Here is a 71776-nt window from a genome sequence, read left to right as displayed (position 1 = left end):
TTATTTGCTAGCATTGTGGCAACTCAACCTAACATCCTCAGGATGGCCTACACAGTGGCACGGTGTTATTTTGTTGGGAATGTAAGGTATATTTCTCGAGTTATGAAAATACATAAGTTGTATTGTAGACTGGTTTTATTTTGTCTTTGAACCTGTAGGTACACCGCACATCCCGATAGAAACACACATCAGGACTTGTCGGTAGCTTTGGATAAAAGCGTCATCCTCAGGAAGGCCTACACAGTGGCACGGTGTTATTTTGTTGAGAATGTCTGTCCTCCAGGGTCCTCGTCGCACTTCATTGTGCGTCGCTCTGGATAAGAGCGTCTGCTAAATGCCTGCAATGTAATGTAATGTAATGTGAAAAAGAAAGAACGGGAAACCGCAATGCTGTGTGAATTCTGTTGGGTGAAACATTCGCAGCATTGAAAACCATTCGCGTTTTTTCCCCTTTACATAGTTCTGAATGAAGATCAGGTATATCATTCTGAGTACAGTAAAAAATAAAATAAAAAAGGAACTTTGTACATGGGGTATATTCCAGATGTCTCATTAAAAATGCATGTCTTACGAAATTTAAAACGAAATTAGATTGAAGGCTTCACAATAGCCCACAGTCTTGTCCCGGAGGCTAGAACCTAAAGGCATATGGTGATGCAACGTCTTTTGGTTATTACTGCTCTAGCCTTTGGAATAGCCTGCCGATGGGTCTTCGCGACTCCAAATCCGTAGACATTTTAAAAAGAAATCGTAAGACACACCCTGTTGTAGTTCTGTCTGTAACGTGGTACACAAATAAAGTTTTGCGTAGCCACGCCTGTATTTGCACTCGGCCTACACGGGCAGATGGCTTCGTCGCCTACGGGAGATAATATTGTATTTTTCCAAATAGTTTCACTTGTTTCAGTTCGGTGCAATATGGACGCGTGCTCACATAAAACAGTGCTACTGCGGCCGGACGTCTCTCGGGTAAGGTTGCCTGCTGTAGGCGGTCCGCATGTCACGTTAACTTGGTGTGGAATCAACTTGTTCGCTTGCTAGCTAACGACTGGTGGCCATAGTCCTTCGCCTCCGCGTCGTACAGTAACCCCCTTGTTAACAAGATTATTCCTGATACACGTCGTAAATACAGTCGTGTAGGCTATTTATTGCATTTTCTGGAAGGCTTGGCTGCTGTGCGAGGATTATCCAGCTACTGAGCAAACTGTTTCCACGTGCTAGGCCGGCTATAGCTAGCTCGTTTGCTACCTTGGCGAGGCGATGTAATTTAGTGCTCCGGTGCCTCGCTTATTGTATGTGTCTGGCCATTTTGCATGCTTAGAGATTGGGGAAGTAGATGAGAAGCACCGTACGTGGCACAGGTAAAGACAATTGTCACAACATTTTCAGAGGCCATGCTGGAAAACGTGGCATTTCCCCCACGTAGGCCCAGCGGACGCCAAAAGTCGCCGTGTTAAGTTAGCCTACACCACAGAAGTAAATAATCGTGTGCCATAGTGGCTAGCTAACGAAAACGACAACGCAGAAGAACCACTCAGCTTGCTTTGGTTGGATATACACACACGGCAGTCTGCTGAGTGGTCAAAGAGGGAATGCTGCTTTCCACGTTTGTTTTGAGCAAACACTCGTGTTTCGAAGAACTCGTTTCCTCCGCGTTTTCGTCCTTTTTAGTGAATTTCGAGTGCTTACTCTAAATTAACTTTTGATGAATTGCCTTGAAAAACTCAGCCTCCAGTTTCTGTTATAGTGTAAAGTACCTTTCGGGCGTACTGTATATGGTATTAAAAACCATGCAGTGTTTTTTTGTTTTTTTCTCAAGTGTCTCTATTAATTGTATGTAAACGATGTTCTTCCCATAGACTGTATCAAAGTAAGGCTCTTCCGTGCATGCACCGTCTTTTTGACGGTTTTCCCTTTTCTAGCTGGAGAGCCCTTGTGAAAGGAATGAGCCGACTGACCTCTGGTGGCAATTACTAGCAATGTACGGGGAGATCCGGAAGTACCGTATTTGAATTTGAAGATGGCGGGCTCCTTGTTTACTTTTCTTCAGATTTTACCTTTTGCTGTCAGATGGCCTGACCTTACCTATACCTAGTAATACTATTGTTTTGTTGTTGTGTTTTTTCTTTTTCTTTCAGTGTGCGATGAATCTTTCAAGCATGTTCAGCTGATGGTGACTGAGATGAGGACAGCATGCAGCGGACAGGCTGGAGGTGGTGACAGTGCAGTTCTTTGTGAGGGTGCAGCCAATAGCAGGATCGAGGCAGTCGGCTGCATAAGTCGGCAGCGCACATCCGTGGACTCCATTTGCCTGCCTCGGAGGGACATTGATGTCTAAATGTGTTCAGCTCAACATGAGAGGTTGTGTTTGATAAACCTCCTGATGCAGATTTGTCTTGTTTGTAAGTGCTGCCAGTTTAGGCTGTCCTTACGAGGCACACACGCGTGCTATGCATGCTTTCGCACTCAGTCCATGACTGCGAACCATGGCCAGAACCCGCCCCTTAGGTAGCGCAGGCTCAGGTAGGTCTCTTGTGCTCGCTCCGGCAGCACATATACTAAAATTGGAACGATACAGAGAAGATTAGCATGGCCCCTGCGCAAGGATGACACGCAAATTCGTGAAGCGTTCCATATTTTTAACCTTACCTGCGCACCAGTTGATATTTTCATGCCTAACCTGAGCTCTGGGTAACATTTTTTGTGAAGCGGTGCATATTTTGTGCCTTGCCTGAGGTCCAGGTAACATTTATTGGTGATTCTGTGCCTTACCTGAGCTCCAGGGTAACATGTTTTGTGATTTTTGTAAAACAGAAAGTTCTATTTTCATTTATACAAGCTGCTGTGCGGGTGTACCTAATAAAGTGGTCACCGAGTGTCCACTAACTCTGCTCGAGGGCAGAGGCTATTGTGACATCACAGGCTATTGTGACGGCACAGGAAATGGGTGGGCCAAATATTTGCATTTACAGGCTGGTGGACAGGTGTACCTAATAAAGTGGTCACTGAGTGTGTATGAACCGCTAGAGGGCAACGGCTGTTGTGATAGCACAGGCTACTGTGACGTCACGGCAAATTGGTGGTCTTAAGTACGAGTGTAGAGATAAACCTAATAAAGTGAAACTCTGTCCTATTTTAAAAATAGAATCTCCATCTCTGCCGACCTTTTTTTTTTTTTTTTTTTAAATAAAATATCCATCTCGGTCCTATTTTAAAGAGTAGAACAGGTTCTCTGTATTGTTCCCATTTCAAGGAGTACAACAGGCCACTGAGGTGACTCGTCTTTGAAAAAGGCTTCATACGCCAGCGGACAAGTGCCTGGACATGGGCGGATGCTCTGCGTGAGGTGTGGTATGCTTGTGTGGCCCACTGGTGGGCCAGTAGCTGGCCATCTTCCCTCTGATCAAATAAACCCCAATTTCAAAGAGCAAGGGCTCATTTTTGGATGGTTGTTTGCTTTAGACTTGCAACTTGGCACTTTTTTCCCCCTCCGTTGATTGATGCAAATGTTTCTTTGTGCACTGCACACCACCTTGAGTGTATATTGTAAATAAAACTTTAAATGAGACGAATCGCTGTTGTCTGTTACTCTGACGACACTGAGTATCACGAGGGTATCTCCTAATATTTTGTGACTGTTCATATATCCAGGTCTAGCAAACTCGAATTCAGTTCTTGAGAATGTTTTGCTACTCATTGTCCAATTTCATTTCTTTTCCAGGCAGAAATTTTATTTGATAGTACAAAATGCAGAAAGGGAGCACCGTTGTGATTTTTAAAAATGATTATATTATTATTAATAATAATAATAATAATGACAATACAAATATGGCACAACTCGTTCACAGCAGAACATGGAGAAATGTCATGAGTACAAGAGATGGACGTGAATGGGGACCTACTTGTTGCTGCAACTAAATTCGGCAATTGTTCCAACAGTAGATAATAAACTGCCATCAAACAAAACAAGGACTGATTTGCACGTCCTCAAACTTAAACTGGAGCTATGCTGACGCCTAGTGTTAAAAGCTGAGCGTTTTTCTGCTGTTCAATATGTATGAAAATATATTTTTCACTGGCTTCTAGAGTGACTGCTATCGCGGTCACATGAGAATGATCACTGGTCTGATATTTTAATCACATAAATAAGTAGAATAAATGGAGCATGCCCATGGGAGGCATGTGTCCTGGTCTAAGATGTTCGCAGTGTCATGGTCCAAGCTGATGTCCTGCAGCGCCCGGCCCGTCTGCGACTGAGGTTCCCTGCAATGTGAGGCTGTGCACACAGGAAAAACATGCTTATCACAAGATTTATGAACATGCTATGTGACACAGAGTATTTAAAAGTAATAATAATAATAATAATAATAATAATAATAATAATAATAATAATAATAATTAATTTAACTTCACAGGGGCTACCAAGATGTAGTAGTTGACAGACCTAACCACAGCTAGCTAGCTACACTATACCACTGAAATGACTCACTTTTTAAAACATTTCGACAGAAATGATTAAATTGGGGGAGTAATTAGGCTGCATTATTCGTATAGTCACACGCTGAATCGAGGTATGGAGGTAGGTAGGTAGATAGCCAAGCAGCTATCCGCCTTGCAAGCCAGAGAATATTACGTTTTGTAATTAAAACGAAATGTGCGACATGCCAGCTTTGTCTTACGATATATTTCTAATGTAAAAATACATACATGATGTGTTTATACAGCTGGAAAGTTCTTTCATTCATTCGTTCTGTGTATTAACAGCAACGATAAACGTATTGAACAGCGCGAAAGCCAACTAGCTAGCCTGCTCTGACCATCGCTAACATGAAAATACAAATGATTCTTCTCATTTTAATAAAAATTTCATTAGAAAACGCATTGAAAGCTTACCTTTCACCGATGCGGGAGCAATGGCCGACGCGCCGATTTGAGTCAAAACGGAGGAAGAGCTACAATTGGCCGGCTAAACACGTGATGAATTTGGAACAAACACGTGTTCAATTTGGAACAAATCCGGCCATCTGATTGGCTGAGCCGCTTTGTCAAAGTTGGTGAAAGTTGTAAATTGGAACAAGGCACGGCCTCTGATTGGCTCCAATATTGGAACATATTGGAACATTGGAACAGAGAAGATCGGTAAAGTGGCCAAATCCATTTGACTTTTAAGAGGCCAGCCTGTAGTGCAGTGGCAAGGTCGGCGGTTCGAGCCCCGGTGTAGCTGCGATAAGATCCGCACAGCTGTTGGGCCCTTGGGGGATGCCCTTAACACCCCATTGCTCCAGGGCTGTTTCCTGCTTAGTCTAATCAGGACTTGTCGGTCGCTTTGGATAAAAGCGTCTGCTAAATAACAAATGATTATTTATTTATAGCTTGCATTGTAGCAACTAGACCTAACATCCTCAGAATGACCTACACCGTGGCACGGTGTCATTTTGTTGGGAATGTTAAATGAACCAAAATAAAGAAGAAAAAAAAAAAAAAGTGAAACAGCAAAGTTGGGTGAATTTTGTAACTTTGAGTTGCATCAGGCAAGTATATTTCTCGAGTTATCAAAATACATTAGTTGTATTGTAGACTGGTTTCCGGTTTAATTTTGTCTTTCAACCTATAGGTACAACACACATCAGGACATGTAGGTCTCTTTGGATAAAAGCGTCTGCTAAATAACAAATGATTATTTATTTATTTATTTATTTATTTATTTATTTATTCATTTATTTATTTGCTAGCATTGTGGCAACTCAACCTAACATCCTCAGGATGGCCTACACAGTGGCACGGTGTTATTTTGTTGGGAATGTAAGGTATATTTCTCGAGTTATGAAAATACATAAGTTGTATTGTAGACTGGTTTTATTTTGTCTTTGAACCTGTAGGTACACCGCACATCCCGATAGAAACACACATCAGGACTTGTCGGTAGCTTTGGATAAAAGCGTCATCCTCAGGAAGGCCTACACAGTGGCACGGTGTTATTTTGTTGAGAATGTCTGTCCTCCAGGGTCCTCGTCGCACTTCATTGTGCGTCGCTCTGGATAAGAGCGTCTGCTAAATGCCTGCAATGTAATGTAATGTAATGTGAAAAAGAAAGAACGGGAAACCGCAATGCTGTGTGAATTCTGTTGGGTGAAACATTCGCAGCATTGAAAACCATTCGCGTTTTTTCCCCTTTACATAGTTCTGAATGAAGATCAGGTATATCATTCTGAGTACAGTAAAAAATAAAATAAAAAAGGAACTTTGTACATGGGGTATATTCCAGATGTCTCATTAAAAATGCATGTCTTACGAAATTTAAAACGAAATTAGATTGAAGGCTTCACAATAGCCCACAGTCTTGTCCCGGAGGCTAGAACCTAAAGGCATATGGTGATGCAGCGTCTTTTGGTTATTACTGCTCTAGCCTTTGGAATAGCCTGCCGATGGGTCTTCGCGACTCCAAATCCGTAGACATTTTAAAAAGAAATCGTAAGACACACCCTGTTGTAGTTCTGTCTGTAACGTGGTACACAAATAAAGTTTTGCGTAGCCACGCCTGTATTTGCACTCGGCCTACACGGGCAGATGGCTTCGTCGCCTACGGGAGATAATATTGTATTTTTCCAAATAGTTTCACTTGTTTCAGTTCGGTGCAATATGGACGCGTGCTCACATAAAACAGTGCTACTGCGGCCGGACGTCTCTCGGGTAAGGTTGCCTGCTGTAGGCGGTCCGCATGTCACGTTAACTTGGTGTGGAATCAACTTGTTCGCTTGCTAGCTAACGACTGGTGGCCATAGTCCTTCGCCTCCGCGTCGTACAGTAACCCCCTTGTTAACAAGATTATTCCTGATACACGTCGTAAATACAGTCGTGTAGGCTATTTATTGCATTTTCTGGAAGGCTTGGCTGCTGTGCGAGGATTATCCAGCTACTGAGCAAACTGTTTCCACGTGCTAGGCCGGCTATAGCTAGCTCGTTTGCTACCTTGGCGAGGCGATGTAATTTAGTGCTCCGGTGCCTCGCTTATTGTATGTGTCTGGCCATTTTGCATGCTTAGAGATTGGGGAAGTAGATGAGAAGCACCGTACGTGGCACAGGTAAAGACAATTGTCACAACATTTTCAGAGGCCATGCTGGAAAACGTGGCATTTCCCCCACGTAGGCCCAGCGGACGCCAAAAGTCGCCGTGTTAAGTTAGCCTACACCACAGAAGTAAATAATCGTGTGCCATAGTGGCTAGCTAACGAAAACGACAACGCAGAAGAACCACTCAGCTTGCTTTGGTTGGATATACACACACGGCAGTCTGCTGAGTGGTCAAAGAGGGAATGCTGCTTTCCACGTTTGTTTTGAGCAAACACTCGTGTTTCGAAGAACTCGTTTCCTCCGCGTTTTCGTCCTTTTTAGTGAATTTCGAGTGCTTACTCTAAATTAACTTTTGATGAATTGCCTTGAAAAACTCAGCCTCCAGTTTCTGTTATAGTGTAAAGTACCTTTCGGGCGTACTGTATATGGTATTAAAAACCATGCAGTGTTTTTTTGTTTTTTTCTCAAGTGTCTCTATTAATTGTATGTAAACGATGTTCTTCCCATAGACTGTATCAAAGTAAGGCTCTTCCGTGCATGCACCGTCTTTTTGACGGTTTTCCCTTTTCTAGCTGGAGAGCCCTTGTGAAAGGAATGAGCCGACTGACCTCTGGTGGCAATTACTAGCAATGTACGGGGAGATCCGGAAGTACCGTATTTGAATTTGAAGATGGCGGGCTCCTTGTTTACTTTTCTTCAGATTTTACCTTTTGCTGTCAGATGGCCTGACCTTACCTATACCTAGTAATACTATTGTTTTGTTGTTGTGTTTTTTCTTTTTCTTTCAGTGTGCGATGAATCTTTCAAGCATGTTCAGCTGATGGTGACTGAGATGAGGACAGCATGCAGCGGACAGGCTGGAGGTGGTGACAGTGCAGTTCTTTGTGAGGGTGCAGCCAATAGCAGGATCGAGGCAGTCGGCTGCATAAGTCGGCAGCGCACATCCGTGGACTCCATTTGCCTGCCTCGGAGGGACATTGATGTCTAAATGTGTTCAGCTCAACATGAGAGGTTGTGTTTGATAAACCTCCTGATGCAGATTTGTCTTGTTTGTAAGTGCTGCCAGTTTAGGCTGTCCTTACGAGGCACACACGCGTGCTATGCATGCTTTCGCACTCAGTCCATGACTGCGAACCATGGCCAGAACCCGCCCCTTAGGTAGCGCAGGCTCAGGTAGGTCTCTTGTGCTCGCTCCGGCAGCACATATACTAAAATTGGAACGATACAGAGAAGATTAGCATGGCCCCTGCGCAAGGATGACACGCAAATTCGTGAAGCGTTCCATATTTTTAACCTTACCTGCGCACCAGTTGATATTTTCATGCCTAACCTGAGCTCTGGGTAACATTTTTTGTGAAGCGGTGCATATTTTGTGCCTTGCCTGAGGTCCAGGTAACATTTATTGGTGATTCTGTGCCTTACCTGAGCTCCAGGGTAACATGTTTTGTGATTTTTGTAAAACAGAAAGTTCTATTTTCATTTATACAAGCTGCTGTGCGGGTGTACCTAATAAAGTGGTCACCGAGTGTCCACTAACTCTGCTCGAGGGCAGAGGCTATTGTGACATCACAGGCTATTGTGACGGCACAGGAAATGGGTGGGCCAAATATTTGCATTTACAGGCTGGTGGACAGGTGTACCTAATAAAGTGGTCACTGAGTGTGTATGAACCGCTAGAGGGCAACGGCTGTTGTGATAGCACAGGCTACTGTGACGTCACGGCAAATTGGTGGTCTTAAGTACGAGTGTAGAGATAAACCTAATAAAGTGAAACTCTGTCCTATTTTAAAAATAGAATCTCCATCTCTGCCGACCTTTTTTTTTTTTTTTTTTTAAATAAAATATCCATCTCGGTCCTATTTTAAAGAGTAGAACAGGTTCTCTGTATTGTTCCCATTTCAAGGAGTACAACAGGCCACTGAGGTGACTCGTCTTTGAAAAAGGCTTCATACGCCAGCGGACAAGTGCCTGGACATGGGCGGATGCTCTGCGTGAGGTGTGGTATGCTTGTGTGGCCCACTGGTGGGCCAGTAGCTGGCCATCTTCCCTCTGATCAAATAAACCCCAATTTCAAAGAGCAAGGGCTCATTTTTGGATGGTTGTTTGCTTTAGACTTGCAACTTGGCACTTTTTTCCCCCTCCGTTGATTGATGCAAATGTTTCTTTGTGCACTGCACACCACCTTGAGTGTATATTGTAAATAAAACTTTAAATGAGACGAATCGCTGTTGTCTGTTACTCTGACGACACTGAGTATCACGAGGGTATCTCCTAATATTTTGTGACTGTTCATATATCCAGGTCTAGCAAACTCGAATTCAGTTCTTGAGAATGTTTTGCTACTCATTGTCCAATTTCATTTCTTTTCCAGGCAGAAATTTTATTTGATAGTACAAAATGCAGAAAGGGAGCACCGTTGTGATTTTTAAAAATGATTATATTATTATTAATAATAATAATAATAATAATAATAATGACAATACAAATATGGCACAACTCGTTCACAGCAGAACATGGAGAAATGTCATGAGTACAAGAGATGGACGTGAATGGGGACCTACTTGTTGCTGCAACTAAATTCGGCAATTGTTCCAACAGTAGATAATAAACTGCCATCAAACAAAACAAGGACTGATTTGCACGTCCTCAAACTTAAACTGGAGCTATGCTGACGCCTAGTGTTAAAAGCTGAGCGTTTTTCTGCTGTTCAATATGTATGAAAATATATTTTTCACTGGCTTCTAGAGTGACTGCTATCGCGGTCACATGAGAATGATCACTGGTCTGATATTTTAATCACATAAATAAGTAGAATAAATGGAGCATGCCCATGGGAGGCATGTGTCCTGGTCTAAGATGTTCGCAGTGTCATGGTCCAAGCTGATGTCCTGCAGCGCCCGGCCCGTCTGCGACTGAGGTTCCCTGCAATGTGAGGCTGTGCACACAGGAAAAACATGCTTATCACAAGATTTATGAACATGCTATGTGACACAGAGTATTTAAAAGTAATAATAATAATAATAATAATAATAATAATAATAATAATAATTAATTTAACTTCACAGGGGCTACCAAGATGTAGTAGTTGACAGACCTAACCACAGCTAGCTAGCTACACTATACCACTGAAATGACTCACTTTTTAAAACATTTCGACAGAAATGATTAAATTGGGGGAGTAATTAGGCTGCATTATTCGTATAGTCACACGCTGAATCGAGGTATGGAGGTAGGTAGGTAGATAGCCAAGCAGCTATCCGCCTTGCAAGCCAGAGAATATTACGTTTTGTAATTAAAACGAAATGTGCGACATGCCAGCTTTGTCTTACGATATATTTCTAATGTAAAAATACGTACATGATGTGTTTATACAGCTGGAAAGTTCTTTCATTCATTCGTTCTGTGTATTAACAGCAACGATAAACGTATTGAACAGCGCGAAAGCCAACTAGCTAGCCTGCTCTGACCATCGCTAACATGAAAATACAAATGATTCTTCTCATTTTAATAAAAATTTCATTAGAAAACGCATTGAAAGCTTACCTTTCACCGATGCGGGAGCAATGGCCGACGCGCCGATTTGAGTCAAAACGGAGGAAGAGCTACAATTGGCCGGCTAAACACGTGATGAATTTGGAACAAACACGTGTTCAATTTGGAACAAATCCGGCCATCTGATTGGCTGAGCCGCTTTGTCAAAGTTGGTGAAAGTTGTAAATTGGAACAAGGCACGGCCTCTGATTGGCTCCAATATTGGAACATATTGGAACATTGGAACAGAGAAGATCGGTAAAGTGGCCAAATCCATTTGACTTTTAAGAGGCCAGCCTGTAGTGCAGTGGCAAGGTCGGCGGTTCGAGCCCCGGTGTAGCTGCGATAAGATCCGCACAGCTGTTGGGCCCTTGGGGGATGCCCTTAACACCCCATTGCTCCAGGGCTGTTTCCTGCTTAGTCTAATCAGGACTTGTCGGTCGCTTTGGATAAAAGCGTCTGCTAAATAACAAATGATTATTTATTTATAGCTTGCATTGTAGCAACTAGACCTAACATCCTCAGAATGACCTACACCGTGGCACGGTGTCATTTTGTTGGGAATGTTAAATGAACCAAAATAAAGAAGAAAAAAAAAAAAAAGTGAAACAGCAAAGTTGGGTGAATTTTGTAACTTTGAGTTGCATCAGGCAAGTATATTTCTCGAGTTATCAAAATACATTAGTTGTATTGTAGACTGGTTTCCGGTTTAATTTTGTCTTTCAACCTATAGGTACAACACACATCAGGACATGTAGGTCTCTTTGGATAAAAGCGTCTGCTAAATAACAAATGATTATTTATTTATTTATTTATTTATTTATTTATTTATTCATTTATTTATTTGCTAGCATTGTGGCAACTCAACCTAACATCCTCAGGATGGCCTACACAGTGGCACGGTGTTATTTTGTTGGGAATGTAAGGTATATTTCTCGAGTTATGAAAATACATAAGTTGTATTGTAGACTGGTTTTATTTTGTCTTTGAACCTGTAGGTACACCGCACATCCCGATAGAAACACACATCAGGACTTGTCGGTAGCTTTGGATAAAAGCGTCATCCTCAGGAAGGCCTACACAGTGGCACGGTGTTATTTTGTTGAGAATGTCTGTCCTCCAGGGTCCTCGTCGCACTTCATTGTGCGTCGCTCTGGATAAGAGCGTCTGCTAAATGCCTGCAATGTAATGTAATGTAATGTGAAAAAGAAAGAACGGGAAACCGCAATGCTGTGTGAATTCTGTTGGGTGAAACATTCGCAGCATTGAAAACCATTCGCGTTTTTTCCCCTTTACATAGTTCTGAATGAAGATCAGGTATATCATTCTGAGTACAGTAAAAAATAAAATAAAAAAGGAACTTTGTACATGGGGTATATTCCAGATGTCTCATTAAAAATGCATGTCTTACGAAATTTAAAACGAAATTAGATTGAAGGCTTCACAATAGCCCACAGTCTTGTCCCGGAGGCTAGAACCTAAAGGCATATGGTGATGCAGCGTCTTTTGGTTATTACTGCTCTAGCCTTTGGAATAGCCTGCCGATGGGTCTTCGCGACTCCAAATCCGTAGACATTTTAAAAAGAAATCGTAAGACACACCCTGTTGTAGTTCTGTCTGTAACGTGGTACACAAATAAAGTTTTGCGTAGCCACGCCTGTATTTGCACTCGGCCTACACGGGCAGATGGCTTCGTCGCCTACGGGAGATAATATTGTATTTTTCCAAATAGTTTCACTTGTTTCAGTTCGGTGCAATATGGACGCGTGCTCACATAAAACAGTGCTACTGCGGCCGGACGTCTCTCGGGTAAGGTTGCCTGCTGTAGGCGGTCCGCATGTCACGTTAACTTGGTGTGGAATCAACTTGTTCGCTTGCTAGCTAACGACTGGTGGCCATAGTCCTTCGCCTCCGCGTCGTACAGTAACCCCCTTGTTAACAAGATTATTCCTGATACACGTCGTAAATACAGTCGTGTAGGCTATTTATTGCATTTTCTGGAAGGCTTGGCTGCTGTGCGAGGATTATCCAGCTACTGAGCAAACTGTTTCCACGTGCTAGGCCGGCTATAGCTAGCTCGTTTGCTACCTTGGCGAGGCGATGTAATTTAGTGCTCCGGTGCCTCGCTTATTGTATGTGTCTGGCCATTTTGCATGCTTAGAGATTGGGGAAGTAGATGAGAAGCACCGTACGTGGCACAGGTAAAGACAATTGTCACAACATTTTCAGAGGCCATGCTGGAAAACGTGGCATTTCCCCCACGTAGGCCCAGCGGACGCCAAAAGTCGCCGTGTTAAGTTAGCCTACACCACAGAAGTAAATAATCGTGTGCCATAGTGGCTAGCTAACGAAAACGACAACGCAGAAGAACCACTCAGCTTGCTTTGGTTGGATATACACACACGGCAGTCTGCTGAGTGGTCAAAGAGGGAATGCTGCTTTCCACGTTTGTTTTGAGCAAACACTCGTGTTTCGAAGAACTCGTTTCCTCCGCGTTTTCGTCCTTTTTAGTGAATTTCGAGTGCTTACTCTAAATTAACTTTTGATGAATTGCCTTGAAAAACTCAGCCTCCAGTTTCTGTTATAGTGTAAAGTACCTTTCGGGCGTACTGTATATGGTATTAAAAACCATGCAGTGTTTTTTTGTTTTTTTCTCAAGTGTCTCTATTAATTGTATGTAAACGATGTTCTTCCCATAGACTGTATCAAAGTAAGGCTCTTCCGTGCATGCACCGTCTTTTTGACGGTTTTCCCTTTTCTAGCTGGAGAGCCCTTGTGAAAGGAATGAGCCGACTGACCTCTGGTGGCAATTACTAGCAATGTACGGGGAGATCCGGAAGTACCGTATTTGAATTTGAAGATGGCGGGCTCCTTGTTTACTTTTCTTCAGATTTTACCTTTTGCTGTCAGATGGCCTGACCTTACCTATACCTAGTAATACTATTGTTTTGTTGTTGTGTTTTTTCTTTTTCTTTCAGTGTGCGATGAATCTTTCAAGCATGTTCAGCTGATGGTGACTGAGATGAGGACAGCATGCAGCGGACAGGCTGGAGGTGGTGACAGTGCAGTTCTTTGTGAGGGTGCAGCCAATAGCAGGATCGAGGCAGTCGGCTGCATAAGTCGGCAGCGCACATCCGTGGACTCCATTTGCCTGCCTCGGAGGGACATTGATGTCTAAATGTGTTCAGCTCAACATGAGAGGTTGTGTTTGATAAACCTCCTGATGCAGATTTGTCTTGTTTGTAAGTGCTGCCAGTTTAGGCTGTCCTTACGAGGCACACACGCGTGCTATGCATGCTTTCGCACTCAGTCCATGACTGCGAACCATGGCCAGAACCCGCCCCTTAGGTAGCGCAGGCTCAGGTAGGTCTCTTGTGCTCGCTCCGGCAGCACATATACTAAAATTGGAACGATACAGAGAAGATTAGCATGGCCCCTGCGCAAGGATGACACGCAAATTCGTGAAGCGTTCCATATTTTTAACCTTACCTGCGCACCAGTTGATATTTTCATGCCTAACCTGAGCTCTGGGTAACATTTTTTGTGAAGCGGTGCATATTTTGTGCCTTGCCTGAGGTCCAGGTAACATTTATTGGTGATTCTGTGCCTTACCTGAGCTCCAGGGTAACATGTTTTGTGATTTTTGTAAAACAGAAAGTTCTATTTTCATTTATACAAGCTGCTGTCCGGGTGTACCTAATAAAGTGGTCACCGAGTGTCCACTAACTCTGCTCGAGGGCAGAGGCTATTGTGACATCACAGGCTATTGTGACGTCACAGGAAATGGGTGGGCCAAATATTTGCATTTTCAGGCTGGTGGACAGGTGTACCTAATAAAGTGGTCACTGAGTGTGTATGAACCGCTAGAGGGCAACGGCTGTTGTGATAGCACAGGCTACTGTGACGTCACGGCAAATTGGTGGTCTTAAGTACAAGTGTAGAGATAAACCTAATAAAGTGAAACTCTGTCCTATTTTAAAAATAGAATCTCCATCTCTGCCGACCTTTTTTTATTTATTTTTTGAAATAAAATATCCATCTCGGTCCTATTTTAAAGAGTAGAACAGGTTCTCTGTATTGTTCCCATTTCAAGGAGTACAACAGGCCACTGAGGTGACTCGTCTTTGAAAAAGGCTTCATACGCCAGCGGACAAGTGCCTGGACATGGGCGGATGCTCTGCGTGAGGTGTGGTATGCTTGTGTGGCCCACTGGTGGGCCAGTAGCTGGCCATCTTCCCTCTGATCAAATAAACCCCAATTTCAAAGAGCAAGGGCTCATTTTTGGATGGTTGTTTGCTTTAGACTTGCAACTTGGCACTTTTTTCCCCCTCCGTTGATTGATGCAAATGTTTCTTTGTGCACTGCACACCACCTTGAGTGTATATTGGAAATAAAACTTTAAATGAGACGAATCGCTGTTGTCTGTTACTCTGACGACACTGAGTATCACGAGGGTATCTCCTAATATTTTGTGACTGTTCATATATCCAGGTCTAGCAAACTCGAATTCAGTTCTTGAGAATGTCTTGCTACTCATTGTCCAATTTCATTTCTTTTCCAGGCAGAAATTTTATTTGATAGTACAAAATGCAGAAAGGGAGCACCGTTGTGATTTTTAAAAATGATATTATTATTAATAATAATAATAATAATGACAATACAAATATGGCACAACTCGTTCACAGCAGAACATGGAGAAATGTCATGAGTACAAGAGATGGACGTGAATGGGGACCTACTTGTTGCTGCAACTAAATTCGGCAATTGTTCCAACAGTAGATAATAAACTGCCATCAAACAAAACAAGGACTGATTTGCACGTCCTCAAACTTAAACTGGAGCTATGCTGACGCCTAGTGTTAAAAGCTGAGCGTTTTTCTGCTGTTCAATATGTATGAAAATATATTTTTCACTGGCTTCTAGAGTGACTGCTATCGCGGTCACATGAGAATGATCACTGGTCTGATATTTTAATCACATAAATAAGTAGAATAAATAGAGCATGCCCATGGGAGGCATGTGTCCTGGTCTAAGATGTTCGCAGTGTCATGGTCCAAGCTGATGTCCTGCAGCGCCCGGCCCGTCTGCGACTGAGGTTCCCTGCAATGTGAGGCTGTGCACACAGGAAAAACATGCTTATCACAAGATTTATGAACATGCTATGTGACACAGAGTATTTAAAAGTAATAATAATAATAATAATAATAATAATAATTAATTTAACTTCACAGGGGCTACCAAGATGTAGTAGTTGACAGACCTAACCACAGCTAGCTAGCTACACTATACCACTGAAATGACTCACTTTTTAAAACATTTCGACAGAAATGATTAAATTGGGGGAGTAATTAGGCTGCATTATTCGTATAGTCACACGCTGAATCGAGGTATGGAGGTAGGTAGGTAGATAGCCAAGCAGCTATCCGCCTTGCAAGCCAGAGAATATTACGTTTTGTAATTAAAACGAAATGTGCGACATGCCAGCTTTGTCTTACGATATATTTCTAATGTAAAAATACATACATGATGTGTTTATACAGCTGGAAAGTTCTTTCATTCATTCGTTCTGTGTATTAACAGCAACGATAAACGTATTGAACAGCGCGAAAGCCAACTAGCTAGCCTGCTCTGACCATCGCTAACATGAAAATACAAATGATTCTTCTCATTTTAATAAAAATTTCATTAGAAAACGCATTGAAAGCTTACCTTTCACCGATGCGGGAGCAATGGCCGACGCGCCGATTTGAGTCAAAACGGAGGAAGAGCTACAATTGGCCGGCTAAACACGTGATGAATTTGGAACAAACACGTGTTCAATTTGGAACAAATCCGGCCATCTGATTGGCTGAGCCGCTTTGTCAAAGTTGGTGAAAGTTGTAAATTGGAACAAGGCACGGCCTCTGATTGGCTCCAATATTGGAACATATTGGAACATTGGAACATTGGAACAGAGAAGATCGGTAAAGTGGCCAAATCCATTTGACTTTTAAGAGGCCAGCCTGTAGTGCAGTGGCAAGGTCGGCGGTTCGAGCCCCGGTGTAGCTGCGATAAGATCCGCACAGCTGTTGGGCCCTTGGGGGATGCCCTTAACACCCCATTGCTCCAGGGCTGTTTCCTGCTTAGTCTAATCAGGACTTGTCGGTCGCTTTGGATAAAAGCGTCTGCTAAATAACAAATGATTATTTATTTATAGCTTGCATTGTAGCAACTAGACCTAACATCCTCAGAATGACCTACACCGTGGCACGGTGTCATTTTGTTGGGAATGTTAAATGAACCAAAATAAAGAAGAAGAAAAAAAAAAAGTGAAACAGCAAAGTTGGGTGAATTTTGCAACTTTGAGTTGCATCAGGCAAGTATATTTCTCGAGTTATCAAAATACATTAGTTGTATTGTAGACTGGTTTCCGGTTTAATTTTGTCTTTCAACCTATAGGTACAACACACATCAGGACATGTAGGTCTCTTTGGATAAAAGCGTCTGCTAAATAACAAATGATTATTTATTTATTTATTTATTTATTTATTTATTTATTTATTTATTTATTTATTTATTTATTTATTTATTTATTTATTTATTTATTTATTTATTTATTTATTTATTTATTTATTTATTTATTTATTTATTTATTTATTTATTTATAGCATTGTGGCAACTCAACCTAACATCCTCAGGATGGCCTACACAGTGGCACGGTGTTATTTTGTTGGGAATGTAAGGTATATTTCTCGAGTTATGAAAATACATTAGTTGTATTGTAGACTGGTTTTATTTTGTCTTTGAACCTGTAGGTACACCGCACATCCCGATAGAAACACACATCAGGACTTGTCGGTAGCTTTGGATAAAAGCGTCATCCTCAGGAAGGCCTACACAGTGGCACGGTGTTATTTTGTTGAGAATGTCTGTCCTCCAGGGTCCTCGTCGCACTTCATTGTGCGTCGCTCTGGATAAGAGCGTCTGCTAAATGCCTGCAATGTAATGTAATGTAATGTGAAAAAGAAAGAACGGGAAACCGCAATGCTGTGTGAATTCTGTTGGGTGAAACATTCGCAGCATTGAAAACCATTCGCGTTTTTTCCCCTTTACATAGTTCTGAATGAAGATCAGGTATATCATTCTGAGTACAGTAAAAAATAAAATAAAAAAGGAACTTTGTACATGGGGTATATTCCAGATGTCTCATTAAAAATGCATGTCTTACGAAATTTAAAACGAAATTAGATTGAAGGCTTCACAATAGCCCACAGTCTTGTCCCGGAGGCTAGAACCTAAAGGCATATGGTGATGCAGCGTCTTTTGGTTATTACTGCTCTAGCCTTTGGAATAGCATGGGTCTTCGCGACTCCAAATCCGTAGACATTTTAAAAAGAAATCGTAAGACACACCCTGTTGTAGTTCTGTCTGTAGCGTGGTACACAAATAAAGTTTTGCGTAGCCACGCCTGTATTTGCACTCGGCCTACACGGGCAGATGGCTTCGTCGCCTACGGGAGATAATATTGTATTTTTCCAAATAGTTTCACTTGTTTCAGTTCGGTGCAATATGGACGCGTGCGCACATAAAACAGTGCTACTGCGGCCGGACGTCTCTCGGGTAAGGTTGCCTGCTGTAGGCGGTCCGCATGTCACGTTAACTTGGTGTAGAATCAACTTGTTCGCTTGCTAGCTAACGACTGGTGGCCATAGTCCTTCGCCTCCGCGTCGTACAGTAACCCCCTTGTTAACAAGATTATTCCTGATACACGTCGTAAATACAGTCGTGTAGGCTATTTATTGCATTTTCTGGAAGGCTTGGCTGCTGTGCGAGGATTATCCAGCTACTGAGCAAACTGTTTCCACGTGCTAGGCCGGCTATAGCTAGCTCGTTTGCTACCTTGGCGAGGCGATGTAATTTAGTGCTCCGGTGCCTCGCTTATTGTATGTGTCTGGCCATTTTGCATGCTTAGAGATTGGGGAAGTAGATGAGAAGCACCGTACGTGGCACAGGTAAAGACAATTGTCACAACATTTTCAGAGGCCATGCTGGAAAACGTGGCATTTCCCCCACGTAGGCCCAGCGGACGCCAAAAGTCGCCGTGTTAAGTTAGCCTACACCACAGAAGTAAATAATCGTGTGCCATAGTGGCTAGCTAACGAAAACGACAACGCAGAAGAACCACTCAGCTTGCTTTGGTTGGATATACACACACGGCAGTCTGCTGAGTGGTCAAAGAGGGAATGCTGCTTTCCACGTTTGTTTTGAGCAAACACTCGTGTTTCGAAGAACTCGTTTCCTCCGCGTTTTCGTCCTTTTTAGTGAATTTCGAGTGCTTACTCTAAATTAACTTTTGATGAATTGCCTTGAAAAACTCAGCCTCCAGTTTCTGTTATAGTGTAAAGTACCTTTCGGGCGTACTGTATATGGTATTAAAAACCATGCAGTGTTTTTTTGTTTTTTTCTCAAGTGTCTCTATTAATTGTATGTAAACGATGTTCTTCCCATAGACTGTATCAAAGTAAGGCTCTTCCGTGCATGCACCGTCTTTTTGACGGTTTTCCCTTTTCTAGCTGGAGAGCCCTTGTGAAAGGAATGAGCCGACTGACCTCTGGTGGCAATTACTAGCAATGTACGGGGAGATCCGGAAGTACCGTATTTGAATTTGAAGATGGCGGGCTCCTTGTTTACTTTTCTTCAGATTTTACCTTTTGCTGTCAGATGGCCTGACCTTACCTATACCTAGTAATACTATTGTTTTGTTGTTGTGTTTTTTCTTTTTCTTTCAGTGTGCGATGAATCTTTCAAGCATGTTCAGCTGATGGTGACTGAGATGAGGACAGCATGCAGCGGACAGGCTGGAGGTGGTGACAGTGCAGTTCTTTGTGAGGGTGCAGCCAATAGCAGGATCGAGGCAGTCGGCTGCATAAGTCGGCAGCGCACATCCGTGGACTCCATTTGCCTGCCTCGGAGGGACATTGATGTCTAAATGTGTTCAGCTCAACATGAGAGGTTGTGTTTGATAAACCTCCTGATGCAGATTTGTCTTGTTTGTAAGTGCTGCCAGTTTAGGCTGTCCTTACGAGGCACACACGCGTGCTATGCATGCTTTCGCACTCAGTCCATGACTGCGAACCATGGCCAGAACCCGCCCCTTAGGTAGCGCAGGCTCAGGTAGGTCTCTTGTGCTCGCTCCGGCAGCACATATACTAAAATTGGAACGATACAGAGAAGATTAGCATGGCCCCTGCGCAAGGATGACACGCAAATTCGTGAAGCGTTCCATATTTTTAACCTTACCTGCGCACCAGTTGATATTTTCATGCCTAACCTGAGCTCTGGGTAACATTTTTTGTGAAGCGGTGCATATTTTGTGCCTTGCCTGAGGTCCAGGTAACATTTATTGGTGATTCTGTGCCTTACCTGAGCTCCAGGGTAACATGTTTTGTGATTTTTGTAAAACAGAAAGTTCTATTTTCATTTATACAAGCTGCTGTCCGGGTGTACCTAATAAAGTGGTCACCGAGTGTCCACTAACTCTGCTCGAGGGCAGAGGCTATTGTGACATCACAGGCTATTGTGACGTCACAGGAAATGGGTGGGCCAAATATTTGCATTTTCAGGCTGGTGGACAGGTGTACCTAATAAAGTGGTCACTGAGTGTGTATGAACCGCTAGAGGGCAACGGCTGTTGTGATAGCACAGGCTACTGTGACGTCACGGCAAATTGGTGGTCTTAAGTACAAGTGTAGAGATAAACCTAATAAAGTGAAACTCTGTCCTATTTTAAAAATAGAATCTCCATCTCTGCCGACCTTTTTTTATTTATTTTTTGAAATAAAATATCCATCTCGGTCCTATTTTAAAGAGTAGAACAGGTTCTCTGTATTGTTCCCATTTCAAGGAGTACAACAGGCCACTGAGGTGACTCGTCTTTGAAAAAGGCTTCATACGCCAGCGGACAAGTGCCTGGACATGGGCGGATGCTCTGCGTGAGGTGTGGTATGCTTGTGTGGCCCACTGGTGGGCCAGTAGCTGGCCATCTTCCCTCTGATCAAATAAACCCCAATTTCAAAGAGCAAGGGCTCATTTTTGGATGGTTGTTTGCTTTAGACTTGCAACTTGGCACTTTTTTCCCCCTCCGTTGATTGATGCAAATGTTTCTTTGTGCACTGCACACCACCTTGAGTGTATATTGGAAATAAAACTTTAAATGAGACGAATCGCTGTTGTCTGTTACTCTGACGACACTGAGTATCACGAGGGTATCTCCTAATATTTTGTGACTGTTCATATATCCAGGTCTAGCAAACTCGAATTCAGTTCTTGAGAATGTCTTGCTACTCATTGTCCAATTTCATTTCTTTTCCAGGCAGAAATTTTATTTGATAGTACAAAATGCAGAAAGGGAGCACCGTTGTGATTTTTAAAAATGATATTATTATTAATAATAATAATAATAATGACAATACAAATATGGCACAACTCGTTCACAGCAGAACATGGAGAAATGTCATGAGTACAAGAGATGGACGTGAATGGGGACCTACTTGTTGCTGCAACTAAATTCGGCAATTGTTCCAACAGTAGATAATAAACTGCCATCAAACAAAACAAGGACTGATTTGCACGTCCTCAAACTTAAACTGGAGCTATGCTGACGCCTAGTGTTAAAAGCTGAGCGTTTTTCTGCTGTTCAATATGTATGAAAATATATTTTTCACTGGCTTCTAGAGTGACTGCTATCGCGGTCACATGAGAATGATCACTGGTCTGATATTTTAATCACATAAATAAGTAGAATAAATAGAGCATGCCCATGGGAGGCATGTGTCCTGGTCTAAGATGTTCGCAGTGTCATGGTCCAAGCTGATGTCCTGCAGCGCCCGGCCCGTCTGCGACTGAGGTTCCCTGCAATGTGAGGCTGTGCACACAGGAAAAACATGCTTATCACAAGATTTATGAACATGCTATGTGACACAGAGTATTTAAAAGTAATAATAATAATAATAATAATAATAATAATTAATTTAACTTCACAGGGGCTACCAAGATGTAGTAGTTGACAGACCTAACCACAGCTAGCTAGCTACACTATACCACTGAAATGACTCACTTTTTAAAACATTTCGACAGAAATGATTAAATTGGGGGAGTAATTAGGCTGCATTATTCGTATAGTCACACGCTGAATCGAGGTATGGAGGTAGGTAGGTAGATAGCCAAGCAGCTATCCGCCTTGCAAGCCAGAGAATATTACGTTTTGTAATTAAAACGAAATGTGCGACATGCCAGCTTTGTCTTACGATATATTTCTAATGTAAAAATACATACATGATGTGTTTATACAGCTGGAAAGTTCTTTCATTCATTCGTTCTGTGTATTAACAGCAACGATAAACGTATTGAACAGCGCGAAAGCCAACTAGCTAGCCTGCTCTGACCATCGCTAACATGAAAATACAAATGATTCTTCTCATTTTAATAAAAATTTCATTAGAAAACGCATTGAAAGCTTACCTTTCACCGATGCGGGAGCAATGGCCGACGCGCCGATTTGAGTCAAAACGGAGGAAGAGCTACAATTGGCCGGCTAAACACGTGATGAATTTGGAACAAACACGTGTTCAATTTGGAACAAATCCGGCCATCTGATTGGCTGAGCCGCTTTGTCAAAGTTGGTGAAAGTTGTAAATTGGAACAAGGCACGGCCTCTGATTGGCTCCAATATTGGAACATATTGGAACATTGGAACATTGGAACAGAGAAGATCGGTAAAGTGGCCAAATCCATTTGACTTTTAAGAGGCCAGCCTGTAGTGCAGTGGCAAGGTCGGCGGTTCGAGCCCCGGTGTAGCTGCGATAAGATCCGCACAGCTGTTGGGCCCTTGGGGGATGCCCTTAACACCCCATTGCTCCAGGGCTGTTTCCTGCTTAGTCTAATCAGGACTTGTCGGTCGCTTTGGATAAAAGCGTCTGCTAAATAACAAATGATTATTTATTTATAGCTTGCATTGTAGCAACTAGACCTAACATCCTCAGAATGACCTACACCGTGGCACGGTGTCATTTTGTTGGGAATGTTAAATGAACCAAAATAAAGAAGAAGAAAAAAAAAAAGTGAAACAGCAAAGTTGGGTGAATTTTGCAACTTTGAGTTGCATCAGGCAAGTATATTTCTCGAGTTATCAAAATACATTAGTTGTATTGTAGACTGGTTTCCGGTTTAATTTTGTCTTTCAACCTATAGGTACAACACACATCAGGACATGTAGGTCTCTTTGGATAAAAGCGTCTGCTAAATAACAAATGATTATTTATTTATTTATTTATTTATTTATTTATTTATTTATTTATTTATTTATTTATTTATTTATTTATTTATTTATTTATTTATTTATAGCATTGTGGCAACTCAACCTAACATCCTCAGGATGGCCTACACAGTGGCACGGTGTTATTTTGTTGGGAATGTAAGGTATATTTCTCGAGTTATGAAAATACATTAGTTGTATTGTAGACTGGTTTTATTTTGTCTTTGAACCTGTAGGTACACCGCACATCCCGATAGAAACACACATCAGGACTTGTCGGTAGCTTTGGATAAAAGCGTCATCCTCAGGAAGGCCTACACAGTGGCACGGTGTTATTTTGTTGAGAATGTCTGTCCTCCAGGGTCCTCGTCGCACTTCATTGTGCGTCGCTCTGGATAAGAGCGTCTGCTAAATGCCTGCAATGTAATGTAATGTAATGTGAAAAAGAAAGAACGGGAAACCGCAATGCTGTGTGAATTCTGTTGGGTGAAACATTCGCAGCATTGAAAACCATTCGCGTTTTTTCCCCTTTACATAGTTCTGAATGAAGATCAGGTATATCATTCTGAGTACAGTAAAAAATAAAATAAAAAAGGAACTTTGTACATGGGGTATATTCCAGATGTCTCATTAAAAATGCATGTCTTACGAAATTTAAAACGAAATTAGATTGAAGGCTTCACAATAGCCCACAGTCTTGTCCCGGAGGCTAGAACCTAAAGGCATATGGTGATGCAGCGTCTTTTGGTTATTACTGCTCTAGCCTTTGGAATAGCATGGGTCTTCGCGACTCCAAATCCGTAGACATTTTAAAAAGAAATCGTAAGACACACCCTGTTGTAGTTCTGTCTGTAGCGTGGTACACAAATAAAGTTTTGCGTAGCCACGCCTGTATTTGCACTCGGCCTACACGGGCAGATGGCTTCGTCGCCTACGGGAGATAATATTGTATTTTTCCAAATAGTTTCACTTGTTTCAGTTCGGTGCAATATGGACGCGTGCGCACATAAAACAGTGCTACTGCGGCCGGACGTCTCTCGGGTAAGGTTGCCTGCTGTAGGCGGTCCGCATGTCACGTTAACTTGGTGTAGAATCAACTTGTTCGCTTGCTAGCTAACGACTGGTGGCCATAGTCCTTCGCCTCCGCGTCGTACAGTAACCCCCTTGTTAACAAGATTATTCCTGATACACGTCGTAAATACAGTCGTGTAGGCTATTTATTGCATTTTCTGGAAGGCTTGGCTGCTGTGCGAGGATTATCCAGCTACTGAGCAAACTGTTTCCACGTGCTAGGCCGGCTATAGCTAGCTCGTTTGCTACCTTGGCGAGGCGATGTAATTTAGTGCTCCGGTGCCTCGCTTATTGTATGTGTCTGGCCATTTTGCATGCTTAGAGATTGGGGAAGTAGATGAGAAGCACCGTACGTGGCACAGGTAAAGACAATTGTCACAACATTTTCAGAGGCCTTGTTGGAAAACGTGGCATTTCCCCCACGTAGGCCCAGCGGACGCCAAAAGTCGCCGTGTTAAGTTAGCCTACACCACAGAAGTAAATAATCGTGTGCCATAGTGGCTAGCTAACGAAAACGACAACGCAGAAGAACCACTCAGCTTGCTTTGGTTGGATATACACACACGGCAGTCTGCTGAGTGGTCAAAGAGGGAATGCTGCTTTCCACGTTTGTTTTGAGCAAACACTCGTGTTTCGAAGAACTCGTTTCCTCCGCGTTTTCGTCCTTTTTAGTGAATTTCGAGTGCTTACTCTAAATTAACTTTTGATGAATTGCCTTGAAAAACTCAGCCTCCAGTTTCTGTTATAGTGTAAAGTACCTTTCGGGCGTACTGTATATGGTATTAGAAACCATGCAGTGTTTTTTTGTTTTTTTCTCAAGTGTCTCTATTAATTGTATGTAAACGATGTTCTTCCCATAGACTGTATCAAAGTAAGGCTCTTCCGTGCATGCACCGTCTTTTTGACGGTTTTCCCTTTTCTAGCTGGAGAGCCCTTGTGAAAGGAATGAGCCGACTGACCTCTGGTGGCAATTACTAGCAATGTACGGGGAGATCCGGAAGTACCGTATTTGAATTTGAAGATGGCGGGCTCCTTGTTTACTTTTCTTCAGATTTTACCTTTTGCTGTCAGATGGCCTGACCTTACCTATACCTAGTAATACTATTGTTTTGTTGTTGTGTTTTTTCTTTTTCTTTCAGTGTGCGATGAATCTTTCAAGCATGTTCAGCTGATGGTGACTGAGATGAGGACAGCATGCAGCGGACAGGCTGGAGGTGGTGACAGTGCAGTTCTTTGTGAGGGTGCAGCCAATAGCAGGATCGAGGCAGTCGGCTGCATAAGTCGGCAGCGCACATCCGTGGACTCCATTTGCCTGCCTCGGAGGGACATTGATGTCTAAATGTGTTCAGCTCAACATGAGAGGTTGTGTTTGATAAACCTCCTGATGCAGATTTGTCTTGTTTGTAAGTGCTGCCAGTTTAGGCTGTCCTTACGAGGCACACACGCGTGCTATGCATGCTTTCGCACTCAGTCCATGACTGCGAACCATGGCCAGAACCCGCCCCTTAGGTAGCGCAGGCTCAGGTAGGTCTCTTGTGCTCGCTCCGGCAGCACATATACTAAAATTGGAACGATACAGAGAAGATTAGCATGGCCCCTGCGCAAGGATGACACGCAAATTCGTGAAGCGTTCCATATTTTTAACCTTACCTGCGCACCAGTTGATATTTTCATGCCTAACCTGAGCTCTGGGTAACATTTTTTGTGAAGCGGTGCATATTTTGTGCCTTGCCTGAGGTCCAGGTAACATTTATTGGTGATTCTGTGCCTTACCTGAGCTCCAGGGTAACATGTTTTGTGATTTTTGTAAAACAGAAAGTTCTATTTTCATTTATACAAGCTGCTGTCCGGGTGTACCTAATAAAGTGGTCACCGAGTGTCCACTAACTCTGCTCGAGGGCAGAGGCTATTGTGACATCACAGGCTATTGTGACGTCACAGGAAATGGGTGGGCCAAATATTTGCATTTACAGGCTGGTGGACAGGTGTACCTAATAAAGTGGTCACTGAGTGTGTATGAACCGCTAGAGGGCAACGGCTGTTGTGATAGCACAGGCTACTGTGACGTCACGGCAAATTGGTGGTCTTAAGTACGAGTGTAGAGATAAACCTAATAAAGTGAAACTCTGTCCTATTTTAAAAATAGAATCTCCATCTCTGCCGACCTTTTTTTATTTATTTTTTGAAATAAAATATCCATCTCGGTCCTATTTTAAAGAGTAGAACAGGTTCTCTGTATTGTTCCCATTTCAAGGAGTACAACAGGCCACTGAGGTGACTCGTCTTTGAAAAAGGCTTCATACGCCAGCGGACAAGTGCCTGGACATGGGCGGATGCTCTGCGTGAGGTGTGGTATGCTTGTGTGGCCCACTGGTGGGCCAGTAGCTGGCCATCTTCCCTCTGATCAAATAAACCCCAATTTCAAAGAGCAAGGGCTCATTTTTGGATGGTTGTTTGCTTTAGACTTGCAACTTGGCACTTTTTTCCCCCTCCGTTGATTGATGCAAATGTTTCTTTGTGCACTGCACACCACCTTGAGTGTATATTGGAAATAAAACTTTAAATGAGACGAATCGCTGTTGTCTGTTACTCTGACGACACTGAGTATCACGAGGGTATCTCCTAATATTTTGTGACTGTTCATATATCCAGGTCTAGCAAACTCGAATTCAGTTCTTGAGAATGTCTTGCTACTCATTGTCCAATTTCATTTCTTTTCCAGGCAGAAATTTTATTTGATAGTACAAAATGCAGAAAGGGAGCACCGTTGTGATTTTTAAAAATGATATTATTATTAATAATAATAATAATAATGACAATACAAATATGGCACAACTCGTTCACAGCAGAACATGGAGAAATGTCATGAGTACAAGAGATGGACGTGAATGGGGACCTACTTGTTGCTGCAACTAAATTCGGCAATTGTTCCAACAGTAGATAATAAACTGCCATCAAACAAAACAAGGACTGATTTGCACGTCCTCAAACTTAAACTGGAGCTATGCTGACGCCTAGTGTTAAAAGCTGAGCGTTTTTCTGCTGTTCAATATGTATGAAAATATATTTTTCACTGGCTTCTAGAGTGACTGCTATCGCGGTCACATGAGAATGATCACTGGTCTGATATTTTAATCACATAAATAAGTAGAATAAATAGAGCATGCCCATGGGAGGCATGTGTCCTGGTCTAAGATGTTCGCAGTGTCATGGTCCAAGCTGATGTCCTGCAGCGCCCGGCCCGTCTGCGACTGAGGTTCCCTGCAATGTGAGGCTGTGCACACAGGAAAAACATGCTTATCACAAGATTTATGAACATGCTATGTGACACAGAGTATTTAAAAGTAATAATAATAATAATAATAATAATAATAATTAATTTAACTTCACAGGGGCTACCAAGATGTAGTAGTTGACAGACCTAACCACAGCTAGCTAGCTACACTATACCACTGAAATGACTCACTTTTTAAAACATTTCGACAGAAATGATTAAATTGGGGGAGTAATTAGGCTGCATTATTCGTATAGTCACACGCTGAATCGAGGTATGGAGGTAGGTAGGTAGATAGCCAAGCAGCTATCCGCCTTGCAAGCCAGAGAATATTACGTTTTGTAATTAAAACGAAATGTGCGACATGCCAGCTTTGTCTTACGATATATTTCTAATGTAAAAATACATACATGATGTGTTTATACAGCTGGAAAGTTCTTTCATTCATTCGTTCTGTGTATTAACAGCAACGATAAACGTATTGAACAGCGCGAAAGCCAACTAGCTAGCCTGCTCTGACCATCGCTAACATGAAAATACAAATGATTCTTCTCATTTTAATAAAAATTTCATTAGAAAACGCATTGAAAGCTTACCTTTCACCGATGCGGGAGCAATGGCCGACGCGCCGATTTGAGTCAAAACGGAGGAAGAGCTACAATTGGCCGGCTAAACACGTGATGAATTTGGAACAAACACGTGTTCAATTTGGAACAAATCCGGCCATCTGATTGGCTGAGCCGCTTTGTCAAAGTTGGTGAAAGTTGTAAATTGGAACAAGGCACGGCCTCTGATTGGCTCCAATATTGGAACATATTGGAACATTGGAACATTGGAACAGAGAAGATCGGTAAAGTGGCCAAATCCATTTGACTTTTAAGAGGCCAGCCTGTAGTGCAGTGGCAAGGTCGGCGGTTCGAGCCCCGGTGTAGCTGCGATAAGATCCGCACAGCTGTTGGGCCCTTGGGGGATGCCCTTAACACCCCATTGCTCCAGGGCTGTTTCCTGCTTAGTCTAATCAGGACTTGTCGGTCGCTTTGGATAAAAGCGTCTGCTAAATAACAAATGATTATTTATTTATAGCTTGCATTGTAGCAACTAGACCTAACATCCTCAGAATGACCTACACCGTGGCACGGTGTCATTTTGTTGGGAATGTTAAATGAACCAAAATAAAGAAGAAGAAAAAAAAAAAGTGAAACAGCAAAGTTGGGTGAATTTTGCAACTTTGAGTTGCATCAGGCAAGTATATTTCTCGAGTTATCAAAATACATTAGTTGTATTGTAGACTGGTTTCCGGTTTAATTTTGTCTTTCAACCTATAGGTACAACACACATCAGGACATGTAGGTCTCTTTGGATAAAAGCGTCTGCTAAATAACAAATGATTATTTATTTATTTATTTATTTATTTATTTATTTATTTATTTATTTATTTATTTATTTATTTATTTATTTATTTATTTATTTATTTATTTATTTATTTATTTATAGCATTGTGGCAACTCAACCTAACATCCTCAGGATGGCCTACACAGTGGCACGGTGTTATTTTGTTGGGAATGTAAGGTATATTTCTCGAGTTATGAAAATACATTAGTTGTATTGTAGACTGGTTTTATTTTGTCTTTGAACCTGTAGGTACACCGCACATCCCGATAGAAACACACATCAGGACTTGTCGGTAGCTTTGGATAAAAGCGTCATCCTCAGGAAGGCCTACACAGTGGCACGGTGTTATTTTGTTGAGAATGTCTGTCCTCCAGGGTCCTCGTCGCACTTCATTGTGCGTCGCTCTGGATAAGAGCGTCTGCTAAATGCCTGCAATGTAATGTAATGTAATGTGAAAAAGAAAGAACGGGAAACCGCAATGCTGTGTGAATTCTGTTGGGTGAAACATTCGCAGCATTGAAAACCATTCGCGTTTTTTCCCCTTTACATAGTTCTGAATGAAGATCAGGTATATCATTCTGAGTACAGTAAAAAATAAAATAAAAAAGGAACTTTGTACATGGGGTATATTCCAGATGTCTCATTAAAAATGCATGTCTTACGAAATTTAAAACGAAATTAGATTGAAGGCTTCACAATAGCCCACAGTCTTGTCCCGGAGGCTAGAACCTAAAGGCATATGGTGATGCAGCGTCTTTTGGTTATTACTGCTCTAGCCTTTGGAATAGCATGGGTCTTCGCGACTCCAAATCCGTAGACATTTTAAAAAGAAATCGTAAGACACACCCTGTTGTAGTTCTGTCTGTAGCGTGGTACACAAATAAAGTTTTGCGTAGCCACGCCTGTATTTGCACTCGGCCTACACGGGCAGATGGCTTCGTCGCCTACGGGAGATAATATTGTATTTTTCCAAATAGTTTCACTTGTTTCAGTTCGGTGCAATATGGACGCGTGCGCACATAAAACAGTGCTACTGCGGCCGGACGTCTCTCGGGTAAGGTTGCCTGCTGTAGGCGGTCCGCATGTCACGTTAACTTGGTGTAGAATCAACTTGTTCGCTTGCTAGCTAACGACTGGTGGCCATAGTCCTTCGCCTCCGCGTCGTACAGTAACCCCCTTGTTAACAAGATTATTCCTGATACACGTCGTAAATACAGTCGTGTAGGCTATTTATTGCATTTTCTGGAAGGCTTGGCTGCTGTGCGAGGATTATCCAGCTACTGAGCAAACTGTTTCCACGTGCTAGGCCGGCTATAGCTAGCTCGTTTGCTACCTTGGCGAGGCGATGTAATTTAGTGCTCCGGTGCCTCGCTTATTGTATGTGTCTGGCCATTTTGCATGCTTAGAGATTGGGGAAGTAGATGAGAAGCACCGTACGTGGCACAGGTAAAGACAATTGTCACAACATTTTCAGAGGCCTTGTTGGAAAACGTGGCATTTCCCCCACGTAGGCCCAGCGGACGCCAAAAGTCGCCGTGTTAAGTTAGCCTACACCACAGAAGTAAATAATCGTGTGCCATAGTGGCTAGCTAACGAAAACGACAACGCAGAAGAACCACTCAGCTTGCTTTGGTTGGATATACACACACGGCAGTCTGCTGAGTGGTCAAAGAGGGAATGCTGCTTTCCACGTTTGTTTTGAGCAAACACTCGTGTTTCGAAGAACTCGTTTCCTCCGCGTTTTCGTCCTTTTTAGTGAATTTCGAGTGCTTACTCTAAATTAACTTTTGATGAATTGCCTTGAAAAACTCAGCCTCCAGTTTCTGTTATAGTGTAAAGTACCTTTCGGGCGTACTGTATATGGTATTAGAAACCATGCAGTGTTTTTTTGTTTTTTTCTCAAGTGTCTCTATTAATTGTATGTAAACGATGTTCTTCCCATAGACTGTATCAAAGTAAGGCTCTTCCGTGCATGCACCGTCTTTTTGACGGTTTTCCCTTTTCTAGCTGGAGAGCCCTTGTGAAAGGAATGAGCCGACTGACCTCTGGTGGCAATTACTAGCAATGTACGGGGAGATCCGGAAGTACCGTATTTGAATTTGAAGATGGCGGGCTCCTTGTTTACTTTTCTTCAGATTTTACCTTTTGCTGTCAGATGGCCTGACCTTACCTATACCTAGTAATACTATTGTTTTGTTGTTGTGTTTTTTCTTTTTCTTTCAGTGTGCGATGAATCTTTCAAGCATGTTCAGCTGATGGTGACTGAGATGAGGACAGCATGCAGCGGACAGGCTGGAGGTGGTGACAGTGCAGTTCTTTGTGAGGGTGCAGCCAATAGCAGGATCGAGGCAGTCGGCTGCATAAGTCGGCAGCGCACATCCGTGGACTCCATTTGCCTGCCTCGGAGGGACATTGATGTCTAAATGTGTTCAGCTCAACATGAGAGGTTGTGTTTGATAAACCTCCTGATGCAGATTTGTCTTGTTTGTAAGTGCTGCCAGTTTAGGCTGTCCTTACGAGGCACACACGCGTGCTATGCATGCTTTCGCACTCAGTCCATGACTGCGAACCATGGCCAGAACCCGCCCCTTAGGTAGCGCAGGCTCAGGTAGGTCTCTTGTGCTCGCTCCGGCAGCACATATACTAAAATTGGAACGATACAGAGAAGATTAGCATGGCCCCTGCGCAAGGATGACACGCAAATTCGTGAAGCGTTCCATATTTTTAACCTTACCTGCGCACCAGTTGATATTTTCATGCCTAACCTGAGCTCTGGGTAACATTTTTTGTGAAGCGGTGCATATTTTGTGCCTTGCCTGAGGTCCAGGTAACATTTATTGGTGATTCTGTGCCTTACCTGAGCTCCAGGGTAACATGTTTTGTGATTTTTGTAAAACAGAAAGTTCTATTTTCATTTATACAAGCTGCTGTCCGGGTGTACCTAATAAAGTGGTCACCGAGTGTCCACTAACTCTGCTCGAGGGCAGAGGCTATTGTGACATCACAGGCTATTGTGACGTCACAGGAAATGGGTGGGCCAAATATTTGCATTTTCAGGCTGGTGGACAGGTGTACCTAATAAAGTGGTCACTGAGTGTGTATGAACCGCTAGAGGGCAACGGCTGTTGTGATAGCACAGGCTACTGTGACGTCACGGCAAATTGGTGGTCTTAAGTACGAGTGTAGAGATAAACCTAATAAAGTGAAACTCTGTCCTATTTTAAAAATAGAATCTCCATCTCTGCCGACCTTTTTTTATTTATTTTTTGAAATAAAATATCCATCTCGGTCCTATTTTAAAGAGTAGAACAGGTTCTCTGTATTGTTCCCATTTCAAGGAGTACAACAGGCCACTGAGGTGACTCGTCTTTGAAAAAGGCTTCATACGCCAGCGGACAAGTGCCTGGACATGGGCGGATGCTCTGCGTGAGGTGTGGTATGCTTGTGTGGCCCACTGGTGGGCCAGTAGCTGGCCATCTTCCCTCTGATCAAATAAACCCCAATTTCAAAGAGCAAGGGCTCATTTTTGGATGGTTGTTTGCTTTAGACTTGCAACTTGGCACTTTTTTCCCCCTCCGTTGATTGATGCAAATGTTTCTTTGTGCACTGCACACCACCTTGAGTGTATATTGGAAATAAAACTTTAAATGAGACGAATCGCTGTTGTCTGTTACTCTGACGACACTGAGTATCACGAGGGTATCTCCTAATATTTTGTGACTGTTCATATATCCAGGTCTAGCAAACTCGAATTCAGTTCTTGAGAATGTCTTGCTACTCATTGTCCAATTTCATTTCTTTTCCAGGCAGAAATTTTATTTGATAGTACAAAATGCAGAAAGGGAGCACCGTTGTGATTTTTAAAAATGATATTATTATTAATAATAATAATAATAATGACAATACAAATATGGCACAACTCGTTCACAGCAGAACATGGAGAAATGTCATGAGTACAAGAGATGGACGTGAATGGGGACCTACTTGTTGCTGCAACTAAATTCGGCAATTGTTCCAACAGTAGATAATAAACTGCCATCAAACAAAACAAGGACTGATTTGCACGTCCTCAAACTTAAACTGGAGCTATGCTGACGCCTAGTGTTAAAAGCTGAGCGTTTTTCTGCTGTTCAATATGTATGAAAATATATTTTTCACTGGCTTCTAGAGTGACTGCTATCGCGGTCACATGAGAATGATCACTGGTCTGATATTTTAATCACATAAATAAGTAGAATAAATAGAGCATGCCCATGGGAGGCATGTGTCCTGGTCTAAGATGTTCGCAGTGTCATGGTCCAAGCTGATGTCCTGCAGCGCCCGGCCCGTCTGCGACTGAGGTTCCCTGCAATGTGAGGCTGTGCACACAGGAAAAACATGCTTATCACAAGATTTATGAACATGCTATGTGACACAGAGTATTTAAAAGTAATAATAATAATAATAATAATAATAATTAATTTAACTTCACAGGGGCTACCAAGATGTAGTAGTTGACAGACCTAACCACAGCTAGCTAGCTACACTATACCACTGAAATGACTCACTTTTTAAAACATTTCGACAGAAATGATTAAATTGGGGGAGTAATTAGGCTGCATTATTCGTATAGTCACACGCTGAATCGAGGTATGGAGGTAGGTAGGTAGATAGCCAAGCAGCTATCCGCCTTGCAAGCCAGAGAATATTACGTTTTGTAATTAAAACGAAATGTGCGACATGCCAGCTTTGTCTTACGATATATTTCTAATGTAAAAATACATACATGATGTGTTTATACAGCTGGAAAGTTCTTTCATTCATTCGTTCTGTGTATTAACAGCAACGATAAACGTATTGAACAGCGCGAAAGCCAACTAGCTAGCCTGCTCTGACCATCGCTAACATGAAAATACAAATGATTCTTCTCATTTTAATAAAAATTTCATTAGAAAACGCATTGAAAGCTTACCTTTCACCGATGCGGGAGCAATGGCCGACGCGCCGATTTGAGTCAAAACGGAGGAAGAGCTACAATTGGCCGGCTAAACACGTGATGAATTTGGAACAAACACGTGTTCAATTTGGAACAAATCCGGCCATCTGATTGGCTGAGCCGCTTTGTCAAAGTTGGTGAAAGTTGTAAATTGGAACAAGGCACGGCCTCTGATTGGCTCCAATATTGGAACATATTGGAACATTGGAACATTGGAACAGAGAAGATCGGTAAAGTGGCCAAATCCATTTGACTTTTAAGAGGCCAGCCTGTAGTGCAGTGGCAAGGTCGGCGGTTCGAGCCCCGGTGTAGCTGCGATAAGATCCGCACAGCTGTTGGGCCCTTGGGGGATGCCCTTAACACCCCATTGCTCCAGGGCTGTTTCCTGCTTAGTCTAATCAGGACTTGTCGGTCGCTTTGGATAAAAGCGTCTGCTAAATAACAAATGATTATTTATTTATAGCTTGCATTGTAGCAACTAGACCTAACATCCTCAGAATGACCTACACCGTGGCACGGTGTCATTTTGTTGGGAATGTTAAATGAACCAAAATAAAGAAGAAGAAAAAAAAAAAGTGAAACAGCAAAGTTGGGTGAATTTTGCAACTTTGAGTTGCATCAGGCAAGTATATTTCTCGAGTTATCAAAATACATTAGTTGTATTGTAGACTGGTTTCCGGTTTAATTTTGTCTTTCAACCTATAGGTACAACACACATCAGGACATGTAGGTCTCTTTGGATAAAAGCGTCTGCTAAATAACAAATGATTATTTATTTATTTATTTATTTATTTATTTATTTATTTATTTATTTATTTATTTATTTATTTATTTATTTATTTATTTATTTATTTATTTATAGCATTGTGGCAACTCAACCTAACATCCTCAGGATGGCCTACACAGTGGCACGGTGTTATTTTGTTGGGAATGTAAGGTATATTTCTCGAGTTATGAAAATACATTAGTTGTATTGTAGACTGGTTTTATTTTGTCTTTGAACCTGTAGGTACACCGCACATCCCGATAGAAACACACATCAGGACTTGTCGGTAGCTTTGGATAAAAGCGTCATCCTCAGGAAGGCCTACACAGTGGCACGGTGTTATTTTGTTGAGAATGTCTGTCCTCCAGGGTCCTCGTCGCACTTCATTGTGCGTCGCTCTGGATAAGAGCGTCTGCTAAATGCCTGCAATGTAATGTAATGTAATGTGAAAAAGAAAGAACGGGAAACCGCAATGCTGTGTGAATTCTGTTGGGTGAAACATTCGCAGCATTGAAAACCATTCGCGTTTTTTCCCCTTTACATAGTTCTGAATGAAGATCAGGTATATCATTCTGAGTACAGTAAAAAATAAAATAAAAAAGGAACTTTGTACATGGGGTATATTCCAGATGTCTCATTAAAAATGCATGTCTTACGAAATTTAAAACGAAATTAGATTGAAGGCTTCACAATAGCCCACAGTCTTGTCCCGGAGGCTAGAACCTAAAGGCATATGGTGATGCAGCGTCTTTTGGTTATTACTGCTCTAGCCTTTGGAATAGCATGGGTCTTCGCGACTCCAAATCCGTAGACATTTTAAAAAGAAATCGTAAGACACACCCTGTTGTAGTTCTGTCTGTAGCGTGGTACACAAATAAAGTTTTGCGTAGCCACGCCTGTATTTGCACTCGGCCTACACGGGCAGATGGCTTCGTCGCCTACGGGAGATAATATTGTATTTTTCCAAATAGTTTCACTTGTTTCAGTTCGGTGCAATATGGACGCGTGCGCACATAAAACAGTGCTACTGCGGCCGGACGTCTCTCGGGTAAGGTTGCCTGCTGTAGGCGGTCCGCATGTCACGTTAACTTGGTGTAGAATCAACTTGTTCGCTTGCTAGCTAACGACTGGTGGCCATAGTCCTTCGCCTCCGCGTCGTACAGTAACCCCCTTGTTAACAAGATTATTCCTGATACACGTCGTAAATACAGTCGTGTAGGCTATTTATTGCATTTTCTGGAAGGCTTGGCTGCTGTGCGAGGATTATCCAGCTACTGAGCAAACTGTTTCCACGTGCTAGGCCGGCTATAGCTAGCTCGTTTGCTACCTTGGCGAGGCGATGTAATTTAGTGCTCCGGTGCCTCGCTTATTGTATGTGTCTGGCCATTTTGCATGCTTAGAGATTGGGGAAGTAGATGAGAAGCACCGTACGTGGCACAGGTAAAGACAATTGTCACAACATTTTCAGAGGCCTTGTTGGAAAACGTGGCATTTCCCCCACGTAGGCCCAGCGGACGCCAAAAGTCGCCGTGTTAAGTTAGCCTACACCACAGAAGTAAATAATCGTGTGCCATAGTGGCTAGCTAACGAAAACGACAACGCAGAAGAACCACTCAGCTTGCTTTGGTTGGATATACACACACGGCAGTCTGCTGAGTGGTCAAAGAGGGAATGCTGCTTTCCACGTTTGTTTTGAGCAAACACTCGTGTTTCGAAGAACTCGTTTCCTCCGCGTTTTCGTCCTTTTTAGTGAATTTCGAGTGCTTACTCTAAATTAACTTTTGATGAATTGCCTTGAAAAACTCAGCCTCCAGTTTCTGTTATAGTGTAAAGTACCTTTCGGGCGTACTGTATATGGTATTAGAAACCATGCAGTGTTTTTTTGTTTTTTTCTCAAGTGTCTCTATTAATTGTATGTAAACGATGTTCTTCCCATAGACTGTATCAAAGTAAGGCTCTTCCGTGCATGCACCGTCTTTTTGACGGTTTTCCCTTTTCTAGCTGGAGAGCCCTTGTGAAAGGAATGAGCCGACTGACCTCTGGTGGCAATTACTAGCAATGTACGGGGAGATCCGGAAGTACCGTATTTGAATTTGAAGATGGCGGGCTCCTTGTTTACTTTTCTTCAGATTTTACCTTTTGCTGTCAGATGGCCTGACCTTACCTATACCTAGTAATACTATTGTTTTGTTGTTGTGTTTTTTCTTTTTCTTTCAGTGTGCGATGAATCTTTCAAGCATGTTCAGCTGATGGTGACTGAGATGAGGACAGCATGCAGCGGACAGGCTGGAGGTGGTGACAGTGCAGTTCTTTGTGAGGGTGCAGCCAATAGCAGGATCGAGGCAGTCGGCTGCATAAGTCGGCAGCGCACATCCGTGGACTCCATTTGCCTGCCTCGGAGGGACATTGATGTCTAAATGTGTTCAGCTCAACATGAGAGGTTGTGTTTGATAAACCTCCTGATGCAGATTTGTCTTGTTTGTAAGTGCTGCCAGTTTAGGCTGTCCTTACGAGGCACACACGCGTGCTATGCATGCTTTCGCACTCAGTCCATGACTGCGAACCATGGCCAGAACCCGCCCCTTAGGTAGCGCAGGCTCAGGTAGGTCTCTTGTGCTCGCTCCGGCAGCACATATACTAAAATTGGAACGATACAGAGAAGATTAGCATGGCCCCTGCGCAAGGATGACACGCAAATTCGTGAAGCGTTCCATATTTTTAACCTTACCTGCGCACCAGTTGATATTTTCATGCCTAACCTGAGCTCTGGGTAACATTTTTTGTGAAGCGGTGCATATTTTGTGCCTTGCCTGAGGTCCAGGTAACATTTATTGGTGATTCTGTGCCTTACCTGAGCTCCAGGGTAACATGTTTTGTGATTTTTGTAAAACAGAAAGTTCTATTTTCATTTATACAAGCTGCTGTCCGGGTGTACCTAATAAAGTGGTCACCGAGTGTCCACTAACTCTGCTCGAGGGCAGAGGCTATTGTGACATCACAGGCTATTGTGACGTCACAGGAAATGGGTGGGCCAAATATTTGCATTTACAGGCTGGTGGACAGGTGTACCTAATAAAGTGGTCACTGAGTGTGTATGAACCGCTAGAGGGCAACGGCTGTTGTGATAGCACAGGCTACTGTGACGTCACGGCAAATTGGTGGTCTTAAGTACGAGTGTAGAGATAAACCTAATAAAGTGAAACTCTGTCCTATTTTAAAAATAGAATCTCCATCTCTGCCGACCTTTTTTTATTTATTTTTTGAAATAAAATATCCATCTCGGTCCTATTTTAAAGAGTAGAACAGGTTCTCTGTATTGTTCCCATTTCAAGGAGTACAACAGGCCACTGAGGTGACTCGTCTTTGAAAAAGGCTTCATACGCCAGCGGACAAGTGCCTGGACATGGGCGGATGCTCTGCGTGAGGTGTGGTATGCTTGTGTGGCCCACTGGTGGGCCAGTAGCTGGCCATCTTCCCTCTGATCAAATAAACCCCAATTTCAAAGAGCAAGGGCTCATTTTTGGATGGTTGTTTGCTTTAGACTTGCAACTTGGCACTTTTTTCCCCCTCCGTTGATTGATGCAAATGTTTCTTTGTGCACTGCACACCACCTTGAGTGTATATTGGAAATAAAACTTTAAATGAGACGAATCGCTGTTGTCTGTTACTCTGACGACACTGAGTATCACGAGGGTATCTCCTAATATTTTGTGACTGTTCATATATCCAGGTCTAGCAAACTCGAATTCAGTTCTTGAGAATGTCTTGCTACTCATTGTCCAATTTCATTTCTTTTCCAGGCAGAAATTTTATTTGATAGTACAAAATGCAGAAAGGGAGCACCGTTGTGATTTTTAAAAATGATATTATTATTAATAATAATAATAATAATGACAATACAAATATGGCACAACTCGTTCACAGCAGAACATGGAGAAATGTCATGAGTACAAGAGATGGACGTGAATGGGGACCTACTTGTTGCTGCAACTAAATTCGGCAATTGTTCCAACAGTAGATAATAAACTGCCATCAAACAAAACAAGGACTGATTTGCACGTCCTCAAACTTAAACTGGAGCTATGCTGACGCCTAGTGTTAAAAGCTGAGCGTTTTTCTGCTGTTCAATATGTATGAAAATATATTTTTCACTGGCTTCTAGAGTGACTGCTATCGCGGTCACATGAGAATGATCACTGGTCTGATATTTTAATCACATAAATAAGTAGAATAAATAGAGCATGCCCATGGGAGGCATGTGTCCTGGTCTAAGATGTTCGCAGTGTCATGGTCCAAGCTGATGTCCTGCAGCGCCCGGCCCGTCTGCGACTGAGGTTCCCTGCAATGTGAGGCTGTGCACACAGGAAAAACATGCTTATCACAAGATTTATGAACATGCTATGTGACACAGAGTATTTAAAAGTAATAATAATAATAATAATAATAATAATAATAATTAATTTAACTTCACAGGGGCTACCAAGATGTAGTAGTTGACAGACCTAACCACAGCTAGCTAGCTACACTATACCACTGAAATGACTCACTTTTTAAAACATTTCGACAGAAATGATTAAATTGGGGGAGTAATTAGGCTGCATTATTCGTATAGTCACACGCTGAATCGAGGTATGGAGGTAGGTAGGTAGATAGCCAAGCAGCTATCCGCCTTGCAAGCCAGAGAATATTACGTTTTGTAATTAAAACGAAATGTGCGACATGCCAGCTTTGTCTTACGATATATTTCTAATGTAAAAATACATACATGATGTGTTTATACAGCTGGAAAGTTCTTTCATTCATTCGTTCTGTGTATTAACAGCAACGATAAACGTATTGAACAGCGCGAAAGCCAACTAGCTAGCCTGCTCTGACCATCGCTAACATGAAAATACAAATGATTCTTCTCATTTTAATAAAAATTTCATTAGAAAACGCATTGAAAGCTTACCTTTCACCGATGCGGGAGCAATGGCCGACGCGCCGATTTGAGTCAAAACGGAGGAAGAGCTACAATTGGCCGGCTAAACACGTGATGAATTTGGAACAAACACGTGTTCAATTTGGAACAAATCCGGCCATCTGATTGGCTGAGCCGCTTTGTCAAAGTTGGTGAAAGTTGTAAATTGGAACAAGGCACGGCCTCTGATTGGCTCCAATATTGGAACATATTGGAACATTGGAACATTGGAACAGAGAAGATCGGTAAAGTGGCCAAATCCATTTGACTTTTAAGAGGCCAGCCTGTAGTGCAGTGGCAAGGTCGGCGGTTCGAGCCCCGGTGTAGCTGCGATAAGATCCGCACAGCTGTTGGGCCCTTGGGGGATGCCCTTAACACCCCATTGCTCCAGGGCTGTTTCCTGCTTAGTCTAATCAGGACTTGTCGGTCGCTTTGGATAAAAGCGTCTGCTAAATAACAAATGATTATTTATTTATAGCTTGCATTGTAGCAACTAGACCTAACATCCTCAGAATGACCTACACCGTGGCACGGTGTCATTTTGTTGGGAATGTTAAATGAACCAAAATAAAGAAGAAGAAAAAAAAAAAGTGAAACAGCAAAGTTGGGTGAATTTTGCAACTTTGAGTTGCATCAGGCAAGTATATTTCTCGAGTTATCAAAATACATTAGTTGTATTGTAGACTGGTTTCCGGTTTAATTTTGTCTTTCAACCTATAGGTACAACACACATCAGGACATGTAGGTCTCTTTGGATAAAAGCGTCTGCTAAATAACAAATGATTATTTATTTATTTATTTATTTATTTATTTATTTATTTATTTATTTATTTATTTATTTATTTATTTATTTATTTATTTATTTATTTATTTATTTATTTATTTATTTATTTATTTATTTATTTATAGCATTGTGGCAACTCAACCTAACATCCTCAGGATGGCCTACACAGTGGCACGGTGTTATTTTGTTGGGAATGTAAGGTATATTTCTCGAGTTATGAAAATACATTAGTTGTATTGTAGACTGGTTTTATTTTGTCTTTGAACCTGTAGGTACACCGCACATCCCGATAGAAACACACATCAGGACTTGTCGGTAGCTTTGGATAAAAGCGTCATCCTCAGGAAGGCCTACACAGTGGCACGGTGTTATTTTGTTGAGAATGTCTGTCCTCCAGGGTCCTCGTCGCACTTCATTGTGCGTCGCTCTGGATAAGAGCGTCTGCTAAATGCCTGCAATGTAATGTAATGTAATGTGAAAAAGAAAGAACGGGAAACCGCAATGCTGTGTGAATTCTGTTGGGTGAAACATTCGCAGCATTGAAAACCATTCGCGTTTTTTCCCCTTTACATAGTTCTGAATGAAGATCAGGTATATCATTCTGAGTACAGTAAAAAATAAAATAAAAAAGGAACTTTGTACATGGGGTATATTCCAGATGTCTCATTAAAAATGCATGTCTTACGAAATTTAAAACGAAATTAGATTGAAGGCTTCACAATAGCCCACAGTCTTGTCCCGGAGGCTAGAACCTAAAGGCATATGGTGATGCAGCGTCTTTTGGTTATTACTGCTCTAGCCTTTGGAATAGCATGGGTCTTCGCGACTCCAAATCCGTAGACATTTTAAAAAGAAATCGTAAGACACACCCTGTTGTAGTTCTGTCTGTAGCGTGGTACACAAATAAAGTTTTGCGTAGCCACGCCTGTATTTGCACTCGGCCTACACGGGCAGATGGCTTCGTCGCCTACGGGAGATAATATTGTATTTTTCCAAATAGTTTCACTTGTTTCAGTTCGGTGCAATATGGACGCGTGCGCACATAAAACAGTGCTACTGCGGCCGGACGTCTCTCGGGTAAGGTTGCCTGCTGTAGGCGGTCCGCATGTCACGTTAACTTGGTGTAGAATCAACTTGTTCGCTTGCTAGCTAACGACTGGTGGCCATAGTCCTTCGCCTCCGCGTCGTACAGTAACCCCCTTGTTAACAAGATTATTCCTGATACACGTCGTAAATACAGTCGTGTAGGCTATTTATTGCATTTTCTGGAAGGCTTGGCTGCTGTGCGAGGATTATCCAGCTACTGAGCAAACTGTTTCCACGTGCTAGGCCGGCTATAGCTAGCTCGTTTGCTACCTTGGCGAGGCGATGTAATTTAGTGCTCCGGTGCCTCGCTTATTGTATGTGTCTGGCCATTTTGCATGCTTAGAGATTGGGGAAGTAGATGAGAAGCACCGTACGTGGCACAGGTAAAGACAATTGTCACAACATTTTCAGAGGCCTTGTTGGAAAACGTGGCATTTCCCCCACGTAGGCCCAGCGGACGCCAAAAGTCGCCGTGTTAAGTTAGCCTACACCACAGAAGTAAATAATCGTGTGCCATAGTGGCTAGCTAACGAAAACGACAACGCAGAAGAACCACTCAGCTTGCTTTGGTTGGATATACACACACGGCAGTCTGCTGAGTGGTCAAAGAGGGAATGCTGCTTTCCACGTTTGTTTTGAGCAAACACTCGTGTTTCGAAGAACTCGTTTCCTCCGCGTTTTCGTCCTTTTTAGTGAATTTCGAGTGCTTACTCTAAATTAACTTTTGATGAATTGCCTTGAAAAACTCAGCCTCCAGTTTCTGTTATAGTGTAAAGTACCTTTCGGGCGTACTGTATATGGTATTAGAAACCATGCAGTGTTTTTTTGTTTTTTTCTCAAGTGTCTCTATTAATTGTATGTAAACGATGTTCTTCCCATAGACTGTATCAAAGTAAGGCTCTTCCGTGCATGCACCGTCTTTTTGACGGTTTTCCCTTTTCTAGCTGGAGAGCCCTTGTGAAAGGAATGAGCCGACTGACCTCTGGTGGCAATTACTAGCAATGTACGGGGAGATCCGGAAGTACCGTATTTGAATTTGAAGATGGCGGGCTCCTTGTTTACTTTTCTTCAGATTTTACCTTTTGCTGTCAGATGGCCTGACCTTACCTATACCTAGTAATACTATTGTTTTGTTGTTGTGTTTTTTCTTTTTCTTTCAGTGTGCGATGAATCTTTCAAGCATGTTCAGCTGATGGTGACTGAGATGAGGACAGCATGCAGCGGACAGGCTGGAGGTGGTGACAGTGCAGTTCTTTGTGAGGGTGCAGCCAATAGCAGGATCGAGGCAGTCGGCTGCATAAGTCGGCAGCGCACATCCGTGGACTCCATTTGCCTGCCTCGGAGGGACATTGATGTCTAAATGTGTTCAGCTCAACATGAGAGGTTGTGTTTGATAAACCTCCTGATGCAGATTTGTCTTGTTTGTAAGTGCTGCCAGTTTAGGCTGTCCTTACGAGGCACACACGCGTGCTATGCATGCTTTCGCACTCAGTCCATGACTGCGAACCATGGCCAGAACCCGCCCCTTAGGTAGCGCAGGCTCAGGTAGGTCTCTTGTGCTCGCTCCGGCAGCACATATACTAAAATTGGAACGATACAGAGAAGATTAGCATGGCCCCTGCGCAAGGATGACACGCAAATTCGTGAAGCGTTCCATATTTTTAACCTTACCTGCGCACCAGTTGATATTTTCATGCCTAACCTGAGCTCTGGGTAACATTTTTTGTGAAGCGGTGCATATTTTGTGCCTTGCCTGAGGTCCAGGTAACATTTATTGGTGATTCTGTGCCTTACCTGAGCTCCAGGGTAACATGTTTTGTGATTTTTGTAAAACAGAAAGTTCTATTTTCATTTATACAAGCTGCTGTCCGGGTGTACCTAATAAAGTGGTCACCGAGTGTCCACTAACTCTGCTCGAGGGCAGAGGCTATTGTGACATCACAGGCTATTGTGACGTCACAGGAAATGGGTGGGCCAAATATTTGCATTTTCAGGCTGGTGGACAGGTGTACCTAATAAAGTGGTCACTGAGTGTGTATGAACCGCTAGAGGGCAACGGCTGTTGTGATAGCACAGGCTACTGTGACGTCACGGCAAATTGGTGGTCTTAAGTACGAGTGTAGAGATAAACCTAATAAAGTGAAACTCTGTCCTATTTTAAAAATAGAATCTCCATCTCTGCCGACCTTTTTTTATTTATTTTTTGAAATAAAATATCCATCTCGGTCCTATTTTAAAGAGTAGAACAGGTTCTCTGTATTGTTCCCATTTCAAGGAGTACAACAGGCCACTGAGGTGACTCGTCTTTGAAAAAGGCTTCATACGCCAGCGGACAAGTGCCTGGACATGGGCGGATGCTCTGCGTGAGGTGTGGTATGCTTGTGTGGCCCACTGGTGGGCCAGTAGCTGGCCATCTTCCCTCTGATCAAATAAACCCCAATTTCAAAGAGCAAGGGCTCATTTTTGGATGGTTGTTTGCTTTAGACTTGCAACTTGGCACTTTTTTCCCCCTCCGTTGATTGATGCAAATGTTTCTTTGTGCACTGCACACCACCTTGAGTGTATATTGGAAATAAAACTTTAAATGAGACGAATCGCTGTTGTCTGTTACTCTGACGACACTGAGTATCACGAGGGTATCTCCTAATATTTTGTGACTGTTCATATATCCAGGTCTAGCAAACTCGAATTCAGTTCTTGAGAATGTCTTGCTACTCATTGTCCAATTTCATTTCTTTTCCAGGCAGAAATTTTATTTGATAGTACAAAATGCAGAAAGGGAGCACCGTTGTGATTTTTAAAAATGATATTATTATTAATAATAATAATAATAATGACAATACAAATATGGCACAACTCGTTCACAGCAGAACATGGAGAAATGTCATGAGTACAAGAGATGGACGTGAATGGGGACCTACTTGTTGCTGCAACTAAATTCGGCAATTGTTCCAACAGTAGATAATAAACTGCCATCAAACAAAACAAGGACTGATTTGCACGTCCTCAAACTTAAACTGGAGCTATGCTGACGCCTAGTGTTAAAAGCTGAGCGTTTTTCTGCTGTTCAATATGTATGAAAATATATTTTTCACTGGCTTCTAGAGTGACTGCTATCGCGGTCACATGAGAATGATCACTGGTCTGATATTTTAATCACATAAATAAGTAGAATAAATAGAGCATGCCCATGGGAGGCATGTGTCCTGGTCTAAGATGTTCGCAGTGTCATGGTCCAAGCTGATGTCCTGCAGCGCCCGGCCCGTCTGCGACTGAGGTTCCCTGCAATGTGAGGCTGTGCACACAGGAAAAACATGCTTATCACAAGATTTATGAACATGCTATGTGACACAGAGTATTTAAAAGTAATAATAATAATAATAATAATAATAATAATTAATTTAACTTCACAGGGGCTACCAAGATGTAGTAGTTGACAGACCTAACCACAGCTAGCTAGCTACACTATACCACTGAAATGACTCACTTTTTAAAACATTTCGACAGAAATGATTAAATTGGGGGAGTAATTAGGCTGCATTATTCGTATAGTCACACGCTGAATCGAGGTATGGAGGTAGGTAGGTAGATAGCCAAGCAGCTATCCGCCTTGCAAGCCAGAGAATATTACGTTTTGTAATTAAAACGAAATGTGCGACATGCCAGCTTTGTCTTACGATATATTTCTAATGTAAAAATACATACATGATGTGTTTATACAGCTGGAAAGTTCTTTCATTCATTCGTTCTGTGTATTAACAGCAACGATAAACGTATTGAACAGCGCGAAAGCCAACTAGCTAGCCTGCTCTGACCATCGCTAACATGAAAATACAAATGATTCTTCTCATTTTAATAAAAATTTCATTAGAAAACGCATTGAAAGCTTACCTTTCACCGATGCGGGAGCAATGGCCGACGCGCCGATTTGAGTCAAAACGGAGGAAGAGCTACAATTGGCCGGCTAAACACGTGATGAATTTGGAACAAACACGTGTTCAATTTGGAACAAATCCGGCCATCTGATTGGCTGAGCCGCTTTGTCAAAGTTGGTGAAAGTTGTAAATTGGAACAAGGCACGGCCTCTGATTGGCTCCAATATTGGAACATATTGGAACATTGGAACATTGGAACAGAGAAGATCGGTAAAGTGGCCAAATCCATTTGACTTTTAAGAGGCCAGCCTGTAGTGCAGTGGCAAGGTCGGCGGTTCGAGCCCCGGTGTAGCTGCGATAAGATCCGCACAGCTGTTGGGCCCTTGGGGGATGCCCTTAACACCCCATTGCTCCAGGGCTGTTTCCTGCTTAGTCTAATCAGGACTTGTCGGTCGCTTTGGATAAAAGCGTCTGCTAAATAACAAATGATTATTTATTTATAGCTTGCATTGTAGCAACTAGACCTAACATCCTCAGAATGACCTACACCGTGGCACGGTGTCATTTTGTTGGGAATGTTAAATGAACCAAAATAAAGAAGAAGAAAAAAAAAAAGTGAAACAGCAAAGTTGGGTGAATTTTGCAACTTTGAGTTGCATCAGGCAAGTATATTTCTCGAGTTATCAAAATACATTAGTTGTATTGTAGACTGGTTTCCGGTTTAATTTTGTCTTTCAACCTATAGGTACAACACACATCAGGACATGTAGGTCTCTTTGGATAAAAGCGTCTGCTAAATAACAAATGATTATTTATTTATTTATTTATTTATTTATTTATTTATTTATTTATTTATTTATTTATTTATTTATTTATTTATTTATTTATTTATTTATTTATTTATTAGCATTGTGGCAACTCAACCTAACATCCTCAGGATGGCCTACACAGTGGCACGGTGTTATTTTGTTGGGAATGTAAGGTATATTTCTCGAGTTATGAAAATACATTAGTTGTATTGTAGACTGGTTTTATTTTGTCTTTGAACCTGTAGGTACACCGCACATCCCGATAGAAACACACATCAGGACTTGTCGGTAGCTTTGGATAAAAGCGTCATCCTCAGGAAGGCCTACACAGTGGCACGGTGTTATTTTGTTGAGAATGTCTGTCCTCCAGGGTCCTCGTCGCACTTCATTGTGCGTCGCTCTGGATAAGAGCGTCTGCTAAATGCCTGCAATGTAATGTAATGTAATGTGAAAAAGAAAGAACGGGAAACCGCAATGCTGTGTGAATTCTGTTGGGTGAAACATTCGCAGCATTGAAAACCATTCGCGTTTTTTCCCCTTTACATAGTTCTGAATGAAGATCAGGTATATCATTCTGAGTACAGTAAAAAATAAAATAAAAAAGGAACTTTGTACATGGGGTATATTCCAGATGTCTCATTAAAAATGCATGTCTTACGAAATTTAAAACGAAATTAGATTGAAGGCTTCACAATAGCCCACAGTCTTGTCCCGGAGGCTAGAACCTAAAGGCATATGGTGATGCAGCGTCTTTTGGTTATTACTGCTCTAGCCTTTGGAATAGCATGGGTCTTCGCGACTCCAAATCCGTAGACATTTTAAAAAGAAATCGTAAGACACACCCTGTTGTAGTTCTGTCTGTAGCGTGGTACACAAATAAAGTTTTGCGTAGCCACGCCTGTATTTGCACTCGGCCTACACGGGCAGATGGCTTCGTCGCCTACGGGAGATAATATTGTATTTTTCCAAATAGTTTCACTTGTTTCAGTTCGGTGCAATATGGACGCGTGCGCACATAAAACAGTGCTACTGCGGCCGGACGTCTCTCGGGTAAGGTTGCCTGCTGTAGGCGGTCCGCATGTCACGTTAACTTGGTGTAGAATCAACTTGTTCGCTTGCTAGCTAACGACTGGTGGCCATAGTCCTTCGCCTCCGCGTCGTACAGTAACCCCCTTGTTAACAAGATTATTCCTGATACACGTCGTAAATACAGTCGTGTAGGCTATTTATTGCATTTTCTGGAAGGCTTGGCTGCTGTGCGAGGATTATCCAGCTACTGAGCAAACTGTTTCCACGTGCTAGGCCGGCTATAGCTAGCTCGTTTGCTACCTTGGCGAGGCGATGTAATTTAGTGCTCCGGTGCCTCGCTTATTGTATGTGTCTGGCCATTTTGCATGCTTAGAGATTGGGGAAGTAGATGAGAAGCACCGTACGTGGCACAGGTAAAGACAATTGTCACAACATTTTCAGAGGCCTTGTTGGAAAACGTGGCATTTCCCCCACGTAGGCCCAGCGGACGCCAAAAGTCGCCGTGTTAAGTTAGCCTACACCACAGAAGTAAATAATCGTGTGCCATAGTGGCTAGCTAACGAAAACGACAACGCAGAAGAACCACTCAGCTTGCTTTGGTTGGATATACACACACGGCGTCTGCTGAGTGGTCAAAGAGGGAATGCTGCTTTCCACGTTTGTTTTGAGCAAACACTCGTGTTTCGAAGAACTCGTTTCCTCCGCGTTTTCGTCCTTTTTAGTGAATTTCGAGTGCTTACTCTAAATTAACTTTTGATGAATTGCCTTGAAAAACTCAGCCTCCAGTTTCTGTTATAGTGTAAAGTACCTTTCGGGCGTACTGTATATGGTATTAGAAACCATGCAGTGTTTTTTTGTTTTTTTCTCAAGTGTCTCTATTAATTGTATGTAAACGATGTTCTTCCCATAGACTGTATCAAAGTAAGGCTCTTCCGTGCATGCACCGTCTTTTTGACGGTTTTCCCTTTTCTAGCTGGAGAGCCCTTGTGAAAGGAATGAGCCGACTGACCTCTGGTGGCAATTACTAGCAATGTACGGGGAGATCCGGAAGTACCGTATTTGAATTTGAAGATGGCGGGCTCCTTGTTTACTTTTCTTCAGATTTTACCTTTTGCTGTCAGATGGCCTGACCTTACCTATACCTAGTAATACTATTGTTTTGTTGTTGTGTTTTTTCTTTTTCTTTCAGTGTGCGATGAATCTTTCAAGCATGTTCAGCTGATGGTGACTGAGATGAGGACAGCATGCAGCGGACAGGCTGGAGGTGGTGACAGTGCAGTTCTTTGTGAGGGTGCAGCCAATAGCAGGATCGAGGCAGTCGGCTGCATAAGTCGGCAGCGCACATCCGTGGACTCCATTTGCCTGCCTCGGAGGGACATTGATGTCTAAATGTGTTCAGCTCAACATGAGAGGTTGTGTTTGATAAACCTCCTGATGCAGATTTGTCTTGTTTGTAAGTGCTGCCAGTTTAGGCTGTCCTTACGAGGCACACACGCGTGCTATGCATGCTTTCGCACTCAGTCCATGACTGCGAACCATGGCCAGAACCCGCCCCTTAGGTAGCGCAGGCTCAGGTAGGTCTCTTGTGCTCGCTCCGGCAGCACATATACTAAAATTGGAACGATACAGAGAAGATTAGCATGGCCCCTGCGCAAGGATGACACGCAAATTCGTGAAGCGTTCCATATTTTTAACCTTACCTGCGCACCAGTTGATATTTTCATGCCTAACCTGAGCTCTGGGTAACATTTTTTGTGAAGCGGTGCATATTTTGTGCCTTGCCTGAGGTCCAGGTAACATTTATTGGTGATTCTGTGCCTTACCTGAGCTCCAGGGTAACATGTTTTGTGATTTTTGTAAAACAGAAAGTTCTATTTTCATTTATACAAGCTGCTGTCCGGGTGTACCTAATAAAGTGGTCACCGAGTGTCCACTAACTCTGCTCGAGGGCAGAGGCTATTGTGACATCACAGGCTATTGTGACGTCACAGGAAATGGGTGGGCCAAATATTTGCATTTTCAGGCTGGTGGACAGGTGTACCTAATAAAGTGGTCACTGAGTGTGTATGAACCGCTAGAGGGCAACGGCTGTTGTGATAGCACAGGCTACTGTGACGTCACGGCAAATTGGTGGTCTTAAGTACGAGTGTAGAGATAAACCTAATAAAGTGAAACTCTGTCCTATTTTAAAAATAGAATCTCCATCTCTGCCGACCTTTTTTTATTTATTTTTTGAAATAAAATATCCATCTCGGTCCTATTTTAAAGAGTAGAACAGGTTCTCTGTATTGTTCCCATTTCAAGGAGTACAACAGGCCACTGAGGTGACTCGTCTTTGAAAAAGGCTTCATACGCCAGCGGACAAGTGCCTGGACATGGGCGGATGCTCTGCGTGAGGTGTGGTATGCTTGTGTGGCCCACTGGTGGGCCAGTAGCTGGCCATCTTCCCTCTGATCAAATAAACCCCAATTTCAAAGAGCAAGGGCTCATTTTTGGATGGTTGTTTGCTTTAGACTTGCAACTTGGCACTTTTTTCCCCCTCCGTTGATTGATGCAAATGTTTCTTTGTGCACTGCACACCACCTTGAGTGTATATTGGAAATAAAACTTTAAATGAGACGAATCGCTGTTGTCTGTTACTCTGACGACACTGAGTATCACGAGGGTATCTCCTAATATTTTGTGACTGTTCATATATCCAGGTCTAGCAAACTCGAATTCAGTTCTTGAGAATGTCTTGCTACTCATTGTCCAATTTCATTTCTTTTCCAGGCAGAAATTTTATTTGATAGTACAAAATGCAGAAAGGGAGCACCGTTGTGATTTTTAAAAATGATATTATTATTAATAATAATAATAATAATGACAATACAAATATGGCACAACTCGTTCACAGCAGAACATGGAGAAATGTCATGAGTACAAGAGATGGACGTGAATGGGGACCTACTTGTTGCTGCAACTAAATTCGGCAATTGTTCCAACAGTAGATAATAAACTGCCATCAAACAAAACAAGGACTGATTTGCACGTCCTCAAACTTAAACTGGAGCTATGCTGACGCCTAGTGTTAAAAGCTGAGCGTTTTTCTGCTGTTCAATATGTATGAAAATATATTTTTCACTGGCTTCTAGAGTGACTGCTATCGCGGTCACATGAGAATGATCACTGGTCTGATATTTTAATCACATAAATAAGTAGAATAAATAGAGCATGCCCATGGGAGGCATGTGTCCTGGTCTAAGATGTTCGCAGTGTCATGGTCCAAGCTGATGTCCTGCAGCGCCCGGCCCGTCTGCGACTGAGGTTCCCTGCAATGTGAGGCTGTGCACACAGGAAAAACATGCTTATCACAAGATTTATGAACATGCTATGTGACACAGAGTATTTAAAAGTAATAATAATAATAATAATAATAATTAATTTAACTTCACAGGGGCTACCAAGATGTAGTAGTTGACAGACCTAACCACAGCTAGCTAGCTACACTATACCACTGAAATGACTCACTTTTTAAAACATTTCGACAGAAATGATTAAATTGGGGGAGTAATTAGGCTGCATTATTCGTATAGTCACACGCTGAATCGAGGTATGGAGGTAGGTAGGTAGATAGCCAAGCAGCTATCCGCCTTGCAAGCCAGAGAATATTACGTTTTGTAATTAAAACGAAATGTGCGACATGCCAGCTTTGTCTTACGATATATTTCTAATGTAAAAATACATACATGATGTGTTTATACAGCTGGAAAGTTCTTTCATTCATTCGTTCTGTGTATTAACAGCAACGATAAACGTATTGAACAGCGCGAAAGCCAACTAGCTAGCCTGCTCTGACCATCGCTAACATGAAAATACAAATGATTCTTCTCATTTTAATAAAAATTTCATTAGAAAACGCATTGAAAGCTTACCTTTCACCGATGCGGGAGCAATGGCCGACGCGCCGATTTGAGTCAAAACGGAGGAAGAGCTACAATTGGCCGGCTAAACACGTGATGAATTTGGAACAAACACGTGTTCAATTTGGAACAAATCCGGCCATCTGATTGGCTGAGCCGCTTTGTCAAAGTTGGTGAAAGTTGTAAATTGGAACAAGGCACGGCCTCTGATTGGCTCCAATATTGGAACATATTGGAACATTGGAACATTGGAACAGAGAAGATCGGTAAAGTGGCCAAATCCATTTGACTTTTAAGAGGCCAGCCTGTAGTGCAGTGGCAAGGTCGGCGGTTCGAGCCCCGGTGTAGCTGCGATAAGATCCGCACAGCTGTTGGGCCCTTGGGGGATGCCCTTAACACCCCATTGCTCCAGGGCTGTTTCCTGCTTAGTCTAATCAGGACTTGTCGGTCGCTTTGGATAAAAGCGTCTGCTAAATAACAAATGATTATTTATTTATAGCTTGCATTGTAGCAACTAGACCTAACATCCTCAGAATGACCTACACCGTGGCACGGTGTCATTTTGTTGGGAATGTTAAATGAACCAAAATAAAGAAGAAGAAAAAAAAAAAGTGAAACAGCAAAGTTGGGTGAATTTTGCAACTTTGAGTTGCATCAGGCAAGTATATTTCTCGAGTTATCAAAATACATTAGTTGTATTGTAGACTGGTTTCCGGTTTAATTTTGTCTTTCAACCTATAGGTACAACACACATCAGGACATGTAGGTCTCTTTGGATAAAAGCGTCTGCTAAATAACAAATGATTATTTATTTATTTATTTATTTATTTATTTATTTATTTATTTATTTATTTATTTATTTATTTATTTATTTATTTATTTATTTATTTATTTATTTATTTATTTATTTATTTATAGCATTGTGGCAACTCAACCTAACATCCTCAGGATGGCCTACACAGTGGCACGGTGTTATTTTGTTGGGAATGTAAGGTATATTTCTCGAGTTATGAAAATACATTAGTTGTATTGTAGACTGGTTTTATTTTGTCTTTGAACCTGTAGGTACACCGCACATCCCGATAGAAACACACATCAGGACTTGTCGGTAGCTTTGGATAAAAGCGTCATCCTCAGGAAGGCCTACACAGTGGCACGGTGTTATTTTGTTGAGAATGTCTGTCCTCCAGGGTCCTCGTCGCACTTCATTGTGCGTCGCTCTGGATAAGAGCGTCTGCTAAATGCCTGCAATGTAATGTAATGTAATGTGAAAAAGAAAGAACGGGAAACCGCAATGCTGTGTGAATTCTGTTGGGTGAAACATTCGCAGCATTGAAAACCATTCGCGTTTTTTCCCCTTTACATAGTTCTGAATGAAGATCAGGTATATCATTCTGAGTACAGTAAAAAATAAAATAAAAAAGGAACTTTGTACATGGGGTATATTCCAGATGTCTCATTAAAAATGCATGTCTTACGAAATTTAAAACGAAATTAGATTGAAGGCTTCACAATAGCCCACAGTCTTGTCCCGGAGGCTAGAACCTAAAGGCATATGGTGATGCAGCGTCTTTTGGTTATTACTGCTCTAGCCTTTGGAATAGCATGGGTCTTCGCGACTCCAAATCCGTAGACATTTTAAAAAGAAATCGTAAGACACACCCTGTTGTAGTTCTGTCTGTAGCGTGGTACACAAATAAAGTTTTGCGTAGCCACGCCTGTATTTGCACTCGGCCTACACGGGCAGATGGCTTCGTCGCCTACGGGAGATAATATTGTATTTTTCCAAATAGTTTCACTTGTTTCAGTTCGGTGCAATATGGACGCGTGCGCACATAAAACAGTGCTACTGCGGCCGGACGTCTCTCGGGTAAGGTTGCCTGCTGTAGGCGGTCCGCATGTCACGTTAACTTGGTGTAGAATCAACTTGTTCGCTTGCTAGCTAACGACTGGTGGCCATAGTCCTTCGCCTCCGCGTCGTACAGTAACCCCCTTGTTAACAAGATTATTCCTGATACACGTCGTAAATACAGTCGTGTAGGCTATTTATTGCATTTTCTGGAAGGCTTGGCTGCTGTGCGAGGATTATCCAGCTACTGAGCAAACTGTTTCCACGTGCTAGGCCGGCTATAGCTAGCTCGTTTGCTACCTTGGCGAGGCGATGTAATTTAGTGCTCCGGTGCCTCGCTTATTGTATGTGTCTGGCCATTTTGCATGCTTAGAGATTGGGGAAGTAGATGAGAAGCACCGTACGTGGCACAGGTAAAGACAATTGTCACAACATTTTCAGAGGCCTTGTTGGAAAACGTGGCATTTCCCCCACGTAGGCCCAGCGGACGCCAAAAGTCGCCGTGTTAAGTTAGCCTACACCACAGAAGTAAATAATCGTGTGCCATAGTGGCTAGCTAACGAAAACGACAACGCAGAAGAACCACTCAGCTTGCTTTGGTTGGATATACACACACGGCAGTCTGCTGAGTGGTCAAAGAGGGAATGCTGCTTTCCACGTTTGTTTTGAGCAAACACTCGTGTTTCGAAGAACTCGTTTCCTCCGCGTTTTCGTCCTTTTTAGTGAATTTCGAGTGCTTACTCTAAATTAACTTTTGATGAATTGCCTTGAAAAACTCAGCCTCCAGTTTCTGTTATAGTGTAAAGTACCTTTCGGGCGTACTGTATATGGTATTAGAAACCATGCAGTGTTTTTTTGTTTTTTTCTCAAGTGTCTCTATTAATTGTATGTAAACGATGTTCTTCCCATAGACTGTATCAAAGTAAGGCTCTTCCGTGCATGCACCGTCTTTTTGACGGTTTTCCCTTTTCTAGCTGGAGAGCCCTTGTGAAAGGAATGAGCCGACTGACCTCTGGTGGCAATTACTAGCAATGTACGGGGAGATCCGGAAGTACCGTATTTGAATTTGAAGATGGCGGGCTCCTTGTTTACTTTTCTTCAGATTTTACCTTTTGCTGTCAGATGGCCTGACCTTACCTATACCTAGTAATACTATTGTTTTGTTGTTGTGTTTTTTCTTTTTCTTTCAGTGTGCGATGAATCTTTCAAGCATGTTCAGCTGATGGTGACTGAGATGAGGACAGCATGCAGCGGACAGGCTGGAGGTGGTGACAGTGCAGTTCTTTGTGAGGGTGCAGCCAATAGCAGGATCGAGGCAGTCGGCTGCATAAGTCGGCAGCGCACATCCGTGGACTCCATTTGCCTGCCTCGGAGGGACATTGATGTCTAAATGTGTTCAGCTCAACATGAGAGGTTGTGTTTGATAAACCTCCTGATGCAGATTTGTCTTGTTTGTAAGTGCTGCCAGTTTAGGCTGTCCTTACGAGGCACACACGCGTGCTATGCATGCTTTCGCACTCAGTCCATGACTGCGAACCATGGCCAGAACCCGCCCCTTAGGTAGCGCAGGCTCAGGTAGGTCTCTTGTGCTCGCTCCGGCAGCACATATACTAAAATTGGAACGATACAGAGAAGATTAGCATGGCCCCTGCGCAAGGATGACACGCAAATTCGTGAAGCGTTCCATATTTTTAACCTTACCTGCGCACCAGTTGATATTTTCATGCCTAACCTGAGCTCTGGGTAACATTTTTTGTGAAGCGGTGCATATTTTGTGCCTTGCCTGAGGTCCAGGTAACATTTATTGGTGATTCTGTGCCTTACCTGAGCTCCAGGGTAACATGTTTTGTGATTTTTGTAAAACAGAAAGTTCTATTTTCATTTATACAAGCTGCTGTCCGGGTGTACCTAATAAAGTGGTCACCGAGTGTCCACTAACTCTGCTCGAGGGCAGAGGCTATTGTGACATCACAGGCTATTGTGACGTCACAGGAAATGGGTGGGCCAAATATTTGCATTTTCAGGCTGGTGGACAGGTGTACCTAATAAAGTGGTCACTGAGTGTGTATGAACCGCTAGAGGGCAACGGCTGTTGTGATAGCACAGGCTACTGTGACGTCACGGCAAATTGGTGGTCTTAAGTACGAGTGTAGAGATAAACCTAATAAAGTGAAACTCTGTCCTATTTTAAAAATAGAATCTCCATCTCTGCCGACCTTTTTTTATTTATTTTTTGAAATAAAATATCCATCTCGGTCCTATTTTAAAGAGTAGAACAGGTTCTCTGTATTGTTCCCATTTCAAGGAGTACAACAGGCCACTGAGGTGACTCGTCTTTGAAAAAGGCTTCATACGCCAGCGGACAAGTGCCTGGACATGGGCGGATGCTCTGCGTGAGGTGTGGTATGCTTGTGTGGCCCACTGGTGGGCCAGTAGCTGGCCATCTTCCCTCTGATCAAATAAACCCCAATTTCAAAGAGCAAGGGCTCATTTTTGGATGGTTGTTTGCTTTAGACTTGCAACTTGGCACTTTTTTCCCCCTCCGTTGATTGATGCAAATGTTTCTTTGTGCACTGCACACCACCTTGAGTGTATATTGGAAATAAAACTTTAAATGAGACGAATCGCTGTTGTCTGTTACTCTGACGACACTGAGTATCACGAGGGTATCTCCTAATATTTTGTGACTGTTCATATATCCAGGTCTAGCAAACTCGAATTCAGTTCTTGAGAATGTCTTGCTACTCATTGTCCAATTTCATTTCTTTTCCAGGCAGAAATTTTATTTGATAGTACAAAATGCAGAAAGGGAGCACCGTTGTGATTTTTAAAAATGATATTATTATTAATAATAATAATAATAATGACAATACAAATATGGCACAACTCGTTCACAGCAGAACATGGAGAAATGTCATGAGTACAAGAGATGGACGTGAATGGGGACCTACTTGTTGCTGCAACTAAATTCGGCAATTGTTCCAACAGTAGATAATAAACTGCCATCAAACAAAACAAGGACTGATTTGCACGTCCTCAAACTTAAACTGGAGCTATGCTGACGCCTAGTGTTAAAAGCTGAGCGTTTTTCTGCTGTTCAATATGTATGAAAATATATTTTTCACTGGCTTCTAGAGTGACTGCTATCGCGGTCACATGAGAATGATCACTGGTCTGATATTTTAATCACATAAATAAGTAGAATAAATAGAGCATGCCCATGGGAGGCATGTGTCCTGGTCTAAGATGTTCGCAGTGTCATGGTCCAAGCTGATGTCCTGCAGCGCCCGGCCCGTCTGCGACTGAGGTTCCCTGCAATGTGAGGCTGTGCACACAGGAAAAACATGCTTATCACAAGATTTATGAACATGCTATGTGACACAGAGTATTTAAAAGTAATAATAATAATAATAATAATAATAATAATTAATTTAACTTCACAGGGGCTACCAAGATGTAGTAGTTGACAGACCTAACCACAGCTAGCTAGCTACACTATACCACTGAAATGACTCACTTTTTAAAACATTTCGACAGAAATGATTAAATTGGGGGAGTAATTAGGCTGCATTATTCGTATAGTCACACGCTGAATCGAGGTATGGAGGTAGGTAGGTAGATAGCCAAGCAGCTATCCGCCTTGCAAGCCAGAGAATATTACGTTTTGTAATTAAAACGAAATGTGCGACATGCCAGCTTTGTCTTACGATATATTTCTAATGTAAAAATACATACATGATGTGTTTATACAGCTGGAAAGTTCTTTCATTCATTCGTTCTGTGTATTAACAGCAACGATAAACGTATTGAACAGCGCGAAAGCCAACTAGCTAGCCTGCTCTGACCATCGCTAACATGAAAATACAAATGATTCTTCTCATTTTAATAAAAATTTCATTAGAAAACGCATTGAAAGCTTACCTTTCACCGATGCGGGAGCAATGGCCGACGCGCCGATTTGAGTCAAAACGGAGGAAGAGCTACAATTGGCCGGCTAAACACGTGATGAATTTGGAACAAACACGTGTTCAATTTGGAACAAATCCGGCCATCTGATTGGCTGAGCCGCTTTGTCAAAGTTGGTGAAAGTTGTAAATTGGAACAAGGCACGGCCTCTGATTGGCTCCAATATTGGAACATATTGGAACATTGGAACATTGGAACAGAGAAGATCGGTAAAGTGGCCAAATCCATTTGACTTTTAAGAGGCCAGCCTGTAGTGCAGTGGCAAGGTCGGCGGTTCGAGCCCCGGTGTAGCTGCGATAAGATCCGCACAGCTGTTGGGCCCTTGGGGGATGCCCTTAACACCCCATTGCTCCAGGGCTGTTTCCTGCTTAGTCTAATCAGGACTTGTCGGTCGCTTTGGATAAAAGCGTCTGCTAAATAACAAATGATTATTTATTTATAGCTTGCATTGTAGCAACTAGACCTAACATCCTCAGAATGACCTACACCGTGGCACGGTGTCATTTTGTTGGGAATGTTAAATGAACCAAAATAAAGAAGAAGAAAAAAAAAAAGTGAAACAGCAAAGTTGGGTGAATTTTGCAACTTTGAGTTGCATCAGGCAAGTATATTTCTCGAGTTATCAAAATACATTAGTTGTATTGTAGACTGGTTTCCGGTTTAATTTTGTCTTTCAACCTATAGGTACAACACACATCAGGACATGTAGGTCTCTTTGGATAAAAGCGTCTGCTAAATAACAAATGATTATTTATTTATTTATTTATTTATTTATTTATTTATTTATTTATTTATTTATTTATTTATTTATAGCATTGTGGCAACTCAACCTAACATCCTCAGGATGGCCTACACAGTGGCACGGTGTTATTTTGTTGGGAATGTAAGGTATATTTCTCGAGTTATGAAAATACATTAGTTGTATTGTAGACTGGTTTTATTTTGTCTTTGAACCTGTAGGTACACCGCACATCCCGATAGAAACACACATCAGGACTTGTCGGTAGCTTTGGATAAAAGCGTCATCCTCAGGAAGGCCTACACAGTGGCACGGTGTTATTTTGTTGAGAATGTCTGTCCTCCAGGGTCCTCGTCGCACTTCATTGTGCGTCGCTCTGGATAAGAGCGTCTGCTAAATGCCTGCAATGTAATGTAATGTAATGTGAAAAAGAAAGAACGGGAAACCGCAATGCTGTGTGAATTCTGTTGGGTGAAACATTCGCAGCATTGAAAACCATTCGCGTTTTTTCCCCTTTACATAGTTCTGAATGAAGATCAGGTATATCATTCTGAGTACAGTAAAAAATAAAATAAAAAAGGAACTTTGTACATGGGGTATATTCCAGATGTCTCATTAAAAATGCATGTCTTACGAAATTTAAAACGAAATTAGATTGAAGGCTTCACAATAGCCCACAGTCTTGTCCCGGAGGCTAGAACCTAAAGGCATATGGTGATGCAGCGTCTTTTGGTTATTACTGCTCTAGCCTTTGGAATAGCATGGGTCTTCGCGACTCCAAATCCGTAGACATTTTAAAAAGAAATCGTAAGACACACCCTGTTGTAGTTCTGTCTGTAGCGTGGTACACAAATAAAGTTTTGCGTAGCCACGCCTGTATTTGCACTCGGCCTACACGGGCAGATGGCTTCGTCGCCTACGGGAGATAATATTGTATTTTTCCAAATAGTTTCACTTGTTTCAGTTCGGTGCAATATGGACGCGTGCGCACATAAAACAGTGCTACTGCGGCCGGACGTCTCTCGGGTAAGGTTGCCTGCTGTAGGCGGTCCGCATGTCACGTTAACTTGGTGTAGAATCAACTTGTTCGCTTGCTAGCTAACGACTGGTGGCCATAGTCCTTCGCCTCCGCGTCGTACAGTAACCCCCTTGTTAACAAGATTATTCCTGATACACGTCGTAAATACAGTCGTGTAGGCTATTTATTGCATTTTCTGGAAGGCTTGGCTGCTGTGCGAGGATTATCCAGCTACTGAGCAAACTGTTTCCACGTGCTAGGCCGGCTATAGCTAGCTCGTTTGCTACCTTGGCGAGGCGATGTAATTTAGTGCTCCGGTGCCTCGCTTATTGTATGTGTCTGGCCATTTTGCATGCTTAGAGATTGGGGAAGTAGATGAGAAGCACCGTACGTGGCACAGGTAAAGACAATTGTCACAACATTTTCAGAGGCCTTGTTGGAAAACGTGGCATTTCCCCCACGTAGGCCCAGCGGACGCCAAAAGTCGCCGTGTTAAGTTAGCCTACACCACAGAAGTAAATAATCGTGTGCCATAGTGGCTAGCTAACGAAAACGACAACGCAGAAGAACCACTCAGCTTGCTTTGGTTGGATATACACACACGGCAGTCTGCTGAGTGGTCAAAGAGGGAATGCTGCTTTCCACGTTTGTTTTGAGCAAACACTCGTGTTTCGAAGAACTCGTTTCCTCCGCGTTTTCGTCCTTTTTAGTGAATTTCGAGTGCTTACTCTAAATTAACTTTTGATGAATTGCCTTGAAAAACTCAGCCTCCAGTTTCTGTTATAGTGTAAAGTACCTTTCGGGCGTACTGTATATGGTATTAGAAACCATGCAGTGTTTTTTTGTTTTTTTCTCAAGTGTCTCTATTAATTGTATGTAAACGATGTTCTTCCCATAGACTGTATCAAAGTAAGGCTCTTCCGTGCATGCACCGTCTTTTTGACGGTTTTCCCTTTTCTAGCTGGAGAGCCCTTGTGAAAGGAATGAGCCGACTGACCTCTGGTGGCAATTACTAGCAATGTACGGGGAGATCCGGAAGTACCGTATTTGAATTTGAAGATGGCGGGCTCCTTGTTTACTTTTCTTCAGATTTTACCTTTTGCTGTCAGATGGCCTGACCTTACCTATACCTAGTAATACTATTGTTTTGTTGTTGTGTTTTTTCTTTTTCTTTCAGTGTGCGATGAATCTTTCAAGCATGTTCAGCTGATGGTGACTGAGATGAGGACAGCATGCAGCGGACAGGCTGGAGGTGGTGACAGTGCAGTTCTTTGTGAGGGTGCAGCCAATAGCAGGATCGAGGCAGTCGGCTGCATAAGTCGGCAGCGCACATCCGTGGACTCCATTTGCCTGCCTCGGAGGGACATTGATGTCTAAATGTGTTCAGCTCAACATGAGAGGTTGTGTTTGATAAACCTCCTGATGCAGATTTGTCTTGTTTGTAAGTGCTGCCAGTTTAGGCTGTCCTTACGAGGCACACACGCGTGCTATGCATGCTTTCGCACTCAGTCCATGACTGCGAACCATGGCCAGAACCCGCCCCTTAGGTAGCGCAGGCTCAGGTAGGTCTCTTGTGCTCGCTCCGGCAGCACATATACTAAAATTGGAACGATACAGAGAAGATTAGCATGGCCCCTGCGCAAGGATGACACGCAAATTCGTGAAGCGTTCCATATTTTTAACCTTACCTGCGCACCAGTTGATATTTTCATGCCTAACCTGAGCTCTGGGTAACATTTTTTGTGAAGCGGTGCATATTTTGTGCCTTGCCTGAGGTCCAGGTAACATTTATTGGTGATTCTGTGCCTTACCTGAGCTCCAGGGTAACATGTTTTGTGATTTTTGTAAAACAGAAAGTTCTATTTTCATTTATACAAGCTGCTGTCCGGGTGTACCTAATAAAGTGGTCACCGAGTGTCCACTAACTCTGCTCGAGGGCAGAGGCTATTGTGACATCACAGGCTATTGTGACGTCACAGGAAATGGGTGGGCCAAATATTTGCATTTTCAGGCTGGTGGACAGGTGTACCTAATAAAGTGGTCACTGAGTGTGTATGAACCGCTAGAGGGCAACGGCTGTTGTGATAGCACAGGCTACTGTGACGTCACGGCAAATTGGTGGTCTTAAGTACGAGTGTAGAGATAAACCTAATAAAGTGAAACTCTGTCCTATTTTAAAAATAGAATCTCCATCTCTGCCGACCTTTTTTTATTTATTTTTTGAAATAAAATATCCATCTCGGTCCTATTTTAAAGAGTAGAACAGGTTCTCTGTATTGTTCCCATTTCAAGGAGTACAACAGGCCACTGAGGTGACTCGTCTTTGAAAAAGGCTTCATACGCCAGCGGACAAGTGCCTGGACATGGGCGGATGCTCTGCGTGAGGTGTGGTATGCTTGTGTGGCCCACTGGTGGGCCAGTAGCTGGCCATCTTCCCTCTGATCAAATAAACCCCAATTTCAAAGAGCAAGGGCTCATTTTTGGATGGTTGTTTGCTTTAGACTTGCAACTTGGCACTTTTTTCCCCCTCCGTTGATTGATGCAAATGTTTCTTTGTGCACTGCACACCACCTTGAGTGTATATTGGAAATAAAACTTTAAATGAGACGAATCGCTGTTGTCTGTTACTCTGACGACACTGAGTATCACGAGGGTATCTCCTAATATTTTGTGACTGTTCATATATCCAGGTCTAGCAAACTCGAATTCAGTTCTTGAGAATGTCTTGCTACTCATTGTCCAATTTCATTTCTTTTCCAGGCAGAAATTTTATTTGATAGTACAAAATGCAGAAAGGGAGCACCGTTGTGATTTTTAAAAATGATATTATTATTAATAATAATAATAATAATGACAATACAAATATGGCACAACTCGTTCACAGCAGAACATGGAGAAATGTCATGAGTACAAGAGATGGACGTGAATGGGGACCTACTTGTTGCTGCAACTAAATTCGGCAATTGTTCCAACAGTAGATAATAAACTGCCATCAAACAAAACAAGGACTGATTTGCACGTCCTCAAACTTAAACTGGAGCTATGCTGACGCCTAGTGTTAAAAGCTGAGCGTTTTTCTGCTGTTCAATATGTATGAAAATATATTTTTCACTGGCTTCTAGAGTGACTGCTATCGCGGTCACATGAGAATGATCACTGGTCTGATATTTTAATCACATAAATAAGTAGAATAAATAGAGCATGCCCATGGGAGGCATGTGTCCTGGTCTAAGATGTTCGCAGTGTCATGGTCCAAGCTGATGTCCTGCAGCGCCCGGCCCGTCTGCGACTGAGGTTCCCTGCAATGTGAGGCTGTGCACACAGGAAAAACATGCTTATCACAAGATTTATGAACATGCTATGTGACACAGAGTATTTAAAAGTAATAATAATAATAATAATAATAATAATTAATTTAACTTCACAGGGGCTACCAAGATGTAGTAGTTGACAGACCTAACCACAGCTAGCTAGCTACACTATACCACTGAAATGACTCACTTTTTAAAACATTTCGACAGAAATGATTAAATTGGGGGAGTAATTAGGCTGCATTATTCGTATAGTCACACGCTGAATCGAGGTATGGAGGTAGGTAGGTAGATAGCCAAGCAGCTATCCGCCTTGCAAGCCAGAGAATATTACGTTTTGTAATTAAAACGAAATGTGCGACATGCCAGCTTTGTCTTACGATATATTTCTAATGTAAAAATACATACATGATGTGTTTATACAGCTGGAAAGTTCTTTCATTCATTCGTTCTGTGTATTAACAGCAACGATAAACGTATTGAACAGCGCGAAAGCCAACTAGCTAGCCTGCTCTGACCATCGCTAACATGAAAATACAAATGATTCTTCTCATTTTAATAAAAATTTCATTAGAAAACGCATTGAAAGCTTACCTTTCACCGATGCGGGAGCAATGGCCGACGCGCCGATTTGAGTCAAAACGGAGGAAGAGCTACAATTGGCCGGCTAAACACGTGATGAATTTGGAACAAACACGTGTTCAATTTGGAACAAATCCGGCCATCTGATTGGCTGAGCCGCTTTGTCAAAGTTGGTGAAAGTTGTAAATTGGAACAAGGCACGGCCTCTGATTGGCTCCAATATTGGAACATATTGGAACATTGGAACATTGGAACAGAGAAGATCGGTAAAGTGGCCAAATCCATTTGACTTTTAAGAGGCCAGCCTGTAGTGCAGTGGCAAGGTCGGCGGTTCGAGCCCCGGTGTAGCTGCGATAAGATCCGCACAGCTGTTGGGCCCTTGGGGGATGCCCTTAACACCCCATTGCTCCAGGGCTGTTTCCTGCTTAGTCTAATCAGGACTTGTCGGTCGCTTTGGATAAAAGCGTCTGCTAAATAACAAATGATTATTTATTTATAGCTTGCATTGTAGCAACTAGACCTAACATCCTCAGAATGACCTACACCGTGGCACGGTGTCATTTTGTTGGGAATGTTAAATGAACCAAAATAAAGAAGAAGAAAAAAAAAAAGTGAAACAGCAAAGTTGGGTGAATTTTGCAACTTTGAGTTGCATCAGGCAAGTATATTTCTCGAGTTATCAAAATACATTAGTTGTATTGTAGACTGGTTTCCGGTTTAATTTTGTCTTTCAACCTATAGGTACAACACACATCAGGACATGTAGGTCTCTTTGGATAAAAGCGTCTGCTAAATAACAAATGATTATTTATTTATTTATTTATTTATTTATTTATTTATTTATTTATTTATTTATTTATTTATTTATTTATTTATTTATTTATTTATTTATTTATTTATTTATTTATTTATTTATTTATTTATTTATTTATTTATTTATTTATTTATTTATTGCTAGCATTGTGGCAACTCAACCTAACATCCTCAGGATGGCCTACACAGTGGCACGGTGTTATTTTGTTGGGAATGTAAGGTATATTTCTCGAGTTATGAAAATACATTAGTTGTATTGTAGACTGGTTTTATTTTGTCTTTGAACCTGTAGGTACACCGCACATCCCGATAGAAACACACATCAGGACTTGTCGGTAGCTTTGTATAAAAGCGTCATCCTCAGGAAGGCCTACACAGTGGCACGGTGTTATTTTGTTGAGAATGTCTGTCCTCCAGGGTCCTCGTCGCACTTCATTGTGCGTCGCTCTGGATAAGAGCGTCTGCTAAATGCCTGCAATGTAATGTAATGTAATGTGAAAAAGAAAGAACGGGAAACCGCAATGCTGTGTGAATTCTGTTGGGTGAAACATTCGCAGCATTGAAAACCATTCGCGTTTTTTCCCCTTTACATAGTTCTGAATGAAGATCAGGTATATCATTCTGAGTACAGTAAAAAATAAAATAAAAAAGGAACTTTGTACATGGGGTATATTCCAGATGTCTCATTAAAAATGCATGTCTTACGAAATTTAAAACGAAATTAGATTGAAGGCTTCACAATAGCCCACAGTCTTGTCCCGGAGGCTAGAACCTAAAGGCATATGGTGATGCAGCGTCTTTTGGTTATTACTGCTCTAGCCTTTGGAATAGCATGGGTCTTCGCGACTCCAAATCCGTAGACATTTTAAAAAGAAATCGTAAGACACACCCTGTTGTAGTTCTGTCTGTAGCGTGGTACACAAATAAAGTTTTGCGTAGCCACGCCTGTATTTGCACTCGGCCTACACGGGCAGATGGCTTCGTCGCCTACGGGAGATAATATTGTATTTTTCCAAATAGTTTCACTTGTTTCAGTTCGGTGCAATATGGACGCGTGCGCACATAAAACAGTGCTACTGCGGCCGGACGTCTCTCGGGTAAGGTTGCCTGCTGTAGGCGGTCCGCATGTCACGTTAACTTGGTGTAGAATCAACTTGTTCGCTTGCTAGCTAACGACTGGTGGCCATAGTCCTTCGCCTCCGCGTCGTACAGTAACCCCCTTGTTAACAAGATTATTCCTGATACACGTCGTAAATACAGTCGTGTAGGCTATTTATTGCATTTTCTGGAAGGCTTGGCTGCTGTGCGAGGATTATCCAGCTACTGAGCAAACTGTTTCCACGTGCTAGGCCGGCTATAGCTAGCTCGTTTGCTACCTTGGCGAGGCGATGTAATTTAGTGCTCCGGTGCCTCGCTTATTGTATGTGTCTGGCCATTTTGCATGCTTAGAGATTGGGGAAGTAGATGAGAAGCACCGTACGTGGCACAGGTAAAGACAATTGTCACAACATTTTCAGAGGCCTTGTTGGAAAACGTGGCATTTCCCCCACGTAGGCCCAGCGGACGCCAAAAGTCGCCGTGTTAAGTTAGCCTACACCACAGAAGTAAATAATCGTGTGCCATAGTGGCTAGCTAACGAAAACGACAACGCAGAAGAACCACTCAGCTTGCTTTGGTTGGATATACACACACGGCAGTCTGCTGAGTGGTCAAAGAGGGAATGCTGCTTTCCACGTTTGTTTTGAGCAAACACTCGTGTTTCGAAGAACTCGTTTCCTCCGCGTTTTCGTCCTTTTTAGTGAATTTCGAGTGCTTACTCTAAATTAACTTTTGATGAATTGCCTTGAAAAACTCAGCCTCCAGTTTCTGTTATAGTGTAAAGTACCTTTCGGGCGTACTGTATATGGTATTAGAAACCATGCAGTGTTTTTTTGTTTTTTTCTCAAGTGTCTCTATTAATTGTATGTAAACGATGTTCTTCCCATAGACTGTATCAAAGTAAGGCTCTTCCGTGCATGCACCGTCTTTTTGACGGTTTTCCCTTTTCTAGCTGGAGAGCCCTTGTGAAAGGAATGAGCCGACTGACCTCTGGTGGCAATTACTAGCAATGTACGGGGAGATCCGGAAGTACCGTATTTGAATTTGAAGATGGCGGGCTCCTTGTTTACTTTTCTTCAGATTTTACCTTTTGCTGTCAGATGGCCTGACCTTACCTATACCTAGTAATACTATTGTTTTGTTGTTGTGTTTTTTCTTTTTCTTTCAGTGTGCGATGAATCTTTCAAGCATGTTCAGCTGATGGTGACTGAGATGAGGACAGCATGCAGCGGACAGGCTGGAGGTGGTGACAGTGCAGTTCTTTGTGAGGGTGCAGCCAATAGCAGGATCGAGGCAGTCGGCTGCATAAGTCGGCAGCGCACATCCGTGGACTCCATTTGCCTGCCTCGGAGGGACATTGATGTCTAAATGTGTTCAGCTCAACATGAGAGGTTGTGTTTGATAAACCTCCTGATGCAGATTTGTCTTGTTTGTAAGTGCTGCCAGTTTAGGCTGTCCTTACGAGGCACACACGCGTGCTATGCATGCTTTCGCACTCAGTCCATGACTGCGAACCATGGCCAGAACCCGCCCCTTAGGTAGCGCAGGCTCAGGTAGGTCTCTTGTGCTCGCTCCGGCAGCACATATACTAAAATTGGAACGATACAGAGAAGATTAGCATGGCCCCTGCGCAAGGATGACACGCAAATTCGTGAAGCGTTCCATATTTTTAACCTTACCTGCGCACCAGTTGATATTTTCATGCCTAACCTGAGCTCTGGGTAACATTTTTTGTGAAGCGGTGCATATTTTGTGCCTTGCCTGAGGTCCAGGTAACATTTATTGGTGATTCTGTGCCTTACCTGAGCTCCAGGGTAACATGTTTTGTGATTTTTGTAAAACAGAAAGTTCTATTTTCATTTATACAAGCTGCTGTCCGGGTGTACCTAATAAAGTGGTCACCGAGTGTCCACTAACTCTGCTCGAGGGCAGAGGCTATTGTGACATCACAGGCTATTGTGACGTCACAGGAAATGGGTGGGCCAAATATTTGCATTTTCAGGCTGGTGGACAGGTGTACCTAATAAAGTGGTCACTGAGTGTGTATGAACCGCTAGAGGGCAACGGCTGTTGTGATAGCACAGGCTACTGTGACGTCACGGCAAATTGGTGGTCTTAAGTACGAGTGTAGAGATAAACCTAATAAAGTGAAACTCTGTCCTATTTTAAAAATAGAATCTCCATCTCTGCCGACCTTTTTTTATTTATTTTTTGAAATAAAATATCCATCTCGGTCCTATTTTAAAGAGTAGAACAGGTTCTCTGTATTGTTCCCATTTCAAGGAGTACAACAGGCCACTGAGGTGACTCGTCTTTGAAAAAGGCTTCATACGCCAGCGGACAAGTGCCTGGACATGGGCGGATGCTCTGCGTGAGGTGTGGTATGCTTGTGTGGCCCACTGGTGGGCCAGTAGCTGGCCATCTTCCCTCTGATCAAATAAACCCCAATTTCAAAGAGCAAGGGCTCATTTTTGGATGGTTGTTTGCTTTAGACTTGCAACTTGGCACTTTTTTCCCCCTCCGTTGATTGATGCAAATGTTTCTTTGTGCACTGCACACCACCTTGAGTGTATATTGGAAATAAAACTTTAAATGAGACAAATCGCTGTTGTCTGTTACTCTGACGACACTGAGTATCACGAGGGTATCTCCTAATATTTTGTGACTGTTCATATATCCAGGTCTAGCAAACTCGAATTCAGTTCTTGAGAATGTCTTGCTACTCATTGTCCAATTTCATTTCTTTTCCAGGCAGAAATTTTATTTGATAGTACAAAATGCAGAAAGGGAGCACCGTTGTGATTTTTAAAAATGATATTATTATTAATAATAATAATAATAATGACAATACAAATATGGCACAACTCGTTCACAGCAGAACATGGAGAAATGTCATGAGTACAAGAGATGGACGTGAATGGGGACCTACTTGTTGCTGCAACTAAATTCGGCAATTGTTCCAACAGTAGATAATAAACTGCCATCAAACAAAACAAGGACTGATTTGCACGTCCTCAAACTTAAACTGGAGCTATGCTGACGCCTAGTGTTAAAAGCTGAGCGTTTTTCTGCTGTTCAATATGTATGAAAATATATTTTTCACTGGCTTCTAGAGTGACTGCTATCGCGGTCACATGAGAATGATCACTGGTCTGATATTTTAATCACATAAATAAGTAGAATAAATAGAGCATGCCCATGGGAGGCATGTGTCCTGGTCTAAGATGTTCGCAGTGTCATGGTCCAAGCTGATGTCCTGCAGCGCCCGGCCCGTCTGCGACTGAGGTTCCCTGCAATGTGAGGCTGTGCACACAGGAAAAACATGCTTATCACAAGATTTATGAACATGCTATGTGACACAGAGTATTTAAAAGTAATAATAATAATAATAATAATAATTAATTTAACTTCACAGGGGCTACCAAGATGTAGTAGTTGACAGACCTAACCACAGCTAGCTAGCTACACTATACCACTGAAATGACTCACTTTTTAAAACATTTCGACAGAAATGATTAAATTGGGGGAGTAATTAGGCTGCATTATTCGTATAGTCACACGCTGAATCGAGGTATGGAGGTAGGTAGGTAGATAGCCAAGCAGCTATCCGCCTTGCAAGCCAGAGAATATTACGTTTTGTAATTAAAACGAAATGTGCGACATGCCAGCTTTGTCTTACGATATATTTCTAATGTAAAAATACATACATGATGTGTTTATACAGCTGGGAAGTTCTTTCATTCATTCGTTCTGTGTATTAACAGCAACGATAAACGTATTGAACAGCGCGAAAGCCAACTAGCTAGCCTGCTCTGACCATCGCTAACATGAAAATACAAATGATTCTTCTCATTTTAATAAAAATTTCATTAGAAAACGCATTGAAAGCTTACCTTTCACCGATGCGGGAGCAATGGCCGACGCGCCGATTTGAGTCAAAACGGAGGAAGAGCTACAATTGGCCGGCTAAACACGTGATGAATTTGGAACAAACACGTGTTCAATTTGGAACAAATCCGGCCATCTGATTGGCTGAGCCGCTTTGTCAAAGTTGGTGAAAGTTGTAAATTGGAACAAGGCACGGCCTCTGATTGGCTCCAATATTGGAACATATTGGAACATTGGAACATTGGAACAGAGAAGATCGGTAAAGTGGCCAAATCCATTTGACTTTTAAGAGGCCAGCCTGTAGTGCAGTGGCAAGGTCGGCGGTTCGAGCCCCGGTGTAGCTGCGATAAGATCCGCACAGCTGTTGGGCCCTTGGGGGATGCCCTTAACACCCCATTGCTCCAGGGCTGTTTCCTGCTTAGTCTAATCAGGACTTGTCGGTCGCTTTGGATAAAAGCGTCTGCTAAATAACAAATGATTATTTATTTATAGCTTGCATTGTAGCAACTAGACCTAACATCCTCAGAATGACCTACACCGTGGCACGGTGTCATTTTGTTGGGAATGTTAAATGAACCAAAATAAAGAAGAAGAAAAAAAAAAAGTGAAACAGCAAAGTTGGGTGAATTTTGCAACTTTGAGTTGCATCAGGCAAGTATATTTCTCGAGTTATCAAAATACATTAGTTGTATTGTAGACTGGTTTCCGGTTTAATTTTGTCTTTCAACCTATAGGTACAACACACATCAGGACATGTAGGTCTCTTTGGATAAAAGCGTCTGCTAAATAACAAATGATTATTTATTTATTTATTTATTTATTTATTTATTTATTTATTTATTTATTTATTTATTTATTTATTTATTTATTTATTTATTTATTTATTTATTTATTTATTTATTTATTTATTTATTTATTTATTTATTTATAGCATTGTGGCAACTCAACCTAACATCCTCAGGATGGCCTACACAGTGGCACGGTGTTATTTTGTTGGGAATGTAAGGTATATTTCTCGAGTTATGAAAATACATTAGTTGTATTGTAGACTGGTTTTATTTTGTCTTTGAACCTGTAGGTACACCGCACATCCCGATAGAAACACACATCAGGACTTGTCGGTAGCTTTGGATAAAAGCGTCATCCTCAGGAAGGCCTACACAGTGGCACGGTGTTATTTTGTTGAGAATGTCTGTCCTCCAGGGTCCTCGTCGCACTTCATTGTGCGTCGCTCTGGATAAGAGCGTCTGCTAAATGCCTGCAATGTAATGTAATGTAATGTGAAAAAGAAAGAACGGGAAACCGCAATGCTGTGTGAATTCTGTTGGGTGAAACATTCGCAGCATTGAAAACCATTCGCGTTTTTTCCCCTTTACATAGTTCTGAATGAAGATCAGGTATATCATTCTGAGTACAGTAAAAAATAAAATAAAAAAGGAACTTTGTACATGGGGTATATTCCAGATGTCTCATTAAAAATGCATGTCTTACGAAATTTAAAACGAAATTAGATTGAAGGCTTCACAATAGCCCACAGTCTTGTCCCGGAGGCTAGAACCTAAAGGCATATGGTGATGCAGCGTCTTTTGGTTATTACTGCTCTAGCCTTTGGAATAGCATGGGTCTTCGCGACTCCAAATCCGTAGACATTTTAAAAAGAAATCGTAAGACACACCCTGTTGTAGTTCTGTCTGTAGCGTGGTACACAAATAAAGTTTTGCGTAGCCACGCCTGTATTTGCACTCGGCCTACACGGGCAGATGGCTTCGTCGCCTACGGGAGATAATATTGTATTTTTCCAAATAGTTTCACTTGTTTCAGTTCGGTGCAATATGGACGCGTGCGCACATAAAACAGTGCTACTGCGGCCGGACGTCTCTCGGGTAAGGTTGCCTGCTGTAGGCGGTCCGCATGTCACGTTAACTTGGTGTAGAATCAACTTGTTCGCTTGCTAGCTAACGACTGGTGGCCATAGTCCTTCGCCTCCGCGTCGTACAGTAACCCCCTTGTTAACAAGATTATTCCTGATACACGTCGTAAATACAGTCGTGTAGGCTATTTATTGCATTTTCTGGAAGGCTTGGCTGCTGTGCGAGGATTATCCAGCTACTGAGCAAACTGTTTCCACGTGCTAGGCCGGCTATAGCTAGCTCGTTTGCTACCTTGGCGAGGCGATGTAATTTAGTGCTCCGGTGCCTCGCTTATTGTATGTGTCTGGCCATTTTGCATGCTTAGAGATTGGGGAAGTAGATGAGAAGCACCGTACGTGGCACAGGTAAAGACAATTGTCACAACATTTTCAGAGGCCTTGTTGGAAAACGTGGCATTTCCCCCACGTAGGCCCAGCGGACGCCAAAAGTCGCCGTGTTAAGTTAGCCTACACCACAGAAGTAAATAATCGTGTGCCATAGTGGCTAGCTAACGAAAACGACAACGCAGAAGAACCACTCAGCTTGCTTTGGTTGGATATACACACACGGCAGTCTGCTGAGTGGTCAAAGAGGGAATGCTGCTTTCCACGTTTGTTTTGAGCAAACACTCGTGTTTCGAAGAACTCGTTTCCTCCGCGTTTTCGTCCTTTTTAGTGAATTTCGAGTGCTTACTCTAAATTAACTTTTGATGAATTGCCTTGAAAAACTCAGCCTCCAGTTTCTGTTATAGTGTAAAGTACCTTTCGGGCGTACTGTATATGGTATTAGAAACCATGCAGTGTTTTTTTGTTTTTTTCTCAAGTGTCTCTATTAATTGTATGTAAACGATGTTCTTCCCATAGACTGTATCAAAGTAAGGCTCTTCCGTGCATGCACCGTCTTTTTGACGGTTTTCCCTTTTCTAGCTGGAGAGCCCTTGTGAAAGGAATGAGCCGACTGACCTCTGGTGGCAATTACTAGCAATGTACGGGGAGATCCGGAAGTACCGTATTTGAATTTGAAGATGGCGGGCTCCTTGTTTACTTTTCTTCAGATTTTACCTTTTGCTGTCAGATGGCCTGACCTTACCTATACCTAGTAATACTATTGTTTTGTTGTTGTGTTTTTTCTTTTTCTTTCAGTGTGCGATGAATCTTTCAAGCATGTTCAGCTGATGGTGACTGAGATGAGGACAGCATGCAGCGGACAGGCTGGAGGTGGTGACAGTGCAGTTCTTTGTGAGGGTGCAGCCAATAGCAGGATCGAGGCAGTCGGCTGCATAAGTCGGCAGCGCACATCCGTGGACTCCATTTGCCTGCCTCGGAGGGACATTGATGTCTAAATGTGTTCAGCTCAACATGAGAGGTTGTGTTTGATAAACCTCCTGATGCAGATTTGTCTTGTTTGTAAGTGCTGCCAGTTTAGGCTGTCCTTACGAGGCACACACGCGTGCTATGCATGCTTTCGCACTCAGTCCATGACTGCGAACCATGGCCAGAACCCGCCCCTTAGGTAGCGCAGGCTCAGGTAGGTCTCTTGTGCTCGCTCCGGCAGCACATATACTAAAATTGGAACGATACAGAGAAGATTAGCATGGCCCCTGCGCAAGGATGACACGCAAATTCGTGAAGCGTTCCATATTTTTAACCTTACCTGCGCACCAGTTGATATTTTCATGCCTAACCTGAGCTCTGGGTAACATTTTTTGTGAAGCGGTGCATATTTTGTGCCTTGCCTGAGGTCCAGGTAACATTTATTGGTGATTCTGTGCCTTACCTGAGCTCC

At 42.4% G+C, this 71776-nt stretch overlaps 13 non-coding genes across 13 annotated transcripts; all 13 read left to right on the top strand.

The window, feature by feature from the left end:
- The first annotated feature begins 2534 nt into the window (after nt 1-2534).
- On the top strand, nt 2535-2641 carry LOC133112159 (U6 spliceosomal RNA). The gene has a single exon (XR_009705053.1). It is a non-coding gene; the product is annotated as a U6 spliceosomal RNA (small nuclear RNA).
- A 5614-nt stretch (nt 2642-8255) lies between these two features.
- Nucleotides 8256-8362, top strand: LOC133112158 (U6 spliceosomal RNA). Its single transcript, XR_009705052.1, has one exon. It is a non-coding gene; the product is annotated as a U6 spliceosomal RNA (small nuclear RNA).
- A 5614-nt stretch (nt 8363-13976) lies between these two features.
- Nucleotides 13977-14083, top strand: LOC133112156 (U6 spliceosomal RNA). Its single transcript, XR_009705051.1, has one exon. It is a non-coding gene; the product is annotated as a U6 spliceosomal RNA (small nuclear RNA).
- A 5683-nt stretch (nt 14084-19766) lies between these two features.
- On the top strand, nt 19767-19873 carry LOC133112155 (U6 spliceosomal RNA). Its single transcript, XR_009705050.1, has one exon. It is a non-coding gene; the product is annotated as a U6 spliceosomal RNA (small nuclear RNA).
- A 5627-nt stretch (nt 19874-25500) lies between these two features.
- Nucleotides 25501-25607, top strand: LOC133112154 (U6 spliceosomal RNA). Its single transcript, XR_009705049.1, has one exon. It is a non-coding gene; the product is annotated as a U6 spliceosomal RNA (small nuclear RNA).
- Nucleotides 25608-31250: 5643 nt separating this feature from the next.
- On the top strand, nt 31251-31357 carry LOC133112153 (U6 spliceosomal RNA). The gene has a single exon (XR_009705048.1). It is a non-coding gene; the product is annotated as a U6 spliceosomal RNA (small nuclear RNA).
- Nucleotides 31358-36985: 5628 nt separating this feature from the next.
- LOC133112152 (U6 spliceosomal RNA) lies at nt 36986-37092 on the top strand. The gene has a single exon (XR_009705047.1). It is a non-coding gene; the product is annotated as a U6 spliceosomal RNA (small nuclear RNA).
- Nucleotides 37093-42758: 5666 nt separating this feature from the next.
- On the top strand, nt 42759-42865 carry LOC133112688 (U6 spliceosomal RNA). The gene has a single exon (XR_009705503.1). It is a non-coding gene; the product is annotated as a U6 spliceosomal RNA (small nuclear RNA).
- Nucleotides 42866-48500: 5635 nt separating this feature from the next.
- On the top strand, nt 48501-48607 carry LOC133112687 (U6 spliceosomal RNA). Its single transcript, XR_009705502.1, has one exon. It is a non-coding gene; the product is annotated as a U6 spliceosomal RNA (small nuclear RNA).
- Nucleotides 48608-54252: 5645 nt separating this feature from the next.
- On the top strand, nt 54253-54359 carry LOC133112686 (U6 spliceosomal RNA). The gene has a single exon (XR_009705501.1). It is a non-coding gene; the product is annotated as a U6 spliceosomal RNA (small nuclear RNA).
- Nucleotides 54360-59962: 5603 nt separating this feature from the next.
- Nucleotides 59963-60069, top strand: LOC133112685 (U6 spliceosomal RNA). Its single transcript, XR_009705500.1, has one exon. It is a non-coding gene; the product is annotated as a U6 spliceosomal RNA (small nuclear RNA).
- A 5688-nt stretch (nt 60070-65757) lies between these two features.
- LOC133112683 (U6 spliceosomal RNA) lies at nt 65758-65864 on the top strand. The gene has a single exon (XR_009705499.1). It is a non-coding gene; the product is annotated as a U6 spliceosomal RNA (small nuclear RNA).
- A 5665-nt stretch (nt 65865-71529) lies between these two features.
- LOC133112681 (U6 spliceosomal RNA) lies at nt 71530-71636 on the top strand. The gene has a single exon (XR_009705498.1). It is a non-coding gene; the product is annotated as a U6 spliceosomal RNA (small nuclear RNA).
- Nucleotides 71637-71776: the final 140 nt, after the last annotated feature.

The sequence above is a fragment of the Conger conger genome, chromosome 15 (genome assembly GCF_963514075.1).
Source record: "Conger conger chromosome 15, fConCon1.1, whole genome shotgun sequence".
Taxonomy (NCBI): Eukaryota; Metazoa; Chordata; class Actinopteri; order Anguilliformes; family Congridae; genus Conger; species Conger conger.
The sequence above is the reverse complement of the archived record's forward strand: the minus strand, read 5'-3'. Positions and strand labels throughout refer to the sequence as shown.